This window comes from Phyllobates terribilis, unplaced genomic scaffold, assembly GCF_046119375.1.
Source record: "Phyllobates terribilis strain yellow unplaced genomic scaffold, ASM4611937v1 Scaffold_5__5_contigs__length_657084704, whole genome shotgun sequence".
In the NCBI taxonomy this organism is placed as follows: Eukaryota; Metazoa; Chordata; class Amphibia; order Anura; family Dendrobatidae; genus Phyllobates; species Phyllobates terribilis.
In genome coordinates this window covers 255,772,896-255,844,984 of record NW_027362765.1, presented here as the reverse complement: position 1 = coordinate 255,844,984, position 72,089 = coordinate 255,772,896, and the positions used below count along the sequence as shown (strand labels likewise).

Genomic DNA, 72,089 nt, shown 5'->3' with positions numbered 1-72,089 from the left:
ATTTTTGTCTTGCTTCTTTTTTGCTAGTGTGAACATGCCTCTGTTTCTTGTATGTCTGCCATCTTAGACCTCAGTTCACATTGTCTGGTTTTTTCAGGCTAGCAGGCAGGTAGCAGATGAGCGCTCCCAGGTGAGCGGGCAGGCTGGTCCATAGACAGACTGACAGGTGTCGGAAGGCAGACCGTCGGACCGCAGGCTTGCAAGCAGGTAAACGGATATCAGGCAGGTATCAAGCAGGAATCTGGCAGGTGACTGGCAGGTAACAGGCAGGAATCTGGCAGGTGACTGGCAGGTAACTGGTAACGGGACCTGAGGGCTGAAGCAGAGTGAAGGCTTTGCAACAACATTGCTCGGGCACCTCCATTTTGGAGGAGGTGCCTTATATATGGTGAGGTCCTCCGGCCATTGGCCGGGGACTCTTTAGGACGGTGCGCGCGGCCCCTTTAAGAGAGGGGGAGCTCGCGCGCCCTAAGCACAGTGGCCGGAAGGCAGCGCGCGCTGCCAGCAGAGCGGGAGGAGGACGCCGGGCACGGAGTGGAGAGGTGAGGGGAACAGCGTCCCTGCCTAGCAGGAGGCAGGGACGCCGACGCTACAGTACCCCCCCTTTAGGCCCCCCCCTTTTTTAGGCCAGACAGAAATTTATCAATGATGAGAGGGGCATGGATGTTCTCCCGGGGCTCCCAAGTTCTCTCCTCAGGACCAAACCACTTCCAATCTACCAGAAAAAAGTTTTTTCCTCTTACCCTTTTGGTGGCCAGAATGTTCTCTACCTCAAACTTGTTTTCAGCGGAAACCGGAGCAGGAGGCGTACCTGTAGACTTGGAAAAAGAGTTTGAGGAGAGATACATGGAAGGAGTTAGGGATCCGCAAGTTGGCCGGGAGTTTCAATTTATAGGCCACTGGGTTGATTTGTTTGATAACTTCCAGTGGGCCAATGAACCGAGGCCCTAACTTGTAGGAAGGAATCTTGAGCCGGACATACTTGGACGAGAGCCAGACTTTATCTCCAGGACGGAATTGTGGAGGATCCAGGCGTTTTTTGTCAGCGTGTTTTTTCATCCGCTCGGACGACTGAAGGAGTGCGGATCCGGTACTCTCCCAAATGGAGGAAAATTTGCTAACGAGAGATTCCGCAGCCGGATTGTCCACCGAGGTGGAGACGGGAAATGGGATCCGAGGATGCTGACCGAAGACTACAAAAAACGGGGATTTGGAGGAAAATTCGCTCTCGTGATTATTGTAAGAGAATTCGGCCCATGGCAGGAGATCCACCCAGTCTGAATGGTGGGCATTAACGAAGTGCCGGAGGTAACTGGTCAGGATCTGATTGATCCGCTCCACTTGACCATTGGACTGTGAGTGGTATGCGGAGGAGAAGTCCAGGGTGACGTCTAGCAGCTTGCATGTGGCTCTCCAGAAGCGTGAGGTGAACTGGACCCCACGATCCGACACGATGTGGAGGGGCAGGCCATGGAGACGGAAGATGTGGCGGATAAAGTCTTTAGCCAGCTCGGGTGCAGACGGGAGGCCTGGCAGGGGAATGAAATGAGCCATTTTGGAAAAGCGGTCAGCGACCACCCAAATGACCGTACAACCGGCAGAGACAGGGAGATCTGTTATGAAGTCCATAGCTATATGCTGCCAGGGGGCAGCAGGTACTGGAAGAGGAAGGAGGCGACCGGCTGGCAGGTGTCTCGGAACCTTGTTGCGGGCGCAGGACACACAGGCAGAAACAAAGTCTATTACGTCCTTGTGCAGGGTAGGCCACCAGTAGTGCCGGGTGATAAGCTGGAGGGTCTTTTTCTGACCGGCGTGGCCAGCAAGCTTAGACGAGTGACCCCAGTGTAGGATCTTCTCCCGATCAGGTACCGTTACGAACGTCTTACCGGGCGGGAGACGATTTAGACTCACGGAGGCCAACTGCATTACTCTGGCGGGATCGATGATGTGTTTAGGTTCCTCCTCAAGATCAGACACCAGGAAGGATCGGGACAAGGCATCAGCTTTGATGTTTTTGTCAGCCAGGCGAAAATGAAGAACAAAATCATAGCGAGCAAAAAACAAGGACCACCGGGCTTGGCGCGGGTTAAGTCTCTGGGCACTCTGGAGGTAAGCCAAGTTCTTGTGGTCCGTGTAAATTATTACCGGGTGAAGAGCCCCCTCGAGCAGGTAACGCCACTCCTCCAATGCCAGCTTAATGGCCAATAACTCTCGGTCTCCTATAGAATAGTTGCGCTCGGAAGAGGAGAAGAGTTTGGAGAAGAAGCCGCAAGTTACCATTCTCCCGGAAGACGATTTTTGGGTAAGTACCGCTCCGGCTCCAGAGGAGGAGGCGTCAACTTCCAGGAAGAATTGTTTGTTGCCGTCCGGGCGATGCAGCACCGGGGCGGAAGAGAAAGCCTGTTTTAAGGAAAGAAAGGCTTCCTCTGCTTCGGGCGACCATTCTCTGGGATTAGTGCCCTTACGGGTGAGCGCAGAGATAGGGGCAGTCCGGGAAGAGAAGTGCGGTATGAAGAGGCGGTAGTAGTTGGCGAAGCCCAGGAACCGCTGAATAGCCTTCAACCCCTCTGGTCGAGGCCACTTCTCGATGGCAGACAGTTTCTCCGGATCCATTTGTAGGCCGGTCTGAGAAATTATGTAGCCCAAAAACGGAAGTGAGGTCTGCTCAAAGAGGCACTTCTCATATTTAGCGTAGAGGTGGTTCTGCCTGAGCCTGAGCAGAACCTGACGAACATCCCTCCGGTGTGTGGGGAGATCCGGAGAGAAGACCAAGATGTCGTCCAGGTACACCACTACGCAGGAGTAGAGAAGGTCCCGGAAGATGTCATTGACCAACTCTTGAAAGACGGCAGGAGCGTTACAGAGACCGAAGGGAATTACCAGGTATTCATAGTGGCCGTCCCGGGTGTTGAATGCCGTCTTCCATTCATCCCCCTGACGGATACGGACCAGGTTATACGCCCCACGGAGGTCCAGCTTGGTGAAGATTCTAGCCCCCCTCAGACGGTCAAATAATTCCGGAATGAGCGGAAGGGGGTATTTATTCTTCACCGTGATCTGGTTAAGGCCTCTATAGTCTATACAGGGACGGAGTGAGCCGTCCTTCTTTTTGACGAAGAAGAAGCCTGCTCCCGCCGGGGAAGTAGATTTCCGGATGAACCCCCGGGCCAGATTCTCCTCAATATATTCTGACATGGATCGGGTCTCAGCAGCGGACAAATGGTAAATGCGCCCACGGGGAGGAGTAGCGCCGGGCATCAGGTCGATTGGGCAGTCGTATGGTCTATGAGGGGGTAATGTCTCTGCCTCCTTTTTATTAAAGACGTCCGCATACGACCAATAAGGAGCCGGAAGACCAGGTAGATTGGCTGGAGTAGGAGAAGGACGGACAGGATGGACGGGAACTAAACAAGTCTTATGGCAGTCCTGTCCCCAGCGAAGGACTTCTCCGGTCTGCCAATCAAGCACGGGTGCATGTCTCTGAAGCCAAGGTAGGCCTAGTAAGAGGGCGTGAGAGAGTCGAGGCAGAACATGAAAGAAGATGCTCTCAGAGTGCAGCATTCCCACCTGCTGGGTTATGGATTCGGTGATGAGTTGGATGGGATGTGGTAAGAGGCCCCCATCCACGGCAGCGACAGATAAGGGTACAGCTAGAGGTTTGGTGGGAATGCGGTATTTCTCTACCAGAGACTGAGAAATGAGATTTCCGGCAGCTCCAGAGTCAAGTTGGGCTAGTTCAAAATAACGATTCTCCCCGCAGATGATAGAGACCGACAGCAACAGAGATGGAGAGGGTTTACTCTTGTCTAGGACGACCTCTCTGAGCGATCCTAGACACAGGCGTTTCCCGACCTCTCCGGGCAGGAACGGATCCGGTGCTCCTTACTGCCACAGTAGAAGCAGCTCCCCTCGGCACGGCGTAACTCTTGACGGGTTTTGACCATCTTGGTCTGGTCGACCTGCATAGGCTCGGGTGAGTGCGCCTGGGGAGTAGCGGGAGAAGTGACAGGTTTCTGAAAGGTAGGGGTTAGACGTGGAAACCTCCTCTCACGTGTGACCTCTTTGGCGCGTTCCTGCAACCGGATGTCAATCCGGGTGGCAAGAGTTATTAAGTCGTCGAGAGTGGTAGGCATGTCCCGACCGGCGAGTTCATCTTTAATACAGCCGGACAGACCCTCCCAAAAGACAGACACCAGGGCGTCGTTTTCCCAGGCCAGCTCCGAAGCAAGGGTACGGAACCGTATGGCATATTGGCCCACGGTGAGATTTCCTTGATGGAGGCGTAGCAGAGATGATGCGGATGAGGTCTTCCGTCTGGGTTCGTCGAAGACTTTCCGGAAAGCCGTGAGAAAGGCTGGCAGGTTGGACACCAGGGGGTCTCCTCTCTCCCATAGAGGATTTAGCCAAGCCAGTGCCTCCCCCGTGAGATGGGACAAGATGAAGGCTACTTTGGCCTGGTTGGAGATAAACTGGTGGGACAGGATTTCAAAGTGCAGGGTGCACTGGTTTATGAAGCCCCGAGCTTGAGCGGGGTCGCCTCCGAAGCGAGGAGGTGCAGAAAGCCGGGGTCCGGGGCAGGATGCCATGGTATTGGTGGGCAGCGGCGCTGCCGGGCTGCGAGTCATGACACTAGCGGTGGTTGCCGGTGGAGCAGTCAGAGTGTCCAGACGAGGGTTGACATTCCGCAGATGACTCAGGATGGACTCCTGTTGGGACCTCTGACGGGACAGTTCATGACATAGGTCCGAGAGCGAGGGAGCTTGGGTGCCACCGGGTTCCATGACCCGAGAAAACTGTAACGGGTCTGGGAGGCGGAACCTCTGAGCAGCTATACAAGGGGGCGGTCCTTGTAAGGAAGCGGGTGGCTCCCAGGGAAGACGGGCAGGTAGTCACGGCAAGTGACAGGGACAGTCTCTGGGTAGAAGGGCAGGTAGTCACGGCAAGTGACAGGGACAGTCTCTGAGTAGAAGGACGGGTACTCACGGCAAGTGACAGGGACAGTCTCTGGGTAGAAGGACAGCAGGCAGATGGCTGGTGAGCGCTCCCAGGTGAGCGGGCGAGAGTCTTTGGACAGGCAGGTGGTCACGGCAAGTGACGGCAGAGCCTCCAGGTAGGCTAGCAGGCAGGTAGCAGGTGAGCGCTCCCAGGTGAGCGGGCAAGAGTCTCTGGACGGGCAGGTGGTCACGGCAAGTGACGGCAGAGCCACCAGGTAGGCTAGCAGACAGGTAGCAGGTGAGCGCTCCCAGGTGAGCAGGCATGAGTCTCTGGACAGGTAGGTGGTCACGGCAAGTGACGGCGGAGCCTCCAGGTAGGCTAGCAGGCAGGTAGCAGATGAGCGCTCCCAGGTGAGCGGGCAGGCTGGTCCATAGACAGACTGACAGGTGTCGGAAGGCAGACCGTCGGACCGCAGGCTTGCAAGCAGGTAAACGGATATCAGGCAGGTATCAAGCAGGAATCTGGCAGGTGACTGGCAGGTAACTGGTAACGGGACCTGAGGGCTGAAGCAGAGTGAAGGCTTTGCAACAACATTGCTCGGGCACCTCCATTTTGGAGGAGGTGCCTTATATATGGTGAGGTCCTCCGGCCATTGGCCGGGGACTCCTTAGGACGGCGCGCGCGGCCCCTTTAAGAGAGGGGGAGCGCGCGCGCGCGCGCCCTAAGCACAGTGGCCGGGAAGTAGCGCGCGCTGCCAGCAGAGCGGGAGGAGGACGCCGGGCACGGAGTGGAGAGGTGAGGGGAACAGCGTCCCTGCCTAGCAGGAGGCAGGGACGCCGACGCTACAACGGCTTTTTTAATCATGATCTTTCCTTCGATTGAAAGGTTCCTAAGACACCAAAAGGAAAGTTTTTAATCATTTTTTCCTGTACCTCTTTCCAACTTTCTTCTCCACTGTTATCTTTTTTAAATCTAATCTCTAAGATCTTAACACTATCTAGCTTCACTTTTACTGCTGGCAACTCAGCAACCTCCCAGCAACCTATTACCATACATTCCAATTTATTAAGGTTTAGCTTAAATCCTGAGGCTTGGCTAAAAAAGTTAGTGCACCTCACTGCCCTTCGAAGTGAAGCGGAGTCTGTACAAATCACTGTGACATCATCCATGTAACCAAATACCTTGATTTGGCTCCCTCCATCCCCTGTAACAGGGACCCTGCGTATCACCTTATCCCTCCTAATCTGGCACAGTAGTGGTTCCATGTAACAGATGAACAGGATTGGGGACAGCGGGCATCCCTGCTTCACTCCAGATTTCAACTGTATTTTACCTGTCAAAAATCCATTAAGAGAAATTTGAGAAAAGGCATCGCTATATAAGAGCTTAATACAATTTAAAAGATAATCAGGAACTGACATTTTTTTAAAAACGCTGAATAAATATTTATGTGAAACTCTAGCAAAGGCTTTTTCAAAATCTAACGCTAGCAGGGCCAACCTTTGGTTCCTGCTACCAGAGTCGCTTCTCTTATAATCTTCAAAATTTCAGAAATGTGTGTCACCCTGGCCTGGATGCCACAAATGTATAATAAAACTGTGTCTGAGAGCAAGGGGGAGGTTCTCTGGTCAAGGACCATAAGCATTTTATACCTCCTGTCCCAGGCCAGTAGGGCGAGCAGGCTGCCCCTATAAAAGATGGAACTGGGGGCAGGGTTAGTGAGAACTGGACAACCTGTCTCTGGAGAAAGAGGTGTCCCAGAGCAGGGACAGACAGTTGTGTTGCAGCCTAAGAGGCCGTGTGGCAGTAGGAAAGCCACAAGCCAGGGACAAGAGGCGAAGCGAGCCTGTCCTGGCAGATAGAGAAACTAAGCTACCGGACTTTGGTGTCCGAGGCTGTTAGGATTCCAAGTCCTACAGCAAATAACCAGTCCGCAGGGGACTGTATGTCCTTTGGCCTAAGAAGCCCGGAGGTTCCGCCACAGCAGAAGGGACCGGTGAAGCCGCACCAGGCCAAGAGTAAAAAGGGACCCAAGTCGCCGGCCATATGGGCGAGAAGACACGGTGAGCTCAGGAATGTGGGCTATTACACCACGAGGAGGGAAATAGCCAGAGAGAGCACAGAGAGCACAATAGGCCTACACCCTCACCCTGATCAGGGCCAGCTTCCCACTTGTTCTCAGACATCCAGGCCCTCTCCTAGCCGGGCCTGTTTTTGGGTCATTTCACCTGTTCTAATAAAGACCCTGAACTGTTTAAGAGGCCTCTGTTTCCTGGCTATCGCGGTCGGAATCATCCCCTCCATCATCCATTATATACTGCCCTGGGGCCATACTCCTCCCGTGGGGCGTTGTACTATTCAGCGCTGCACATTCACATCTGCCCCAGCGGTCTGCACTACAGCGGTGGTTAGCCCTGACCGCAATCCACGGGTGGCGTAGTCGGACATTGCAAAACATATAGAAGACTGCCACTGGTCTGACCACCCTGAGCCACGGACCAGGTTGCCACTACTACCCCCATTATTGCCCTGTTGCCCGGATCCGAGTGCCCCACAGCCCAGGGGGCGAGTCAGCTTTGGCGTAGCCGGCAGGATTGTGACCAACCCGCCACAAACGGGTATTGCGCGCCTGAAAAAGACTGTACACGTACCTTAAGAAGAGGTTTCCCGCCATCCGGAGCCGTTTCCCGCCATTTTCAGCCGTCTCCCGCCATCTTCAGCCGTTTTCCCGCCATCGGACGCCATCTGCAGGACGTCGCGCGGGAAGAAGAGGTGCGTCGACGTTCAAACCGCGCGAGACCCGAAGCACCGCCCTACGCACCGATGCTGCGCAAGGTCCTGGAAGGGAGAGAGAGCAACGCAAGGTCCTCGTCTGGAGCAGCACCAGCGGATCCGCGGCCTACAGATGAGGATCGTCGGAAGGTAGGCCACACTTAACTAGGGGGGAGGAAGATGTCGGACGCGGAGGCGCCCACTACCACCAGCGCAGCTGCAGCAGCGGTGATGCCATTCTCCCTGCCTTACATCCCTGGAGTGGCCTGGATGCCCAAGTGTTCAGGGAGCCCCATGCACTAACTGACTTTAAGGAAAGGCTGTACAGTTTATTCCAAGTTTACCCCCTGACAGAGGAACAGAAGATCAGCATACTGACAGGGCAGTTAACTGGCACAGCCCAGCGGGAGGTAAAGTCATGGCCCGCTGAGGAGAAAAGAACTGTAAAGGACATTCTGGCCCGGCTGTGGGGTACCTTTGATACACGTACCTCCGCTGAAATTAAAATGCGGTTCTACGGATGTAAGCAGCGGGCACAGGACAGCATCAGAGACTATGCCCTAAATTTGCAGGAAGCCTTGAGAGCCATCAAACAAGCTGACCCTGGCAGCGTGCAGGATACGGATAAGCTACTAACAGAACAGTTCATAGAAGGTCTGCTGTCTAGCGCCCACAGGACCCAGCTGCGCCTCATGTTCTTTCAGAACCCTGATCTGACCTGCAACAAGTGGCGTTATAACCCCCCGGCGCCCTGCTCTCACCTACCACCAGGAGGCGGCGCCCTCCTCTATGGACTCTGTGGGGCCGAGGCAAAGGCCCTGAACCAAGCCCCATCGAAATATCTGCACCACCAAGTCCTGGAGCTGACCAGGAGCGTCGCGGCGTTGACCAGGACCGTCCAGGCGTTACAAGTGGACACGCAAGACCCATCGAGTTGGCTTCAAGTTCGGAGGATATCCCGTGGCGTCGACAGAGGAGGACCTCGTCATTCCGAGGGAGGCCCACAGACCGCTACGCGGAGGATGGACAGCCCATTTGCCGTCGATGCAACCAGCCCGGACACATTTCCAGGTACTGTAATTTAAACGGGTCCAACCTGGGGCAGAGAGCCAACCCCCAGGCATAAGATCACCAGGCCCTTACAATTAGCGTAATAAGTACGTTGGGGGGCGCCCGGTTTTTACCCATGGTGCTGGACGGTATCCCCATGAGCGCCTTGCTGGATACCGGGTCGCAAGTAACTACTATCCCTTATGTGCTTTTTAAGCAGTATTGGACTGATGCTGATATAACACGGTATCCAGACAGTAACTTAAGCATCATCGCCAGTAATGGCTTGCCCGTGCCGCAGATGGGGTTCAAGGAGATGACCATTAAGATTGGTAAAGTTGAACTGCCCGCACAGGTAGTGATTATTGTGGACATTGACCGTCGTGAAAGTCACCCTAAAATAACTGTGGGTGCTAACGTGATTGAAAATTGTCTTTCAGAGGTAATTGTAATTCTACAACAGGTGGCGGTGAATGCTAGTTCCAGTCAACAGAGAGTCCTCAACAAAGGGATAAAAGCCCTGATGAGATGGCAGCAGGTAGAACTGTCTGGTGGTGAGATCGGTAGTGTAAGAATGAGTGACCCATTCCCCATTTCCATGCCTCCCAAAAGTGAAATGATGATCTGGTGTTGGACTGCAATCGGGTTGAGAGGCAGAGACTACCAAGCCATGGTAGAACCCGTGTACTCAGACAGCAGGCCCACCATTTTGACAGGCCGGGGGGTGGTTGATGTCCGTCATGGGAGGGTGCCCGTCCGCATTCTCAACATTGGGGAGAGGGGGGTACACTTACCCAGGTACGCTACACTAGCCAAACTGTTTGCTGTCGAACACAAAGCTATCAGGGCCGTGTAGCCTTTGCCTCCATCTCCACAGGTGGAGGGTAATGGCCCCCAGAAACAAAAGGAGGACTGGTGCCAGAAACTCCATGTGGGTGCTGACTCCACTCCCCTGCACCAAAAACAAGGAATCTACCGGGTGGTTCAGGAGTACGAGAGAATCTTTAGTAAGCACCCGCTGGACTTCGGCAGAGTGAAAGGGGTAGAACACCACATCCCCACGGGGAGCCACCCACCAATAAAGGAGAGGCACAGACCTGTACCCCCTGCACATTATAAGAATGCAAAGGGCATGCTGAGGGAAATGAAAGAAGCCGGGGTCATTAGAGATAGTTGTAGCCCCTGGGCAGCCCCCTTGGTTCTGGTAAAAAAGAAAGACGGCACCATGAGAATGTGCGTGGACTATAGACAAATCAACCGTATCACCCATAAAGACGCATATCCGCTGCCTAGAATAGAGGAGTCTTTAGCCGCACTAAAATCAGCTAACTTCTTTTCTACTTTGGACCTTACTAGCGGGCACTGGCAGGTTCCTGTGGCAGAGGCTGACAAGGAGAAGACCGCCTTCACCACCCTGATGGGACTGAGCGAGTTCAACTGTATGCCCTTCGGGCTCTGCAACGCACCAGGGACCTTCCAGAGGCTGATGGAATGCTGTCTAGGGCACCGAAACGTCGAGACCGTCCTACTTTACCTGGATGTGTGAGAAAATGAACAATATAGTCATTGATCTCCTGAAGACGTTGCCCCTGGAGGAACGCAGCCTGTGGCCAGAAAAACTACCGGACCTGATAGACTTATACAACCATATCCCGGTGAATGCTACAAACTGCACCCCGGCTTACCTGATGCGAGCCAGACCAGGTAAGCTGCCCATAGACCTGGAGATGGGAGTCCTAACACCCGAGGACACCTCCCCAGATGCGTACTGGGATACAGAAAGGCGACTGCAGTACAAGAAGGTACAGGAGAGTGTGGAGAAGAGCCTGGCCCAAGTGAGAGAAAGGCAAGAGAGACTCTTCAACCAACACGCCCCTGCTGGTCCCCTGGAACCTGGTGAGCAGGTCCTGAAGTGAAAGAGAAGGCTACACAAGCTGGACGACCAGTGGGAAAGGGAACCCTACACAGTACCCACAGAGGACAAGGAAGAAATGATCAGCACAGTTCTTGGAGAGTTCCCCCGGTCCTGTACTCGGATAAATGACACAATAGTGGTACCCGTTCTACACTTCCTTCAACCAACCCAGCAGGAACCTACAGGAGAGCAGGAAGAATCAGAAGAACAAGCAGCCCCAGAGGCAGAAGAACCCATGCCAGCAGCCCAGGAGAGTCAACCCTCTGCTGACAGTGAGCCTGCCATGCCTGCGGTAAGCCAAAGGACCCGCAGACAGCTGCCTGCACTACCTGTAAACCCAGCTAGTAGCTGTATCCTAAATGCTAGTGGAGAAAGCCAGGTTAGACCACCACCAGACAGTGGGTTACACAGGTCAACCCGGAGCACTAGGGGGCAGATACCCGCTCGCTGGAAAATATAGGGTGTGTAGAGAACTGTAAATAACCCTTATAAATAGTTGTCAAATGTTTAAACAGTTAATTGCATGACCAGTAATTATGTTTTTTCAGTTTCTTTCAGTTGACTATATGGACTAACAGGTTATGAACTTTGAGTAACCGGGACTTTCTTGTAAAATATGTTCGGAGCTTAACCAAAGGAATGAATAAAGACTGTCAAGGACTCGGGGCAAGGACAGACCCCCACCTGGTTAAGGCTCCCCTTGTGTTGGTGAAATGGACACCCGGTCACAGACCACACTGTGACCCTAAGAACTCAATATGTGATGTTGTTTGCTATTTCCTTCCCTGTAGTGTTTTCATGGTCATGCATAAATATCCTGTTTGTTTTTGGCAAAAAAGGCTTAGTCCCGGAGTACTAAACGTTTACTAGGGGGGAATGTGTCACCCCAGGCCTGGATGCCACAAATAATAAAGGCTGTGTCTGAGAGCAGGAGGGAGGTTCCCGGGTTAGGGACAATTAGCATACAGCACCTCCTGTCCCAGGCCAGTAGGGGGAGCTGGCTGCCCCTATAAAAGCTGGAACTGGGGGCAGGGTTAGGGAGAACTGGACGACCTAGCTAAGGAGTGAGACTAGTCCCAGAGAAGGAGGGACAGTTCAGCTGTAGCTGAGGAGGTCGTGAGGCAGTGGAGGAACTGTTAGCCAGGGACGTACGGTGCCGAGATCCTGTCCTGGCAGAAAGGGAGAATAATCTACCGGACAATGGGGTCCGAGGCTGTAAAGACTCTAAGTCCAGCAGCAGATAACCAATCTGCGAGGGATTTCATGTCCTTTGGCCTAAAAAGCCCGAAGGCTCCGCCACAACAGAAGGGACCAGCAAAGCCAAGAGAGGCAAGAGGTAAAAAGGAGCCCAAGTTGCAAGCTATACGGGTGAGAATATACGGCACGCTCAGGGACGTGGGCTATTTTACCACTAAGAGGGGGAATAGTCAGAAAGAGCATAGAGAGCACGGTAGGCCTACAGCCTCACCCTGACCAGAGGGGCTTCCCGAGTGTTCTCAGACATCCAGGCCCCCTTCTAGCCGGTACTGTTGTTGGGTCATTACCATCTGTTAAAATAAAGACCATGAACTGTTTAAGCGGACTCTGCATTCTGACTATCGCAGCTGGAACTATCACCCCCAACATCCACCTACACTACCCTGGGGCTACACTCCTCCCCACCTCTGTGCTGCACACCAATACCAGCCCCAGCGGTCTGCCCTGCAGCGACGGTTATCCCTGACCGCAATCCACGGGTGGCTTAGTCAGACATTTAAAGCACTGATTGATAGACCGCCATTTGGTCTGACCACCCTGAGCCACGGGACCGGGCTGCCACCACTACTACCCCCAGCATCGTACAGAGGCCCGGTCTCGAGTGCCCTGCGGCCCAGGGGGCGAGTCACTAAGGGATCTTCTTTTAAACGTCTCAAAAAGTTAGATAAAATTCTACTGGTAGGCCATTGGCCCCTGGAGCCTTCCCCTTCGAGAAACTTTTAAAAACACTTAAAAGCTCCTCTAAAAAATATCCTGCGATAAAAGCTCCTGATCTGTAGAATTCAGACTAAAATCTAGAATGTTAAGAGCCTCCTGTAAAAAAGGATCATCAGCACTTTTTTCACTAAAAAGAAACAGGTAAAAATTAAAAGCCACATTCTTCATACCTTGTAATGTGGTTTCTCCATCCAAACTGGCAATAATCTCCTTTTTATCCATTACTTTTATGAAAAAAAAATGCGTACACTCCTCTCCTTCTTACAAGTGTTGCACCTTGGAGTTAAAAATAATCTCCCTCCCTCTCTCACCAACCACCATTGTATTTCTGCTTTGATGTTATCAATATCCTCCTCCACCTCTAGCCTTAAGTCTTTAAATTTATATAGTGTTTGTAGCCTTGTATTTAGATTATAATAGGTTAGTTTTTTCTGTCTAGCTTTACTTAACCCTACTTTAATGAAGAAAGTCTTAATTTTCTTTTTGACACCTTCCCACCAAGCCAACATCTTAGAACCAAGAGGCCTACATTCCCTCCACCCTCCATAGGCCTTACAAAACACCATCTGTACCTGGGGGTCTTCCAGAAGCCGCCACAACCCCTTGTCCACCTTCTTCTCTCCATTATACTAAAGGTGCAACATTAACATTTTGTGGTCAGAAAATAAGTTGGATACCAAAAAAAACTGTACAGGTGTAAAATCATCAGATAAAAATATAAAGTCAATCCTGGAGGACACTACCCGACCAGACCAAGTAAAACCAGGGTCAGATGATGAGAGCGACCTCCAGGCATCACGTAATTTAAAATCAGTCACAATATTTTTCAAGAGTTAACATGATTTATGTAACTTACGGATCGGGTCACCCCCTCCCCGTCGCTCGTCCACACTGAGGCAATTAAAATCTCCTCCGACCAGAAGAGGAGATGACCCTACAAAAAACACCGGTAATAATTCAAATAGATGAATTCTCTCCAGTTTGTCAGGAGGAGCATACACATTAATCTAAAAACAAAGTTATTAATACATAAGTGCACTAGGATTGCCCTGCCTGGCATCACCTCTATTACTGAGTTGATGCTGATGTTTCGACCTTTGCAGAGCAAACCCACACAGCCTTATTACTATTTGCGCCAGACCACACAGAAGGCCCTAGCTTCCAGTCTTTCTTAAGGTCTTCATATTTTATTGCATGCTGCAGGCCGCACTCTGTAAGTAAACATACGTCAAAATCCAAAGTTTCCAAATAATCAAAAAGAGCAGCTCTGCGAACAGAGCCCTTTAGAGATCTCATATTAAGAGATATACATTTTATTAATGGCATTAGGACTATGGTGGGGGTGTGTCCTTCATAATCATCCCCTCTTGCGAGAGGCTCCGTTCCACAAACTGCTCCAAGAGGCCAGGATTTGTGGAGTTAAAAGTTCCAATATTCTGCGAGTCTGAAGATGGAATTCCCTGATACATCACTTGATTCAACCACATCTTGTCGGCGTCTATTTCAAAATTTGGGGAATCTGGGCCAGCTCTAGGAACCATCTCTGCTCGAGCTCTCTTCCCAGCCGGCTCAAGTAGGTCACTGGTACAGTCCTCCTCAGCCACCGCAACATGGTCTCTCTTCACCTCCACTTGTCCATCCAATCCCGTCAGCAAAGAGGCATCCACCAGGTCACCTAGAGAAGAAAATATAACGTCCTGCTGGCTTGCCTCCCTAGGGGTAACTGGGGTCCTTGCCACAGGGCCCTACAATGTCAACATATTGGAGGCGCCCTGCTCCAACCCAACAGAAACAGTATGGGGGGGTCCTTCGACACAGGGGCACCCCCTGGGGGGGGACACCCTGCTCCGGCCCACGGGTGGTCTGCTCCAATTTAAAGGAATTCGATGCAGGGACCGCTTTACGAAGAGGGCCGGCTCTCTGCTCCATCCCAACCTTCTCACCCTTTAAGATGTCCTTAGGTCTTTCCCGAGACTCCAGAGCCTGCCCGACGTTGGTCACCGACGGCTGAATTGGTTCACCAAGGGCCGGGGAGACGGCAGCCTCCGCATAAGTCCGGGCTTTTGCCCGGCTAGTGCAATTGCGAAACATATGCCCCTCACCACCACACAGGTTACATCTTCTACCATTGTTCCATTGCCCCCTAGCAATGGGACAATGGAATAATGCAAGAATGGAAGAATGGAAGACATTTCATGTGTCATAATGGGCTCCTGGCTTTTATCTAGCTGTGCTGCAGCAGCCAGCTTCAGTCTGTAGGGAGCCTACAGACTGGGAAGCAGGGGGGACCGCTGTTCGTTTGTTCAATAATTAGTTATCCTCTCTACCCGGTCTTGAGGCGCGTGGGACATTAGGGGGGAGAGGAGAGGAGAATTTGTAAAAATAAGTGGACGTATAGGGGACATATCAGATATTAAACTGATAAGAAAAGATACTACACTTGATCTTATCCAAAAGGCCGAGAAGCGATTTCCTGAATTTGTTTTGGCCTATGGCTGCACCCTGGCCCCAAGAAGGTACCCATTGTAGGGTTACGGACAAAGACTTACCTTAGGAAGACATGTCGTTCATCAAATGACACCTTAAAACACACAACTATACTGCTTGTTGCAGATGTACCCCACACGTTTTTAATCTATTCTGACATGTGATCTAATAGTACGTCATGGTGACCTGGGCCAATTGGACCAATGACGTACTATTAGGTCATATGGCGAGCGCACCAGCACACAAGCAGTGCGGGGCGATCGCCGCCGGGTGTCAGCTGATAGTCACAGCTGACAGCCGATGCTATGTGCTGGGACCGCTCCCGGCACATTAACCCCCTCAATGCTGCAATCGAAGTCGATCGCAGCATTGCGGGGGCAAGGGAAGGGGATCGCAATACTCACCTCCTCTCCCCGCCTCCAGCGCTGTCTGCTGCGGCTTTCCTGATGTTGCCCTGATGACCCAATGTCGTCATGACAACATCCGGGTCACCAGACAGCTGGAAGATATTTTGGTCATGAGCAGTGCGTGACCAAAATATCTTCTGCATCTGCAGCACTGACAGCCTGTATAGCACAGGGATGGTGCTGCATTCCTGTGCTATACAGGCGATCAGAATAAAAAATAAGTGAAAGTCCCATAGTGGGACACAGAATAAAAGTCCAAAAAGTGTTAAAAAATGAAGAAAAAAATAAAAAAATTAGTAAAAGTATTAAAATAAAAAATAAAAAAATCCACCAAAAATAAAAATATAATGTACCCATCAATAAATATTATTATGAAAAAAAACAATAAAAAAAACAATAAAAGTACACATATTTGGTATCACCGCGTCCGGAACGACCTGAGCTATAAAACTGTCCCACTAGTTAACCCCTTTAGTGAACACAGTAAAAAAAAAAAAAATGAAGCAAACAACAATGCTTTATCATCATACCACCAAACAAAAAATGAAATAACACGCGATCAAAAAGACGAATATAAATAAAAATGGTACCACTGAAAACGTCATCTTGTCCTGCAAAAAACAAGCCACCATACAGCTCCATCAGCCCAAATATTAAAACGTTATAGCTCTCAGAATAAAGCGATGCAAAAAAATATTTTTTTCTATAAAATAGCTTTTATTGTGTAAAAGCGCCAAAACATAGAAAAACTATATAAATGTGGTACCGCTGTAAACGTACTGACCCAAAGAATAACGCTGCCTTATAAATTTTACCACACGTGGAACAGCATAAAAAAAAACATAAAAACAATTCTGGAATTGCTGGTTTAATTTATTCTGCCTCCTAATAATCGGAATAGAAAGCGATCAAAAAATGTCAAGTGCCTGAAAATGGTACCAATAAAAATGTCAAGTCATCCCGCAAAAACAAGGCGTCACATGACTCTGTCGGCCAAAATATGCAAAAATTATAGCTCTCAAAATGTGAAGATGCAGAAACTAGATTTTACAAAAAAATGCGTCTTTAGTGTGTGACAGCTGTCAATCATAAAAACCCAATAGGATTTTGGTATCGCTATAATCGCACCGACCCGAAGAATAAAGTCATCTAATCACTAATAACGCACAAGGAACGGCGTAAAAAATAAACTCTAGGGTTAGGGTTAGCGTTGTGCTAGGGTTAGGGTTGTGTTAGGGTTAGGGTTGGGCTAGGGTTGTGCTAGAGTTAGGGTTGGGCTAGGGTTAGGGTTGGGCTAGGGTTGGGGTTAGGGTTGGGCTAGGGTTGGGCTAGGGTTAGGGTTGGGGTTGGGGTTAGGGTTGGGATAGGGTTAGGGTTGGGCTAGGGTTAGGGTTGGAGTTAGGGTTGGGCAAGGGTTAGGGTTGGGCTAAAATTAGGGTTGGGCTTCGGTTGGGGTTAGGGTTGGGGTTAGGGTTAGGCTAGGGTTTGGGTTGGGCTAGGGTTAGGGTTGGGCTAGGGATTTTTTTCAAAATTAAAAAAAAAAAAGATGACGATATGGCAACTAGTGTTGAGCGCAGGTGCTCGCTCCTTGAATTTGCATCGGGTGCTCGGGTATGCACTGAATATCACGAGTGCTCAAGTGACATGCTTGAGCCTCTGCCCCATATGCTTCGTGGCCAAAAAAAACTTGCGGGGATTGCCTGCCATGCACGAGCGATCCCCGCATGTTTTTTTTTGGGTGTCTAATAACCATGAAACATGCGAACAGGGACTCGAGCATGTCACTCGAGCACGCGCGATACATGGTGCATACCCGTGTTCCTTATGCAAACTCAAGTAACGAGCACTTGCTCTCAAGACTAATGACAACTTATTCAATATGATGATCTAATGTTATCAAATTCTGTGTCGTACCTCTGGGTTCAAAATGTTAATTATACCCCTTGATAAAATCCTTGAGGGGTGTAGTTTCCAAAATGGGGTCACTTGTGGGGGGTTTCCACTATTTAGGCACATCAGGGGCTCTCCAAACACGACATGGCGTCCGCTCTCAATTCCAGCCAATTTTGCGTTCAAAAAGTCACACAGTGCTCCTTCCCTTCTGAACTCTGCCGTGTGCCCAAACACTGTATTTTCCCCACATATGGGGTATTGGCGTACTCAGGAGAAATTGCACAACAGTTTTAGGGGTCCATTTTCTCCTCTTACCCTTGTGAAAATAAAAAAATTGGAGCTAAATCCATTTTTGAGGAAAAAGTTTGATTTTTTTATTTTCACGGCTCCATGTTATAAACTTCTGTAAAGCACTTGGGGGTTCAGGGTGTCCACCACAAATCTAGATATGTTCCCTGAGGGGTCTAATTTCCAAAATGGTGTCACTTGTGGGGTTTTTCCACTGTTTAGGCACATCAGGGGCACATCCGCATTCAAGCATACAAGCAAATTTTACATTCAAAAAGTCAAATGGCGCTCCTTCCCTTCCAAACCATGCCGTGCGCCCAAACAGTGGTTTTCCCCCACATATGTGGTATCTGCTTACTCAGGAGAAATTGCACAACAAACTGCATGGTGCAATTTCTTCTGTTACCCTTATGAAAATGCAAAATTGGGGGCTGAAAAACATTTTTGTGGGAAAAATGTGAAAATTGTATTTTTACAGCTCAATGTTCTAAACTTCTGTGAAACACCTGGGGATTCAAGGTGCTCATTACACATCTAGATAAGTTTCCTGAGGGGTCTAGTTTCCAAAATGTTGTCACTTGTGGGGGGTTTCCACTGTTTAGTCACATCAGGGGCTCTCCAATTGCAACATGGCGTCCTCTAATTATTCAAGCAAATTTTACATTCAAAAATTCAAATGGCGCTCCTTCTCTTCCGAGCTCTGCCGTGTGCCCAAACAGTGGTTTTCCCCCACATATGGGGAATCAGCGTGCTCAGGAGGAATTGCACAACAAATTGCATGGTGCAATTTCTCCTGTTACTGTCGCGCCCCCAGGGGCCCTACTGTTTGGGGACAGTATATATATCACGGTGGCTGGCCCAGGGCGGACAGTGCACAAAAGGGGTAGCAATTACTACTAAAAGTTCTGAGAATTCGTGACGCCACCTGTGGTGTCTGGTGAAGGTCACCAGCGCTGCAGCAGTCCTCTGAGGCAGGTGTCAAGGCAGCTAAAGATGGTACAGCTCCCCACAGGTGGAGCGGGCCTCAGGGCAGTGTAGATAGATAGATGGTAGAATGGTGTGCTGGGCGTTGTGGGGCAGGTAGAGATATAATGGTGCGGCCGGAGTAACGGACAGAGACAGGGGGTTTTGCTTTGTTACCTTTACTGGTAAAGCTGTTAGATACGGTCCAGGGTACTTTAGGTGAAGGGCGCACTTTTGGACTTCTCCCCAGGGAGCGGGTATAAGGCCTCCTGATCCGTGTCTGTCTCTGTGTAAGCTCCTGGCCAGCCTGCAACTGTGCCTAGCTTATGTGTCTTACATTTTCTTCTCCACCTGTTGCTCTGAAGTAGGACCTCCGGTTGGTAACCACTTTCCCTGGACGTCGGGGCCTTCGTGGTACCTGGTCCTGTATGTGTCTAGCTTCAGGTTTGCCAGGGATTTGTAGTCCTCCTGGGATTCCGGTTATCCCTACTGGGTGTAAAGGGTCCCTGTAGGCTCGGACCTGGTGTCCGGTATATATACTGGGGTGAGCCTGGTATGCTCCTCTGCCCCCTTTTATCACTCCTTTCTATCACTCGCCTTCCGCCACGCTCGGGGCCCTCACTTTGCTTCAGTACTGCTGGAGGCCTAGCTTGCCTCACACAGCAGCCTGCGTGCTGCTCTCACTGAGCACGCTGAAACACTCACTAGAAAACTTAGACTCTGACTAACTGAGCTGCCTGGCTCCACCTTCCCTTTATATATCCCTATCAGGGCTCCCTCTGCTGGTATGTGGTGGAAGGTGGAGGTGTTTGCATGTAGTGAGGGCCTCTTGTGGAGAAATCTGTCCGCGCACCCTTCTGGGTTCTGTGGCACCATGCGCAGAAGGGCGCCACATTCCACCCTAGTAAAGCACAGTACTCCTGGACTCAAGCATTTTTTTGGAAAAACAAGTTAAACAACAATAATAACAACTACAATAATATTTACAATAATAAGGTTACGGCAAGTCCCGTAACCTGGTGTCCTTTTCACCAAAAGTACATGGTAGCATGAGGGACTCGTCCGCAAACCCTCCACGTAGACCCTGGGCGTGGCTGCAGGGCATAGGTGATCCAGGTGATGGACCACGTCTTCCGCCACGCCAAACGGGTTTTTGTTCAGTGGTCAGAAACAAGGCACTCCAGGGAGTGCAACTATGTACATGAACAGGTTTTGGGCTGCTCACAGTCCTTAGCCACAGAGTCTTTTTATATATACCCTTACGGGTAACTAAATATAATAGAAAAGTGTCCATATCACGTAAATTGTCCATAAGCAAGGCAAAACAAAACAATAATTAAGTACATGGCAATTTCACAATTATAACATTCCCCAGGGGCAACTATTTATACTGTAGGTATCTCTGCTTATTCACTAAACCTAACAGGGGCCTGGCCTTTGGTGCTATGTGTGGATCTACGCAGTACGGGAGTGTGGATGGTATCTGTGTTTGTTACCCTGTCAGTTCTATGTGTGGGTATGTTGTAATACTGCCTTAACCTCTCCATGGGACTGGCAAGTGTACCATTGACTGGGCCTTCTTGCTCTGCTCCAACCGAGGATCCTTCTTCCGGGGATTCTTCTTGAGCAGGCTCTTCTGGGGCACTCACAGGTTCTACATGCTGTGGAGGGTCTTCTGGCTGTTGGAAGAAGGGGATTACAGGTATTATCACTGCTCCTCCTATTTGAGGCCAATCTGCCGGGAAATCTCCTAATTCAGTATGGATTACTTCTTCTTTAAGCTCCTCCGGTATGATGAGAGGCACTTCTTCCTGAGGCTTTAGCAGACCTGGACACAACTTCAGGTGGTCTCTTGATACTATTGCAGTCGTTCGTCCTCCGTCCTTGGTAATCAGACAGGTCTTCCTGCTATCGAATCTTGACTTTAACACAGTGTAGGGTTCTCTCTCCCACTGGTCATCAAGTTTATGGTTTCTTCTTTTTCTCTTTAACACCATTTCTCCTGGTGTGAAGGGTTCTGCTGGTGCACTTTTATTGTAGTGAGCTTCCTGCTTGTCTCTTACCCTATTCAGACTGTCTTCGACACAGGATTGTACTCTCCTGTACTGCTCCTGTCTGGTCGTGTCCCAGTCCTCAGTGGACATATCTGCTTCTGGTTCTACTACACCAAGCTCCAGGTCCATGGGCAACTTCCCAGGTCGTGCACTCATGAGATATGCTGGAGTACAATTGGTGTAACTCACAGGTATGTGGTTGTACAGATCTACCAGGTCAGGTAGTAGGTCTGGCCACTGATTTTTCTCCTCTGGTGGTAAGGTCTTCAGCAGGTCGATGACGATGTTATTCATCTTTTCACAGAAACCGTTGGTTTGGGGGTGGTACGGTGTAGTCCGGATCTTTTTACACCCGTACAGATGGCAGAACTCCTTGAACAATTCGGCTTCAAAGGCTGAGCCTTGATCTGTCAGCACCTGCTCCGGGTATCCATGGGGCCTGCAGAAGTACGCCTGAAACGTCTTCGCCGCAGTTTCTGCCGTCAGATCCTTGACGGGGGTGACCACCAGGAACCGGGAGTAGTGATCCACCATGGTCAGGGCATAGGAATATCATGACCTGCTGGGTGACAGCTTGACATGATCCAGAGCCACGATCTCCAAGGGTCGAGTTGTCTTGTTGGGTTGCAGGGGTGCCTTCTGGCTGCTGTAGTCTTTTCTTCTGAGGCTACAGGGTTCACAGTCTCGGCACCATCTCTCTATGGAGCTCCGCATTCCAACCCAGTAAAACCGACCTTTTAGCAGGGTTTCTAGCTTCTTCCAGCCAAAGTGCCCCGCTTGATCGTGGTAGGCCTCCAACACCATCTGGATGTCCGTTTTGGGCACTACGATCTGCCACACCATCTCTTGGGTCCTCGGGTTGACATACCTTCGGCACAGCTTTTCCCTATAGATGAACAGCCGGCTTCTCTCACCCCACAGTTGCTTGGTTTGTAGAGATGCTTCCTTCTCCAGGGAGGAACCTTCCTGGGTTATCAGTTCTTTGATACGGCTGACAACCGGGTCACTGTCCTGGGTCTCCTTCCAGCTGTGGTGAGGCAAAGGGTTTAGCGTCTTACCGCGATGCCTCCTGGAGGCTTGTTGCTTGTGGACCATTCCATTACGGTGGAAGGCAGGTAGCTCAATCTCTTCCAGGTCATCCACTTCTTCAGTGTTCGACTGGTGAGGCATCCTGGACAGGGCATCGGCGTTGGCATTCTTGCGGCCTGCCCAGTATTTAACGGTGAACTGGTAGTTTGACAGCCGAGCCATCCATCGTTGTTCCATGGCTCCTAACTTGACTGTTTCCAGATGAGTCAAGGGGTTATTGTCTGTGTAGGCAGTGAACTTACTGGAGGCTAGGTAGTGTTTGAACTGCTCGGTGATGGCCCAGACCAGGGCCAGGAACTCCAACTTGAAGCTGCTATAGTTCTCTGGGTTCCTCTCGGTCTGGCGGAGCTTCCTGCTTGCATAGGCGATCACCTTTTCTTGGCCATTCTGCTTCTGACTTAACACAGCTCCTAATCCCTCATTGCTGGAATCTGTGTACAGCAGGAACGGTTGGCTGTAGTCAGGGTAGGCTAGGATCTCTTCGCCGGTCAAAATCTCCTTCATCACCTTAAAGGATTCAACTTGCTCCTTACCCCACTGGAACGGGGGGTTTCTGCCTCTCCCGGACTGTCCTACCAGGAGATCTTGCAAAGGCGCCGCTTTCTTGGTATAGTCCTTCACAAACCTCCGGTAATACCCGACTAGTCCCAGGAACTGACGTACCTCCTTGAGGCTCTTCGGCTCCGGCCATTTCTGGATGGCAGTGACATTCTCCGGGTCTGGTGCTACTCCCTCTGGACTAACGATGTGCCCCAGGTACTGTACCTTTCACTTGAGCAGGTGGCACTTTGAGGGCTTCAGCTTCATCCTATACCGGGACAGCGACTCAAATATCTCCGCCAGGTGCTTCAAGTGGTCCTCATACGTCTTGGAGTACACTATCACGTCGTCCAGGTAAAGTAGTACAGTCTCGAAGTTGCGGTGTCCCAGGCAGCACTCCATCAATCTCTGGAATGTTTCGGGGGCGTTGCAGAGTCCAAACGGCATACTATTGAACTCGTAGAGTCCCATCGGGGTGGTAAAGGCCGTCTTCTCTGGATCCTCCTCAGCAACAGCTACTTGCCAGTACCCACTAGTGAGGTCAAGGGTGGAGAAGTAATTTGCAGACTTTAAGGCAGCCAGGGATTCCTCTATACGTGGTAAAGGGTATGCATCTTTATGTGTAATGCGATTTACTTGTCTGTAATCTACACACATTCTCATGCTTCCGTCCTTTTTCCTGACTAGAACTAGGGGAGCTGCCCAGGGACTACAACTATCCCTTACTACCCCTGCCTTCTTCATGTCGTGCAACATCTCCTTCGAATTCTGGTAGTGTGCTGGTGGTATAGGCCTGTAACGTTCTTTGATGGGTGGATGGTCACCTGTGGGGATATGGTGTTGTACCCCTTTAATGCTCCCAAAGTTAAGTGGGTGTTTACTGAATACCTGCTCGTATTCCTGAACCACCCGGTGTACACCCTGTTTCTGATGGGCAGGAGTGGTGTCTGTCCCAACATGGAGCTGTTGACACCAATCCTCCACCTGGGTTCCCGGGTCATTATCCTCCACTTCATCTGGTGAGGTTAAGGACTCCGCCGTGTGTATGGAGTTGTTATCTACTGTGTACAGTTTGGCAACAGTGGCGTAGCATGGTAATCTAATCTCGTCGTCCCCGTAGTTTAGGAGGCGTACGGGCACTCTCCCATTGCGTACATCCACTACCCCTCTGGCAGTCAAGAGTGTAGGTCTATGCTCCGAGCTAAGGGGCTCTACTACCGCCTGGTAGCTCCGTCCTTTGAGACCTATTGCTGCTCTATACCAAATCAGCATTTCACTCATTGGGGGAATCACAATGGGTATCGGGTCTGTCAAACTCACATTACCGATTTCACCACCTGATAGCTTTACCTGTTGCTGGTACATAAGGGCTCGGATCTCTTTCTGGAGCACCCTCCTCTGCCCTGGTCTGGCGGTGTCAGCCATCTGTTGGAGCAAGAACAACACTTCTCCCAAACAGTTACTAACAATATTTGTGCCAAGTACCATATACAAGTCTGTATCATCAGGATTAGTCTCTACTACAATTAGTCCCTGGTCCTTCAGTTCCACTCTTCCCACCTTTACTGCCACATCCTTAACCCCGACTAGGTTAAGGGGAAGGCCATTGGAGGCATACACGAAGAGGTTTGGAGCTGGCGGGCTCAGTTCGTCTATGGACCAGAACCTTTTGTAGAGGACATCAGGCATAATGGTTACCTGAGATCCTGTGTCCAGCAGGGCAGGTGTCGCGATGTCGTCCAGCACAATGGACAGGAAAGATCTTCCTCCCACGAACTGGCGGTACCAGTTTGTTGGGCCTGGTTGGTCTACTCCTGGGTGTCGACCCTCGGCCCCAGTGTTTTCTCGTTTAAAGGACACCTCCGCGTGGTGTGGCCCGCTTTATGGCAGTGATAGAAAATGAAGTCCTCTGGAGGGCGCCGTTGGACGTTGGTCCTTCCACGGGGTGGCGTTGTCCCCCTCCGGGGTGGTGTTGTCCTCCTTCTTCTTCTCATCCAGGGGACGTCCTCAGGGCTGTCGGCTAGCAAGATCCTTCCTTCCGGCTCAGGCTCCGTCTGTAGCTGCAGGGTGCTCATGACAGTGGCCAGGGTTTTACATAGCTGGCGCACCTCAGAGCGTAGGCTGTCTAGCTCGCTAGGGGGCACTGTTTGCATCCTTGTTTCGGCCGTTAGTGAAGGAGTTGTGGGTGCTGCAGGCACGGGGGTGGCCCCACCCTGGTAACGCTGGATAGCAGTGTCTGTTGTTTCCAGAGGCTGCAGGCCCTTTATTGCCATGTCCTTAAGGGTGTCAAAGGTGGCATCTGGATGGTCTAAGGTCCACCACCGTAAGTTCTGCTCTCTTTTAACCCCCAGATGAACTGTTCCGTCAGCATTTTATTTTCATCATGGATGCTGGCTGGACTAACCTGTTTCAGGGACCGCAGGGCCTCCTGTAAGCGCCAGGCATAGTCCCGGATACTGCCCTCGGGTTTCTGGACACAATGGTAGAACCTCATCCGGAGATCTGATTCAGTGTGGTTTTCAAACGCTGTTTGCAGTCTCTTAAAGATGGTGGACACTGATTCCTGGTCTGCGGCTGGCCAGGTTTCAACTTCTCGCTCAGTGGCACCAGTCAATTGTCCTAACACTACAGCGGCTCTCTGCTTGCCAGTCATAGAGTACATGTCCAGTATGCCGCATATTTTCGTCTTGAATCCGGACAGTGTGTCCTGTTTGCCGTTATACTGGGGGAACCACTTCGCTCCCGGGATATACGGCAGGGCCATAGGTATGACAGGGGTTACAGGCCCTGCTGGTGGAGCGGCCACTTCAGCCTGCTCAGCGCCGAGCGCAAGTGGGACATCGGGGCCGTTAACCGGTATTCCGGCGCTCAGCTGGGCTTTGGACATTGTTGCGCCCCCCTAGTGAACCGGAGCCTACCTTCTGAACTTTTCTTTGAGGTAGGCCGCAGCTCCGCGGGCGACGGTCTTCTTTCAGGACCTTGCGTCGCTCGCTTCTGACGTCAGAGCGTCCTCTGGCTTCTTCCAGGACCTGACGCTTCCTGGTACGACGTCAGGGGCAGGGCGTGTCCTCGACTTTGTGCACTTCCAGCGTTTACGCCCCTCTTCTTCCCGTGCGGTGACCCGAAAATGGCAGATAATGGCGGGAAACAGCGGCAATTGGCGGGAAAAACTTCACCACAGTAAGATTTACAGTCTTTTAAAGGCGCACAGTACCCGGTGGCAACGGGCACACAATCCTGTTCGTGACGCCAGTTGGTAATGTCGCGCCCCCGGGGGCCCTACTGTTTGGGGACAGTATATATATCACGGTGGCTGGCCCAGGGCGGACAGTGCACAAAAGGGGTAGCAATTACTACTAAAAGTTCACCAGAGCTGCAGCAGTCCTCTGAGGCAGGTGTCGAGGCAGATAAAGATGGTATAGCTCCCCACAGGTGGAGCGGGCCTCAGGGCAGTGTAGATAGATAGATGGTAGAATGGTGTGCTGGGCGTTGTGATGGAGGTAGAGATATAATGGTGCGGCCGGAGTAACGGACAGAGACAGGGGGTTTTTGCTTCGTTACCTTTACTAGTACAGCTGTTAGATACGGTCCAGGGTACTCTAGGTGAAGGGCGCACTTTTGGACTTCATCCCAGGGAGTGGGTATAAGGCCTCCTGATCCGTGTCTGTCTCTGTGTAAGCTCCTGGCCAGCCTGCAACTGTGCCTAGCTTATGTGTCTTGCTTTTTCTTCTCCACCTGTTGCTCTGAAGTAGGACCTCTGGTTGGTAACCACTTTCCCTGGACGTCAGGGCCTTCGTGGTACCTGGTCCTGTATGTGTCTTGCTTCAGGTTTGCCAGGGACTTGTAGTCCTCCTGGGATTCCAATTATCCCTACTGGGTGTAAAGGGTCCCTGTAGGCTCGGACCCGGTGTCCGGTATATATACTGGGGTGAGCCTGGTATGCTCCTCGGCCCCATTTTATCACTCCTTTCTATCACTCGCCTTCGGCCACGCTCGGGGCCCTCACTAGGCTTCAGTACTGCTGAAGGCCTAGCTTGCCTCACACAGCAGCCTGCGTGCTGCTCTCACTGAGCACGCTGCAACACTCACTAGAAAACTTAGACTCTGACTAACTGAGCTGCCTGGCTCCACCTTCCCTTTATATATCCCTATCAGGGCACCCTCTGCTGGTATGAGGTGGAAGGTGGAGGTGTTTGCATGTAGTGAGGTCCTCTTGTGGAGAAATCCGTCTGTGCACCCTTCTGGGTTCTGTGGCACCATGCGCAGCAGGGCGTCACATTACCCTCATGAAAATGCAAAATTGGAGGCTGAAAAACATTTTTGTGGGAAAAATGTGAAAATTTTATTTTTACGGCTCAATGTTCTAAACTTTTGTGAAGCATCTGGGGGTTCAAGGTGCTCATTACACACCTAGATAAGTTCCCTGAGGGGTCTAGTTTCCAAAATGGTGTCACTTGTGTGGGGTTTCCACTGTTTAGGCACATCAGGGGCACTCCAAACGGAACATGGCGGCCGCTAATTATTCAAGCAAATTTTACAATCAAAAAGTCAAATAGCGCTCCTTCCCTTCCGAACCCTGCCGTGTGCCCAAACCGTGGTTTTTCCCCACGTATGGGGTATCTGCGTGCTCAGGGGAAATTGCACAACAAATTTTGGGGTCCATTTTTTCCTGTTACTCCTGCGAAAATAAAAAAAAATTGGGTCTAAAATAACATTTTTGTGAAAAAAGTTAAATGTTAATTTGTTTTCTTCCACATTCCAAAAATTCCCGTGAAGCACCTGAAGGGTTAATAAAGTTCTTGAATGTGGTTTTGAGCACCTTGAGGGGTGCAGTTTTTAGAATGGTGTCACTTTTGGGTATTTTCTGTCATAAAGACCCCTCAAAGTCACTTCAAATGTCATTTGGTCCCTAAAAAAATGGTTTTGTAAATTTTGTTGGAAAAACGAGAAATCGCTGGTCATCTTTTAACCCTTATAGCTCCCTAATAAAAAAAAATTTTGGTTCCAAAATTGTGCTGATGTAAAGTAGACATGTGGGAAATGTTATTTATTAACTATTTTATGTGACACATCTCTCTGATTTAAGGGCATAAAAATTCAAATTTTTCACAAATTAACGCAAGTGATATCGAAGAAATTTTACCACAATCATGAAGTACAATATGTCACGAAAAAACATTCTCAGAATCAGGGGGATCCATTGAAGCGTTCCAGAGTAATTACCTCATAAAGTGACAGTGGTCAGAATTGTAAAAATTGGATAACTAATTAATGAACAAATGAGCTGCGGTCCCCCCTGCTTCCCAGTCTGTAGGCTCCCTACAGACTGAAGCTGGCTGCTGCAGCACTGCCAGATAAAAGCCAGGAGCCCATTATGACACGTGCAATATCTGTTCCATTCTTCCATTCTTGCATTCTTGCATTATTCCATTGTCCCATTATTCCATTGCCCCCTAACAATGGGACAATGTAATAATGCAAGAATGGAAGAATGGAACAGACATTGCTTGTGTCATAATGGGCTCCTGGCTTTTATCTAGCTGTGCTGCAGCAGCCAGCTTCAGTCTGTAGGGAGCCTACAGACTGGGAAGCAGGGGGGACTGCTGCTCCTTTGTTCAATAATTAGTTACCCTCTCTACCCCCCACCCTTCCCGGTCTTGAGGCGCGTGGGGCATTAGGGGGGAGAGGAGAATGTGTGAAAATAGGTGGACGTATAGGGGACGTATCAGATATTAAACTGAAAAGAAAATATACTACACTTGATCTTAGTCAAAAGGCCGAGAAGCGATTACCTGAATTGGTTTTTGCCTATGGCTGCACCCTGGCCCCAAGAATGCACCCATTGTATGGATAGGGACAAAGACTCCCCTTAGGAAGACATGTTGTTCATCATTAGACACCTTAAAACCCACAACTATACTGCTTGTTGCAGAAGCACCCCACATGTTTTTAATCTGCATAAGTCAACCTATTTTCACACATTATCCCCCCCTCAATGTCCCACGCGCCCAGGGTCGGACTGGGGCACCGGGACACCGGAGAATTCTACGATGTTTCCGGGTCCTCAGTGGGCCCCCGAGCAGGATGCACGGGACCCCTGGTTAACATGGCCGCCGGTGCTCCTCACTGCTAGGGCCCGGAGGGTCAGGAGGGCCCTTGCAGTGTGGCTAATGAGGGAAATCTGGTCTGCTTCTAGGATCTCCAGGCTGCGGGGGACCAATGGCCAGATTGCCCTCATCCTGTGCGGCGGGAAGGGAGTGATCGCTCCAGCTCCACTGCTGACAGAAGGAAAATGGCAGCGAAGCTAGAGGGATCTGTCCTCACCTCTGCTTCCTGCCCAGTGCTTCCTCCCTGACACAGGCTCGCGCTGCTTGATGACGTCATCATGCAGCACCAGCCTGTATCAGGGAGAAAGATGCCGGGCAGGAAGCAGAGCACTATGCTGTGGGGGAGCATGCTGAGAGGTAAGTTTTTTTTGTTTTGTTTTTAACTAATACAATGGACTGGAAATGGGGGGGGGGATGGGGACAGTGATGGTGGGGGGGATGGGGACTGTTATGGGGGGGAAATGGGGACAGTGATGGTGGGGGGAGATGAAGGAGAGCAATGGTGATGGTGCGGGGAGATGAAGGAGAGCAATGGTGATGGTGGGGGGAAATGAGGGAGAGCAACGGTAATGGTGGGGTGAGATGAGGGAGATCAATGGTGATGGTGGGGGAGAGATGAGGGAGAGCAATGGTGATGGTGGAGGGGGAGATGAATTAAAGCAATGGTGATGGTGGGGGGAGATGAAGGAGAGCAATGGTGATGGTGTGGGGAGATGAGGGAGAGAAATAGTGATGGTGGGGGGGAGATGAAGGAGAGCAATGGTGATGGTGGGGGGGAGATGAGGGAGAGAAATGGTGATGGGGGGGATGAGGGAGAGCAATGGTGATGGTGGGGGGAGATGAAGGAGACAAATGGTGATGGTGGGGGAGATGAGGGAGAGCAATGGTGATGGTGGGGGTGAGATGAGGGAGAGCAATGGTGAGGGTGGGGGGAGATGAAGGAGAGCAATGGTGATGGTGGGGGAGAGATAAGCGAGAGCAATGGTGATGGAGGGGGTGGGGGAGATATGGCATGGAAATGATGGAGAAGGTGGGGGGAGATATGCATGGCATGGTGATGGAGGAGGTGAGGGGAGATATGGCAATGATGACGGATCAGGTGGGGGAGATATGGCAATGATGGAGGTGGTGGGGGGAGATATGGCAATGATGATGGAGGAGGTGGGGGGAGATATGGCAATGATGATGGAGCAGGTGGGGGAGATATGGCAATGATGGAGGTGGTGGGGGGAGATATGACAATGATGGAGAAGGTGGGAGAGAGCAATGATGGATATTTTGAGGAAGCAATGATGGAGGAGGTGGGGGGAGAGCAATGATGGGGATGGGGGAGAGCAATGATGGGGAGAGCAATGGTGGAGGTGGGGGAGAGAAATGATGGGGAATTATTTGGACGCTATATGCTGTTAATATCTGATCTGGTCATGGTGTGGTGTTATTTCTCCCTTGTATGTAGTATTATTCAGTCACTATGTGGTGATAATATGTGGTCTGGTCATGGTGTGGCGGTATTTCTCCCTTGTATGTGGTACTATTGGTGTTGGTATAGTGGATTTTGTTGTGTATGGCAGTCATTTGTTCTCTCTGAATTAGGAGAAGATTCTTTATTTCCATTAGTGATTAAATACTTGGAACAAGATGCACTTACAGGGGTTCTCCGGGGAAAACAAGTAATCACCTCTCCATATGATAAGTGATAAGTTATTGATTAGTGGGGGTCTGACTGCTGGGACCCACACCGATTGGTAGAATGTGGAGCTTCTATCCCCATTAGACTGGAGCTCATGTGTGACTTGTCCACTGATCCATTCATTCCCTCAGTGGCTGTTCTTGTTTTTTTTTCTGGAAGCCCCAAAGAGAATGAATGAGGCTATGGTCAGACGTCCCACCTGCTGCTGCATTTTAAAATAGGGATAAGTGTCCTGTCAGGGATAAAATGTCCCCATTCTTCCGATAGGTGCGTTTTCCAATGTTCGGACCCAAACGATCAATCAGTGATTACCGATCCTGTGGATCCCATGGATGGGTGATAACTTGTTTTAACCAAAGAACCCCTTTAATGCAAACTACCGTAATTCTACATCCCAGTTATACTATGGGCACAGTAGATGTGCAGGAGCCGCCTGTGATTTACAGCCGGCGCTCCACTAGAACGGGGATAACGGCTAACAGTTATTTGCATATTGCTGTAGGGTGGGCCCTGAGGATCAATTCCTCCTGTGGGCCCCAGACACCTCAGTCCGACACTGCACGTACCTCAAGACCGGGGTGGATGGGTAGAGAGGATAACTAATTAATGAACAAACGAGCAGCAGTCCCCCCTGCTTCCCAGTCTGTAGGCTCCCTACAGACTGAAGCTGGCTGCTGCAGCACTGCCAGAAAAAGCCAGCAGCCCATTATGACACATACAATGTCTGTTCCATTCTTCCATTCATGCATTCTTGCATTATTCCATTGTCCCATTGTTCCATTGCCCCCTAACAATGGGACAATGGAATAATGCAAGAATGGAAGAATGGAACAGACATTGCACGTGTCATAATAATGGGCTCCTGGCTTTTATCTAGCTGTGCTGCAGCAGCCAGCTTCAGTCTGTAGGGAGCCTACAGACTGGGAAGCAGGGGGGACCGCTGCTCGTTTGTTCATTAATTAGTTACCATCTCTACCCCTCACCCTTCCCGGTCTTGAGGCGCGTGGAACAGTAGGGGAGAGAGGAGAGGAGAATGTGTGAAAATAGGTGGACGTATAGGGGACGTATCAGATATTAAACTGATAAGAAAAGATACTACACTTGATCTTAGTCAAAAGGCCGAGAAGCGATTGCCTAAATTGGTTTTGGCCTATGGCTGCACCCTGGCCCCAAGAAGGCACTTATTGTAGGGATAGGGTCAAAGACTCCCCTTAGGAAGACATGCTGTTCATCAATAGACACCTTAAAATCCACAACTATACTGCTTGTTGCAGAGGCACCCCACATGTTTTTAATCTGCATAAGTCCACCTATTTTCACACATTATCCCCCCCCCAATGTCTCACGCGCCTCAAGACTGGGGGGGGTAGAGAGGATAACTTAATAATGAACAAACAAGCAGGGGTCCCCCCTGCTTCCCAGTCTGTAGGCTCCCTACAGACTGAAGCTGGCTGCTGCAGCACTGCCATATGAAAGCCAGGAGCCCATTATGACACGTGCAATGTCTGTTCCATTTTTCCATTGTTGCATTCTTGCTTTATTCCATTGTCCCATTGTTCCATTGCGCCCTAAAAATGGGACAATGGAATATTGCAAGAATGGAAGAATGGAACAGACATTTCACGTGTCATAATGGGCTCCCGGCTTTTATCTGGCAGTGCTGCAGCAGCCAGCTTCAGTCTGTAAGGAGCATACAGACTGGGAAGCAGGGGAGGCAGCTGCTCGTTTGTTCAATAATTAGTTACCCTCTCTACCCCCACCCTTCCCAGTATTGAGGCGCACGGGACATTAGGGGGGAGAGGAGAGGAGAATTCTTGGTTGAAATGGAAACACTGGTGAGTTAAGAATTTCCTTGTGAATTTTTTTTGTATGCTGATCCTAATGATTTTGGTATTGCAGTGTATCAAGTTTTGTGTTTTGTTAACAGTGTGTCGTTGGATGTACAGTATTTAGTGAAATACCATTTGTATTTGGCAGAATAGTTGATATCAGAATCAGAATGCAATTGTGTGTGTGGAAAGTGTGGACATAGTGAAAAAAGTTTAGACCTTTGGGAAGTTCCTAGTGTAAGGCCTAGTGTTAAGTTCCTTCAGTTTTAATTTTTTATGTAAGTGTTTACAGTTTGGTAAAAATGGAATTTGTGAAGAAGTATGCATCTGCCATTTACCATGTCAGTGCAGATAAATCTTTAGAAGTCCAATACAAGGACTTGGTATCACAATGTAAGATCTATAATAATAAGTTAAATAGTAAAGTACTCAGTAAGAAATTGAAAAAGGAAAAGTTAAGCAATGAGATTTCAGTGTTGCTAAAGATGAAAGAATTAAGTGAAATGAAGGAAGCAAATTGGTGGAAGCAAAGGCTACAAATCAAGGAGGATATAGACAAAATTAGTGATTCTGTTATTGAAATTTCTGGCAATACAACTAGTGAAATGGACGGTTTACATTCACATGTGGATGAATTAGCTGTGAGAAATGAGAAGTTGGAAGAACAATTGAAGGAGTGCAGATTGAGTGTCACTTCACATGCAAATCAGGTTTTCTCTTTAGAACTGAAAAATAGTCAAATGGAGAAGTTAATTGCAACACTGGAGAGATAACTGGGTGAAGCTAAGTGTCAACTGCATAACAAAGAGCAACATATACAGTCTCTTACATCAAAGAAATGCAGTCTTGAGACAGTGAATGTCTGTACTCTTTCTAATGAGGATACAAGGAATGTCAGATGTAGTTCTCCATTGATTGATAGTGCCCCATTGCTCACAATTTCTGAAAAGCTTCATCTGTGTCAACTTCTTGGTAAGTTTGACTCAAATATTTCTCCAGTCCTTCTGTCTAATAGATTTGAGGCTGTGGTCCAGCAGTATAGTCTGAACAATAAAAATGCTTGGTCTCTGTTCCAAGCTTGGCTTCCAGGGCCACTTGCAGCACAGCTATCATCTGCACATATGAGTGATAATTTTAAAGGTGCAGAGTTAAGTAGGAAGGAATTGCAAGGTATCATAGGTGGAAGGGACACTAGAGGTAAAAATGCTCTAGCAATGACCAGATTCAGGAGATATGATGATCCACTGCTCTTCTGTAATAATTATCTTGCCTTGTATAGAACTGTTTACAACTGTCTGGATATGTCTCAGGATGATGCTAATTTCCTGTATTCAATGGCAAATCATTGTAATGTAGATTACACCATAAGGGTCGCCCTAAGGAATAGCAGCTCCTATGGAAACTTTGTGAATATACTTAGGGATTGGTGTAATGAGTCTAAGGAGCAGTATGAGACATCCACAAATATATATTACAGACCAAAAGTTTGGACACACCTTTTCATTTAAAGATTTTTCTGTATTTTCATGACTTTGAAAATTGTACATTCTCACTGAAGGCATCAAAACTATGAATTAACACATGTGGAATTATATACTTAACAAAAAAAGTGTGAAACAACTGAAAATATGTCTTATATTCTAGGTTCTTCAAAGTAGCCACCTTTTGCTTTGATGACTGCCTTGCACTCTCTTGGCATTCTCTTGATGAGCTTCAAGAGGTAGTCACCGGAAATGGTCTTCCAAAAATCTTGAAGGAGTTCCCAAAGATGCTTAGCACTTGTTGGCCCTTTTGCCTTCACTTTGTGGTCCAGCTCACCCCAAACCATCTCGATTGGGTTCAGGTCTGGTGACTGTGGAGGCCAGGTCATTTGGCGCAGCACCCCATCACTCTCCTTCTTGGTCAAATAACCCTTACACAGCCTGGAGGTGTGTTTGGGGTCATTGTCTTTTTGAAAAATAAAGGATGGTCCAACAAATGCAAACCGGATGGAATAGCATGCCGCTGCAAGATGCTGTGGTAGCCATGCTGGTTCAGTATGCCTTCAATTTTGAATAAATCCCCAAAAGCGTCACCAGCAAAGCACCCCCACACCATCACACCTCCTCCTCCATGCTTCACAGTGGGAACCAGGCATGTAGAGTCCATCCGTTCACCTTTTCTGTGTCGCACAAAGACACGGTGGTTGGAACCAAAGATCTCAAATTTGGACTCATCAGACCAAAGCACAGATTTCCACTGGTCTAATGTCCATTCCTTGTGTTCTTTAGCCCAAACAAGTCTCTTCTGCTTGTTGCCTGTCCTTAGCAGTGATTTCCTAGCAGCTATTTTACCATGAAGGCCTGCTGCACAAAGTCTCCTCTTAACAGTTGTTGAAGAGATGTGTCTGCTGCTAGAACTCTGTGTGGCATTGACCTGGTCTCTAATCTGAGCTGCTGTTAACCTGTGATTTCTGAGGCTGGTGACTCAGATAAACTTATCCTCAGAAGCAGAGGTGACTCTTGGTCTTCCTTTCCTGGGGCGGTCCTCATGTGAGCCAGTTTCTTGGTAGCGCTTGATGGTTTTTGCAACTGCACTTGCACTTTCAAAGTTTTCCCAATTTTTCGCACTGACTGACCTTCATTTCTTAAAGTAATGATGGCCACTCATTTTTCTTTACTTAGCTGCTTTTTTCTTGCCATAAAACAAATTCTAACAGTCTATTCAGTAGGACTATCAGCTGTGTATCCACCAGACTTCTGCACAACACAACTGATGGTCCCAACTAAATTTATAAGGCAAGAAATCCCACTTATTAAACCTGACAGGGCACACCTGTGAAGTGAAAACCATTTCCGGTGACTACCTCTTGAAGCTCATCAAGAGAATGTCAAGAGTGTGCAAAGCAGTCATCAAAGCAAAAGGTGGCTACTTTGAAGAACCTAGAATATAAGACATATTTTCAGTTGTTTCACACTTTTTTGTTAAGTATATAATTCCACATGTGTTAATTCATAGTTTTAATGCCTTCAGTGTGAATGTACAATTTTCAAAGTCATGAAAATACAGAAAAATCTTTAAATGAAAAGATGTGTCCAAACTTTTGGTCTGTACTGTATCTGCTGTACATAGACCTAGGAGAAGAGGATATTTTAGGTATTGTTATGGATGTGGGAGGCCTGGACATATTAAACAGTATTGTAATACACCTTACATGTACCCAGAACCTAATATCCATTTGTTTCACCAGAAGATTGATAGTATTGAGTCTGATGAGGAAGAATCTACCTCTAATAACACAGAGTTCACAGAGACATGTGAGGAGATAGGTAATATAGAAGCTGACCCTGCTACATCTGCACCAAAAGCACAAGCAATGCAGAGCCCAAATGCTAATAAGGTCAACACAGGAAGAGAGCAGGATACGCCGTATTATAGACAACAAAAGGGAGGTGCTAATATCCACGTGATTGATCCATGGGCAACTCTACCATTCTGGCTATTTTGTAGTTGGTCACAGATTGCCCTACCCCTGTTGCTAAATAGCACAGCGCAATGCGCCAATAGGGTTGGGTAAACACGGAGAGACTTTGGCTGTCATAGTAGATGTGAATCAATAGCATACGGATAATGGACCGGATAAAATTATGCTTTGTGTTTGGTTTGAATGTGTGTTCTAATTATGTCTGTGTTTCTTTTTAGACTGGAGACCATTTAGCACGTGATGTCAGAGCAAGGAGACCATTTATCAGAGCAAGGAGACTAACCAATGTGTTTGTTCAACAAGTCATATACAGTACTGTGTCCATAGATGAAACTGGTTATTTCTCTCTACAGCTATTAATTTTGTGTATACATTGATATGGCCAATATGTAATTAAAATCCACATGGTTTATACAATGAGCTCAAAGTTAAGGGTTTAAATAATTGTTTACAAACAGTTAAACAAGTAATCATCCCATTGTGATGAATCGAAATTGTGTTTGCCTAATGGTTGTTTGTTTGCTTTGTATGTATGTTCTTAATCTTGTTTCACAGAAGGCTATTTGTGGGGCCATCATACCATTTTGAGGGCTATCATACTATTTGGAGGGCTATTTGTGGGATCATCATACTATTTGGAATGCTATGTGTGGACCATCATGCTACTTGGGGGGGGACATCATACTACTTAGAGGGCTATTTGTGGGGCCATCATAATATTTGGAGGGCTATTTGTGGAGTTATCATACTATTTAGAGGGCTAGTTGTGGGGCTGTCATACTACTGTATTTGGAGGGCTATGTGGCAGGCCATCATACTATTTGGAGGGAAATCATACAATTTGGAGTGCTACTGTATGTGTTGGCCATCATATTATTTGGGGGACATCATACTATTTGGATGGCTATTTGGGGACATTAAACTATTTGGAGTGCTATGAGGGAGCCATCATGCTACTTGGAGGACTATGTGGGGGTCACTCTGCGCTGCCACTAGGAATTTCAGGGCCCCATACTGGCAAAATTTTCGGGCACCCTTGAGAGTCCGCCCAGGCTCCACCCCAGCCCTGTTCCACAGTCCCATCGCCCACTCTTGGAAAAACTTCACTTTTGCACCATGTCCTCACCAATCACACACTAACAGTTCCCATTGAACACCATATCACATACAGTTAGGTCCATATATATTTGGACAGAGACAACATTTTTCTAATTTTGGTTCTAGACATTAGCACAATGAATTTTAAACAAAACAATTCAGATGCAGTTGAAGTTCAGACTTTCAGCTTTTATTTGAGGGTATCCACATTAAAATTGGATGAAGGGTTTAGGAGTTTCAGCTCCTTAACATGGAGACTCTTCTGGCCGGGCCCTACTCTACTCTAACCTATTAAACATTTCTTATAATACCCAATACTCTTTTAGGTATATTTTTGTGTAAATCAGAATTTTATTAAAGAATTATTGACAATCAATGATTTATGAAAGCTGAAAAATCATGTGACATTTCAGAAATTTGTGATTACATGAGCTTATTAGGAAAATGCAGTCACTTATGATTAATTAACAAGATATAAAGTTATTTATCAGTATAATCAATAATACAAGTATATGAATGGTAATAAAATAATTGAAGCATAATGATATAAGAAGAGGGGAGAAAGGGTGAAGAAGGAGAGGTTGGGAGAGAAATGAGAAGGGAAGAAGAAGGTGGGGAGGAAGGAGGGAGGGGAGAGGAGGGGTTGGAACTCTCCTCTGGATAAGCCCAAATCCATGACTCTATGGAGTAGTCAAGCCACTTTTAGGTATATTTTTATTTATAGGAATGTGTCACATACATTTTTTTCTACATTACCAATAATACCACATACAAGGGATAAATACCACCACACTATGAACATATCACATATTACCACCACATAGTGACCGAATAATACCACATACAAGGGACAAATACCGCCACACCATGACCGGACCACTTATTACCACCACAGAGTGACCGAATAATACCACATACAGTACAGACCAAAAGTTTGGACACACCTTCTCATTTACATTTTTTTCTGTATTTTCCTGACTATGAAAATTGTACATTCACACTGAAGGCATCAAAACTATGAATTAACACATGTGGAATTATATACTTAGCAAAAAAGTATGAAACAACTGAAAATATGTCTTATATTCTTGGTTCTTCAAACTGGAAGTTTCGGGCTTAGAGCCTTGAAGAGTCGGTGCCTGATTCCCATCCGACAACTCCAGAAGCCGGTTTGAGCATTGTCAGCAGAAGGACGAGCCCTACTCAGGAACAGTCAAAATATGCCTGTACAAATTAAGCTCCAGATTGGAGCATTACACATGAAGAAGTTCACATTCCAGGTGCTGTCTGGTTTACCCACAGGTCGTCCTGAGCCGAGAGATCTGGTGCCCGCTCAGGTCTGGAGATCCTACATGGTGTTTCCTGGGGGACTGCTGAGGTGCAAGGCGTGTCCAGTCCCCATATCTTCAGGACAGTCAGTAGTTTCTTCTTCTTCTTCATCAGATCTGCTAGCCGCTGGCTCGCTGTGCGCTGAAGTCTCTGAAGGAAGGGAAGCGGAGGCATTGTCCCCACACAGTCTCGACGATAGTATCAATGATCTGGCTTTAGGCACCGCCCCGCCTCTCAGACATGTCATCTCAGAAACCAGACTGAAGTTGGTCCCTAAGCAAGGATCCTCCATCTCTAACAAATTTGGCAATAAGTCCATCAAGGCGGTGGCTACCTCCAAGTCTCTGCACCCCTCCAACCAGGCGGAGGACTTCCAGTTGTCTCCTGAATCCACCCGGGATGCTATCTGATAACAAATGGAGAGAGACTTTTCTGCACCCTGTACCTGGTACTCCGCCCACTTCATCCAGTAAGCTTGGCAAAGTGTACGTCAAGGCAGTGGTTACCCCCGAGTCTCTGCACCCCTCCAACCAGGCGGAGGACCTTCAGTTGCCTCCTGAATCCTCCAGGGTGCTATCTGATAATAAATGGAGAGAGACTTTTCTGCACCCTGTACCTGGTACTCCGCCCACTTCATCCAGTAAGCTTGGCAAAGTGTATGTCAAGGCGGGGGTTACCCCCGAGTCTCTGCACCCCTCCAACCAGGCGGAGGACTTCCAGTTGTCTCCTGAATCCCCCGGGGTGCTACCCGATATTAACAAGTGGAGAGAGACTTTCCTGTGTCCTGTTCCTGGTACTTCACCCACTTCCTCTGTTGCTGAGGATGGCTCGATGGGAGGAAGCATCCTAGTCACCAAGATGATGAGACCAGTTTCGTTCCCTCTAGTGGACAGAAGAGGTAATCTTCTTGAAGAGAAGGATCGGCCTCCAAATTCTCTGCAGGAAATCCTTGCTGGCTTGAAGAAGAGGGGGCGTAAAGGGGGAGGGGGTACTGTAACATCCCTGGCGGCATGCTTGCATGGCTTACCATCTCCCACCATGCAAGACTGCAATCTTACCTTTCAGGCCAGGCTGCACACTTTTGCTCCAGTACCTGCTGTTTGTATGTCTCTTGTCTGCTGGCTTAGGGCGTTGGCGCTGTTGCTTTCTGATTCTTAAAGCTACAGTGTGAGCAGTCCTAATGCGTCCCCAGCCTATTGCTTTGAGTCACTGGATACTTAAACCCCCTCCACCCAGTAGGAGGTGCCTGAGCAACACTTTCTTACAGTCTGTTCTGGGCAACTGTGAGTTGCCAGGTCCTGTCTTGACTCTAGTCTGTCCGCCACCCTGGGGGCTGAGTACCCATGGCCTCTACCTGTACCTGTGACTTCTAGACCGTTTCTGCCACCCTGGGGGCTGAGTTCCCAGGCTCGTTCCTGTATCTTGTTCCTGGTTCAGATCCTGTCTGAACAGTGTCCTAGTCATTTACTTGTTTGTCTCTATGTCTGTATCTTCCCTCTTTCCTGCAGTATCTGAACCTGCACCTAACTCCAACTCGTTGTCTCTGTACTTCTGTTTGTGAGTCTTGTATCCACTCGCTACTTCATTATAGTGCCTTGTGTGTATCTGGTTCTGCTCGTTCTGTTTCCCTCCCTCTATATCTAACTCCTGTATTCCTGCTATCTTCTTGTGCTTTCCAGTCTGTTCCATGTGAACAGAGCCCTGTCCTGTCTACCGCATCTGCGGGTTTTGCTTTGCTCTGCTTGCTCACCGCATCTGTGGTTTTGCTCTGCATTGCTTGTTCACCGCATCTGCGGGTTTTGCTCTGCTTTGCTTGTTCACCGCATCTGCGGTTTTGCTCTGCTTTGCTTGTTCACCGCATCTGCGGGTTTTGCTCTGCTTTGCTTGTTCACCGCATCTGCGGGCTTTGCTCTGTTTTGCTTGTTCACTGCATCTGCGGTTTTACTCTGCTTTGCTTGTTCACCGCATCTGCGGGTTTTGCTCTGCTTTGCTAGTTCACCGCATCTGCGGTTTTGCTCTGCTTTGCTTGTTCACCGCATCTGTGGGTTTTGCTCTGCTTTGCTAGTTCACCGCATCTGCGAGTTTTGCTCTGCTTTGCTTGTTCACCGCATCTGCGGTTTTGCTCTGCTTTGCTTGTTTACCGCATCTGCGGTTTTGCTCTGCTCTGCTTTGCTTGTTCACCACATCTGCGGGTTTTGCTCTGCTTTGCTTGTTGACCGCATCTGCGGTTTTGCTCTGCTTTGCTTGTTCACCGCATCTGCGGGTTTTGCTCTGCTTTGCTAGTTCACTGCATCTGCGGTTTTGCTCTGCTTTTGCTTGTTCACCGCATCTGCGGGTTTTGCTCTGCTTTGCTAGTTCACTGCATCTGCGGTTTTGCTCTGCTTTTGCTTGTTCACCGCATCTGCGGGTTTTGCTCTGCTTTGCTTGTTTACCGCATCTGCGGTTTTGCTCTGCTTTGCTTGTTCACCGCATCTGCGGGTTTTGCTCTGCTTTGCTTGTTCACCGCATCTGCGGTTTTGCTCTGCTTTGCTTGTTCACCGCATCTGCGGGTTTTGCTCTGCTTTGCTAATTCACTGCATCTGCGGTTTTGCTCTGCTTTATTTGTTCACCGCATCTGTAGGTTTTGCTCTGCTTTGCTTGTTCACTGCATCTGCAGTTTTGCTCTGCTTTGCTGGTTCACCGCATCTGCGGGTTTTGCTCTGCTTTGCTTGTTCACCGCATCTGCGGTTTTGCTCTGCTTTGCTTGTTCACCGCATCTGCGGGTTTTGCTCCGCTCAGCTTGTCTACCGCACCTGCGGCTCTGTTTCTGTATCCCAGTCTGTACTGGTCCCTATCCTGCGTACGTTTTCTACTTGCCAGTACCCGCCTGTCTGCATGTCAGTCATGCCTCCCTGTGCCCACCTGTCTGCATGCCAGCCGTGCCTGCCAGTGCCCACCTGTCTGCATACCAGCTGTGCCTGTCAATATCCACCTGTCTGCATACCAACCGTGCCTGCCAGTACCCACCAGTCAATATGCCAGTTTAACCTGCCTGTTCCTGCATTCCCCGGTGTGAGTCAACAGCTGTGACCGGGGTCTGACCTGGAGTAGCACCTGGTCCCTCTGCTCGGTTCCTCCCTGGTTCACGGAGTCATGTGACCTTGATCGGATCGGGTTGATACTTAGTTACACCCATCCAGGCACTCCTCGGTTCATGGTACAGTGGGATCACTAATCACACTCACGCCAGTCTGCCCGGGCGTGTGCCTAACAATATCTATTGGAAATAAAGAGGTTTCCCCTTATTGATATCAGATAAAACAAATGACCAACCACAATCCACTCTACCAAGACCAATATTACCAGATAGAAGGCAGAAATACTACCACACCGTGACCAGATCACATATTACCACGACATAGTGCCCAAATAATGCCACATACAAGGCACAAATACCACCACACACTGACCAAAGCACATAATGCCACCACATTGTGATCAAATGCTACCAGATACAAGGTATAAATACTGACACACCAAGAGACCACATATTACCACCACATAGTGACCGAATAATACCACATACAAGGGACAAATATCATCATGTCATGACCAAAGCACATAATGTGTAACATACCTGGCGGCGTCCTTGCATGGTGGTCCATCTCCCACTGTGCAAGAGCGCGCACTTGATCTCCAGTCCAGAATGTCTCTCTGGCTTCCCTCCTTGCTGTCTGTTTGTCTGTTTTGGCTGCATAGGGCGACGCCCGCTGAACTTCCTGTTTCTTGTACCTGCTGCGGACACGCCCCTGTTGCACCTTCAGCCTATTGCTGTCCATCTTTGGGTATTTATACCACCTTCTTCCTCAAGATGGCGCCTGAGCATTGTGTCCTGTCAGTCGGCTTTTTGTCTCTGACGTGCCAGGTCCTATCCTGTTTTCCTGCCTGTTCTCCAGTTCTGTGTCTGAACTGTGGTCTGTTCTTGTGAACACGCTTCTAGCCTGTTCTTTTGCCTTCTAGGGGCTGTATTCCTAGATCTGCCTGTCTGTGCCTTGCGGTATCTGTTCCCGTCTGAACAGAGTCCTGTTTGTGTCCCAGCCTTGCTGTATCTGTTCCCGTTTCTCTGTTTCCAGTTGTCTATGCCTTGTGGTATCTGTTCCCGTCTGAACAGAGTCCTGTTTGTGTCCCAGCCTTGCTGTATTTGTTCCCGTTCCTCGGTTCCTAGTTGTCTGTGCCTCGTTTCTACTTTTGCCTTTTCTCCCTTTTCCCTCTTTGTCTGTTTTCTGCGTCTTTCTGCAGAGTCTGAACTTGCTCCTAAATTCCTTCTCGTCGTCTCTGTACCTCTGTTGTGAATTTAGTGTACGCTCGCTACTTCTTTGTAAGTACTGTGTGTGCTTCTGGTTCTGCCTTTCCTTCTCCGTCTGTTCTTTGTGAACAGAGTCCTATCCCCCTGCCTTGTCTGCCGCTCTGCGGTTTCCGCTCTGCTGCGGCCTTCTTAGCCGCTCTGCGGTTTCCGCTCTGCTCCTGCCTTGTTTACCGCTCTGCGGTTTCCGCTCTGCTCCTGCCTTGTTTGCCGCTCTGCGGTTTCCGCTCTGCTGCGGCCTTCTTAGCCGCTCTGCGGTTTCCGCTCTGCTCCTGCTTAGCTTGCCGCTCTTGCGGTTTCTGCTCTGCTCTTGCCTTGCTTGCCGCTCCTGCGGTTTCCGCTCTGCTCCTGCCTTGTTTACCGCTCTGCGGTTTCCGCTCTGCTCCTGCCTTGTTTACCGCTCTGCGGTTTCCGCTCTGCTCCTGCCTTGTTTACCGCTCTGCGGTTTCCGCTCTGCTCTTGCCTTGTTTGCCGCTCTGCGGTTTCCGCTCTGCTGCGGCCTTCTTAGCCGCTCTGCGGTTTCCGCTCTGCTCCTGCCTTGTTTACCGCTCTGCGGTTTCCAATCTGCTCCTGCCTTGTTTGCCGCTCTGCGGTTTCCGCTCTGCTGCGGCCTTCTTAGCCGCTCTGCGGTTTCCGCTCTGCTCCTGCCTTGTTTACCGCTCTTGCGGTTTCCACTCTGCTCTTGCCTTGCTTGCCGCTCCTGCGGTTTCTGCTCTGCATCTGCTCGCTGCTCCGGCAGTCCTGTCCTGCTCTGCTTCTGCTCGCTGCTCCGGCAGCCCCGTCCTGCTCTGCATCTGCTCGCTGCTCCGGCAGTCCTGTCCTGCTCTGCTTGTGCTCGCTGCTCCGGCAGTTCCGTCCTGCTATGCTCTTGCCCACCGCTTCGGGCGTTCCCTCTCTGCTGTGTTTGGCTACCGCATCTGCGGTTCTGTTTCTGTGACCCAGTCTGTACTGGGTCTTGTCCTCTCTGTGCTCCAGCCCGTCCTTTCGGCCAGTACCTCCCTGCCTGCATATTCGCCTGTATCCACCCGTCTGCATACCTGCCGTGTTCGCTTATATCCACCAGTCTGTGCCAGCCTAACCTGCCTGTTCCAGTAATCCCTGTGTGGGTCAACCCCCGTGTCCGGAGTTTGACCTGGAGTAGCACCTGGTCCCTCTGCCCTGTTTCTCCCTGGTGCACTGGCGTCGTATGCCGTCGTGCCATCTTGGTCGGATCGGCCAGATACTTAGTCACGCCCCTCCAGGCACTCTCCGGTTCATGGTCCAGTGGAACCACTTCTCCCGCACGCGCCGGTCAGTCCGGGCGTGTGCATAACATAATGCCACCACATAGTGACAAATAATACTAAAATAATAAAAATGTAAAAAAGCTCTGTATATTGGGTCAGTGTACAGGTTATACAGTGATCACCAGTGACATTATACACAGGAGCTCTGTATATAGTGTACAGGTTATACAGTTATCACCAGTGACATTATGCACAGAAGCTCTGTATATAGTGTCAGTGTACAGGTAATGCAATGATCACCATTGATATTATACACAGGAGCTCTGTATATAGTGTCAGTGTGCGTGTATAGGTAATACACATACTCCCAAGTTCTTTATCTGCCGCAGACCGATATATCACATCTTCTATGCAGGACTTATCTCTGCAGAAAATAACATAGTTAGCTATAACTGATCACTTCCAGAGCACAATCCACATTTTTCCCAAGACTTGTACACTACATGAAATGACAAAAATGCAACATAGTGCCGCACTACACAGTAACAGTGCTCCAGTGTCATTCTGTGCCTGCTCATCTGTCAGCAAACATATTTGTCTGATGGCAAAGATGTAGCAGAGCTGAAGACAGAAGACCTATGGATTACGTTGGAGTGAGGATTTTTCTTTATTAAAGATGGAGTCCCTAAATGTGTTTTATTTTTAATAAAATAAAATTTCTCTCTTTTTTTTTTCTGTTTACTAGAAATTCATGGTGGCTATGTCTAATTTGGCGTGACACCATGAATTTCGGGCTTAGTACCAACTGATAATACAAAGCTGGCCTGGTACTAACCCTATTATTACCCAGGGTGCCACTCACCACCAGAAATCCTGTGTATAATGGCACTTATGGTAATATTAGTATTCTGTTTTTTATTAACGATCAATATTGTATTATTCGGTCACTATGTGGTGGTAAAATCTGGTCTGGTCATGGTAGAGCGGTATTTGTCCCTTGTATGTGGCATTATCTGGTCACTATGTGGTAGAAATATATGGTCCAGTCATGGTGTGGCTGTATTTGTCCCTTGTACAGAACAGACCAAAAGTTTGGACACACCTTCTCATTTAAAGATTTTTCTGTATTTTCATGACTATGAAAATTGTACATTCACACTGAAGGCATCAAAACTATGAATTAACACATGTGGGATTACATACTTTACAAAAAAGTGTGAAACAACTGAAAATATGTCTTACATTCTAGGTTCTTCAAAGTAGCCACCATTTGCTTTGATGACTGCTTTGCACACTCTTGGTATAACCCTGAATGTTGTCTTCTCTTGGTTCTGAAACAATGATATTTATTTACAAGAGCCTTCTGCTATACCAACTATGTAAATTCAGTAAATGCTCAAACAATGAGACCTGAGCCCTGTGGAATAATATCATCCCTAATGCTTAATCTGTGGGTGTGTACTTGAAAGGACAACTGTAGCTATTTAAGGGACATATGCCTCTATAGCAGAGAGAATTGAAAGAGAGAATCAAAGATTAGTCAGACTCTTCAGGAGAGTAGTTTTGTAGCATGGCACGATCCAGAGAGACACAGATTTGGATTTTACTTGATTCCAGCCTAAGGGTATATGGCTCTGACTGGAAAGATACGGATCTGGTCCATTGACCATCAAAGAACCCATGGATACATTTGGGGAGACCAGGTTGAAGTCACCTGGCCCCATGGATATGTTGTTTGAGGTTGCCAGGTGGAACCCTCCGGTCACCTGGAACCCGTGGAGACATTGGGAGAAGCCAGATTGGGACCAGTCAGTCATCTGGCCCCACTCTCGGAGAGGCCAGGGTGGGACCCTCGGGTCTCCTGGCCTTGTACCTCTATGGATTGTCAGCTTCCTAAGCTTGCTGCTACCTTCTCTCTGTGGGGGCCCGCCAAAAGCGGGGGGCCACTGGTTGAGATAGTGGGCCCTGGAAGTCCCAAAGTCACAGCTGTTCTATCCCAGGCAGGCCAGCGAAAGGGTGAGACTGTGTAATTTTGCACCATCTGGGGTATTTGCTGGGACTGTGCTATATGTTTATTGTCCATTTGGTGGTTCAATATAGTATTGCCACACTGTTTTAGCCTCACCCTGTGTTGTCTGAGTAGTGTTCTGCCCACGGAAGACCTCGGGTCTTCACATTTATTATACTGTTTGGAGGACTAGTGAGGGCGATTATAAAGTGTGCAGGCCATAATACAGTGTGGACCAGGGGCGGACATATCATTGATGCAACCAGTGCAGCCGCACAGGGGCCCAAGAGGTAAGGGGGCCAATTTCTACCTCCAAAGCAGGTACAACTTTGCATTTTAGGAGCTTTTGGGCTGCAAAGGACCCATATATTGTTCTTGCACAGGGGCCCATTTCTGTCTGTGTCCACCAGTGGTGTGGAGGGATGTGTGGGGGCCACTATACTGTATGGAGGGCCCCTGGATGTCACAGTACATTGATAATAAACACATTGATGTCACAGTACAGGGAGAATAAACACAGTGATGTCACAGTACAAGGATAATACACACACTGTTGTAACAGTATATAAGCAGTGATGTTACAATACAGTGATAATAACCACAGATATTATCACAGTACAAGGATGATACACAGTGATGTGACAGTACACTGATAATTATCAGTGTTTATTATATCAGTGCTTATTATAATATATTATTATCAGTGCTTATTATAATAACCACAATGATGTCACAGTACAGGGATAATATACACAGTAATGTCACAATACAGGAATAGTAAACACAGTGATGTCACAGTACAGGGATAATGTACACTATGATGTCACAATACAGGAATAGTAAACACAGTGATGTCATAGTACAGTAATAATACACACAGTGATGTCACAGTACAGGGATAATACATATAGTGATGTCACAGTGCAGGTATAGTAAACAGTGATGTAACAGTACAGGGATAATACACACAGTGATGTCACAGTACAGGGATAATACACACAGTGATGTAACAGTACCTGGATAATACACACAGTGATGTCACAGTACAGGTATGATAAACAGCAATGTCACAGTACAGGGATAATAACTACACAAGTGACATCACACTACATGGATAATAAACAGTGATGTCTCAGTACAGGGATAATATACACAGTGATGTCACAATACAGTGATAATAAACAGTGATGTCACAGTACAGTGATAATAAAAACCGTAATGTCACAGTATGGCGATAATATACACAGTGATGTCACAGTACAGGGATAATAACTACACAAGTGACATCACACTACATGGATAATAAACAGTGATGTCACAGTACAGGGATAATATACACAGTGATGTCACAGTACAGGGATAATACACACAGTGATGTCACAATACAGTGATAATAAACAGTGATGTCACAGTACAGTGATAATAAAAACCGTAATGTCACAGTATGGCGATAATATACACAGTGATGTCACAGTACAGGGATAATAACTACACAAGTGACATCACACTACATGGGTAATAAACAGTGATGTCACAGTACAGGGATACATACTGGGATGTTACAGTACAGTGATAAGAAACAGTGATGTCACAATACAGTGATAATACACAGTCATGTCACAGTACAGAGATAATACACAAGTATCGTCACAGTACAGGGATAATAAACAGTGATGTCACAGTACAGGGATACATACTGTGATGTCACAGTAGAGTGATAAGAAACAGTGATGTCACAGTACAGTCATAATAAACACAGTAATGTGACAGTACAGAGATAATACACAAGTGACATCACACTACAGGGACAATAAACAGCAATGTCACAGTACATAGATACATACTGCGATGTCACAGTACAGTGATAATACACACAGTGATGTCACAGTACAGAGATAGTCCACACAGTGATGTCACAGCACAGAGATAATACACACAGTGATGTCACAGTACAGTGATGATAAACCCAGTGATGTCACAGTACAGGGATAATATACACAGTGATGTCACAGTACAGGGATAATATACACAGTGATGTCACAGTACAGAGATAATCCACAAAGTGGTGTCACAATACAGTGATGATAAACCCAGTGATGTCACAGTACAGGGATAATATACACAGTGATGTCACAGCACAGAAATAATACACACAGTGATGTCACAGTACAATGATGATAAACCCAGCGATGTCACAGTACAGTAATATTAAACAGTGATGTCAAAGTACAGTGATGTCACAGTAAAGAGATAATATACAAGTGACGTCACACTACATGGATAATAAACAGTGATGTCACAGTACAGGGATACGTACTGTGATGTTACAATACAGTGATAACAAACAGCGATGTCACAATTCAGTGATAATACACACAGTGATGTCACAATACAATGATAATGCACACAGTGATGTCACAGCATAGAGATACTACACATGTGACATCATACAACAGGAATAATAAACTGCAATGTCACAGTACAGTGATAATAAACAGTGATGTCACAGTACAGGGATAATAAACAGTGATGTCACAATACAGTGATAATACACACGGTGATGTCACAGTACAGAGATAATACACACAGTGATGTCACAGTACAGGGATAATACACACAGTGATAATAAACCCAGTGACTTCACAGTACATGGATAATAAACACATTGATGTCACAGTACAGTGATATTAAAGAGCAATGTCACAGTAAAGTGATAATAAACACAGTGATGCCACAGTAAAGTGATAATAAACACAGTGACGTCACAGTACAGGGATGATAAACACATTGATGTCACAGTACACTGATAATAAATTCAATGTTGTCACAGTGCAAGGATAATACACATAGTGATGTCAAAGTACATTGACAATAAGCACAGTGATGTCACAGTACAGGGATAGAAAACACAGTAATGTCACAATACAGTGATAATAAACAGTGATGTCACAGTACAGTTATAATAAAAACGTTCAAAAACGAAACTTTAACGGTTTTCCTGTGAAATATGTTAAGGAAGTTCCTTTCCAGGGTAAAGACTTGTGTATAAGGTAAAATAGATAACCCCCCAAAAAATACTCCTCCACACCTTGGGCTATGTTCACAAGTAGCATTTTTTATGCGTTTTTGCACTTTTGTATTGCTTTCAACCGTGACAAATGCATTCACCGGGAAATGTCATTTTAACATTTTACAACCTTATCTGGCCATGTGCTGTGTGACACATGCATACAGTGCTGAAAAGACATGGGAACAGCATGGGGAAGACCCCTAGAAGCATCTCTGACACTCAGGTCACTGCCTAAAAGTGTGCCCATCAGAAGTGATCCTTGCCGCATCAGAAGATGCAGACTTGCAACTATCCCCGTGCAAGTCCTTGTCCCAGGGCACTGTTCAATTGTACCTCCCCCATTCCTTGCAATGCAAGCGTAAGTGTGCAACCTCCCACCCACCCACCCCCAGGCTGCAATACCACACCATACTGCTAGCTTGCTTGCACTTGAAATTCGGCCTTTTAGGCATGTGGAGGCAGACGCCGGCCACCACGTCATGGCTGCGTCGGCGGCCTGGTATCCATACTCAGTCCCCAGCTGCCCGGCGGCCGGGTGTCCACGCTCGGTCCCCTGCTGCCAGGGGGCGGCCGGGTGTCCATACTCAGTCCCGGGTGTGCATAAACGGTCCCCAGCCACCCCTATTTCTCCTGGGAACTTCCCCCACACTTTTCTTAGCCTGGCCTGCTTTAGGGCATCATTGGACGAGCCCACCAGAGAACCAGACTCCGCCGGTGGGCCCTGGCTTCTCCATCAGGGGAGTTGAGAGTGCCAAGGTGAGGTGCATGATGATGATGATAGAAGTTAGCATCTGCTTTGTTTTCTTGGAATGCAAGCGTAAGTGTGCAACCTGCCACCCACCCACCCCCAGGCTGCAATACCATACTGCTAGCTTGCACTTGAAATGGGGCCTTTTAGTTTGGAGGAGGTCGAAGCTGGCCACTACCTCATGGCTGCTTCAGCAGCAAGGTATCCATACTCAGTCCCCAGCCGCCCCGTGGCCGGGTGTCCACACACGGTCCCCAGCCACCTGGGGGCGGCCGAGTGTCCATAAACGGTCCCCAGCCGCCCCTATTTCTCCTTGGAACTTCCCCCACACTTTTCTTAGCCTGGCCTGCTTTAGGGCAGCATTGGACGAGCCCACCAGAGAACCAGACTCCTCTGGTGGGCCCTGGTTTCTCCATCAGGGGAGTTGAGAGTGCCAAGGTGAGGAGCATGATGATGATAGAAGTTAGCATCTGCTTTGTTTTCTTGGAATGCAAGCGTAAGTGTGCAACCTGCCACCCACCCCCAGGCTGCAATACCATACTGCTAGCTTGCACTTGAAATGGGGCCTTTTAGTTTGGAGGAGGTCGAAGCTGGCCACTACCTCATGGCTGCGTCGGCAGCGAGGTATCCATACTCAGTCCCCAGCCGCTCGGCGGCCGGGTGTCCACGCTCAGTCCCCAGCCGCCAGGGGGCGGCTGGGTGTCCATACTCCGTCCCCAGCTGCCCCATGGCCGGGTGTCCACACACGGTCCCCAGCCGCCGGGGGGCGGCCGGGTGTCCATAAACGGTCCCCAGCCGCCCCTATTTCTCCTTGGAACTTCCCCTACACTTTTCTTAGCCTGGCCTACTTTAGGACAGCATTAGACGAGCCCACCAGAGAACCAGACTCCTCCGGTGGTCCCTGGTTTCTCCATCAGGGGAGTTGAGAGTGCCAAGGTGAGGATCATGATGATGATAGAAGTTAGCATCTGCTTTGTTTTCTTGGAATGCAAGCGTAAGTGTGCAACCTGCCACCCACCCCCAGGCTGCAATACCATACTGCTAGCTTGCACTTGAAATGGGGCCTTTTAGTTTGGAGGAGGCCGAAGCTGGCCACTACCTCATGGCTGCTTCGGCAGCGAGGTATCCATACTCAGTCCCCAGCCGCCCGGCGGCCGGGTGTCCACGCTCTGTCCCCAGCCGCCAGGGGGCGGCCGGGTGTCCATACTCGGTCCCCAGCCTCCCCTCTTTCTCCTTGGAACTTCCCCTACACTTTTCTTAGCCTGGCCTGCTTTAGGGCAGCATTGGACGAGTCCACCAGAGAACCAGACTCCTCCGGTGGGCCCTGGCTTCTCCATCAGGGGAGTTGAGAGTGCCAAGGTGAGGAGCATGATGATGATGATAGAAGTTAGCATCTGCTTTGTTTTCTTGGAATGCAAGCGCATGTATGTAGTAGCGGCTAGGCCTGAGGTGGTCAGCGTTTTGGCGCATATCCTACCTCCTCCGAGGATTGCTGGATGTTTTCCTGCTACTATCCAAGTTCTATGACTCCCGCTAAAACAAAGCTTCAGGTGATGAATGATGGATGAGGTGGTGGCAAAGGAGAAAGATCAGGAGGAACAGGGACCATTCACATCAATATCAGGCCAGTCAACCACACATGTCTTGTAGGATATGTTTCTGTACCAAAAGGAGCAGTTCGGCTACACAGTTATAGGGCATGCAGTGAGTGCAATGCCTACCGAAAATTTTGAGGCACTCCAATGCCCCTTGGAAGTGACATGGAGGTCAGAGGGCCTTAACTAATCCATTTTTTCCATTTATAGCAACTGGGTCTCCTGTGCACTGTTAGCCTAAGCAGTGAATGGAAGGCTGTCCAAAAATTATGAGGAACTGCAATGCCCCTTGAAACAGACGTGGATTACAGCATTCTAAAAACCTTCTACCCATTATTGGGGAGTGGGTCTCCCTTAGTGTTCGCCTATGCATTGAAAAGCAAAAGCTGACTAAAATTACGAGGAAATGCAATGCCTGTTGGAAGAATGGTGGAGGTTGCAGTGGAATAAAAAGACAATATCAATGCCCCTTGGAAAAGTGGTGGAGGTCGCAGTAGCTTAACAAGACGGTTTTAATGCCCCTTGGAAGAATGGTGGAGGTCGCAGTGGAATAAAAAGACAATATCAATGCCCCTTGGAAAAGTGGTGGAGGTCGCAGTAGCTTAACAAGACAGTTTTAATGCCCCTTGGAAGAGACGTGGAGGTCGCAGTAGCTTAACAAGATGGTTTTAATGCCCCTTGGAAGAGACGTGGAGGTCGCAGTAGCTTAACAAGATGGTTTTAATGCCCCTTGGAAGAATGGTGGAGGTCGCAGTGGAATAAAAATACAATATCAATGCCCCTTGGAAAAGTGGTGGAGGTTGCAGTGGCTTAACAAGACGGTTGTAATGCCCCTTGGAAGAGACGTGGAGGTCGCAATAGCTTAACAAGACAGTTTTAATGCCCCTTGGAAGAGACGTGGAGGTCGCAGTAGCTTAACAAGACGGTTTTAATGCCCTTGGAAGAGATGTGGAGGTTGCAGTAGCTTAACAAGATGGTTTTAATGCCCCTTGGAAGAATGGTGGAGGTCGCAGTGGAATAAAAAGACAATATCAATGCCCCTTGGAAAAGTGGTGGAGGTCGCAGAGGCTTAACAAGATGGTTTAAATGCCCCTTGGAAGAGACGTGGAGGTTGCAGTAGCTTAACAAGACGGTTTTAATGCCCCTTGGAAGAGACGTGGAGGTTGCAGTAGCTTAACAAGATGGTTTTAGTGCCCCTTGGAAGAATGGTGGAGGTCGCAGTGGAATAAAAAGACAATATCAATGCCCCTTGGAAAAGTGGTGGAGGTCGCAGTAGCTTAACAAGACGGTTTTAATGCCCCTTGGAAGAGACGTGGAGGTCGCAGTAGCTTAAAAAGACGTTTTTAATGCCCCTTGGAAGAGACGTGGAGGTCGCAGTAGCTTAACAAGACGGTTTTAATGCCCCTTGGAAGAATGGTGGAGGTCGCAGTGGAATAAAAAGACAATATCAATGCCCCTTGGAAAAGTGGTGGAGGTCGCAGTAGCTTATCAAGACGGTTTTCATGCCCCCTACAAGAGCCATGCAGTAGAGCATATTAAAAACATTATTCCCATTATTGGGGAGTGGGTCTCCCATAGTCTTTGCCTATGCCTTCCAAGCAAAAGCTGCCAATAATTAGGACGGAGGAATTTGCAATGCTGGCAACACGGACAACGGTCACTCTGGTGGTATAGTGGTGGTGGAGGCTGAGGATAAGAAGAAGAGCAAAATACAGCCGAAATGAGGAAGCGTATACCCATGTGTGGGTGTGAAGCGGTGCATGGGAATACACCTCCCGAAATAACACAGTGGATTTAACTTTATGTTACTCTGCTGTCATTTGGTGGTGATGAGAAGTCTGGCCCAATCCAGCCCTTGTTCATTTTGATAAGGGTCAGCTTGTCAGCATTGTCAGTTGACAGGCGAGTGCGCTTATCAGTTATAATTCCCCCAGCGGCACTGAAAACACGCTCCGATAACACGCTAGAGGCAGGGCAGGCCAGGACCTCCAAGGCATACAGAGCGAGTTCATTCCAAGTGTCCAGCTTGGATACCCAATAATTAAAAAGCACAGAGGAATCACGGAGGACGCTGGTACGGTCGGCAAGGTACTCCCTCACCATCTTTTGAAACTTTCCACTCCTTATGAGAGTACCCCGCGCCTCAGGGCCTGTAAGCTGGGCGGGTCTCAGAAAACTGTCCCAGAATGTTGACAGTGTTCCCCTGCCTCTGCTGGATTGGAGTTGCGTCTCTTTCGCCTGTACACCTTGGTTCGTCAACGAACTGTGACCTCTGCCGCTAGCGTGTTCAGATGGGAATTTTTTAAGAGTTCTGCAGCAAGGGCCGTCTGGTACTGCCACATTTTTGTAGACCTCTCCGCCTCAGGAATAAGAGAGTGAAAGTTCTCCTTGTAGCGGGGGTCTAAAAGTGTCACCAACTAGTAATGACTGTCACCCAACATTTTGACAACGCGAGGGTCACGGTTAAGGCAGCGTAACATAAAGTCAGCCATGCGTGCCAGACTAGTAACGGGCAAGACTTCCGTGTCCTTACCAAGATGACAACTGACCATGCTCTCCTCCTCCTCCTCCCTGTCCTCAGGCCACCCACGCTGAACCGACTGTATGACAGTTGTACAGGTACTACCGTCTACAGCGCATGATACAAGCTCCTGTTCTTCCTCCTCCTCCTCTCCCTCATTGTCCCCCAATGCACGTTGGGATGAGATGAGGCTGGGCTGTGTAATCGCCCATTACGACTTCTTGATCCATCTCATCATACTCTGGCTGCAATGCCTCCTCTTTAATTCTCTGCAGAGTGCGTTGCAAAAGCCAGACAAGTGGGATGCTGATGCTAATGATGGCATCATCGCCACTCACCATCTTGGTGGACTCTTCAAAGTTTGTCAGGATGGTACATATGTCAGACATCCAGGTCCACTCCTGAAGTCTTATGTGTGGAGTCTGACCTGAATATCGACGGCCTTGCTATAGCTGGTACTCCACAACTGCTCTCTTCTGCTCACAAATACTTTGCAACATGTGGAGGGTAGAGTTCCAACGTGTGGGGAAATCACACACCAGTCAGTGTGCCAGAAGCTGCAAACGCTGCTGCAACACAGCAAGGGCGGCGGAAGCTGTAGCTGACTTCCGAAAATGAGCAGACTGGCGGCGTACTTTGACGAGCAGATCTGGCAACTCGGGGTACGATTTAAGAAACCGCTGAACCACAAGGTTAAGCACATGAGCCAGGCTTGGTACGTGTGTGATCTCGCCTCGCCTCAGAGCTGCCACCAGGTTACGGCCATTGTCACACACGACCATGCCTGGATGTAGGTTCAGCGGTCTCAGCTACAGATCTGCCTGCTCTTTCACAGCTGTCCACAACTCACAAGCAGTGTGAGGTTTCTCACCTAAGCTTATGAGTTTCAGCACAGCCTGTTGCCGCTTGGCTGAGGCAGTACTGCAGTGCTTCCAGCTTGTAACTGATGTGGTGATATCTCAGATGGAGAATGAACATGAGGAGGAGGAGGAGGATGATGCGCAGGAGCTGTACACTGTGGGGGCAACTCTGACTGACATAGGGCCCGCAATCCTCGGTGTGGGGAGGATGTGTTCCGTCCCAAGGTCCGGCTGGGTCCCGGCTTCCACTATGTTTACCCAGTGTGCCGTCAGGGAGATGTACCGTCCCTGGCCACAAGCACTTGTCCACGTGTCCGTTGTCAGGTGGACTCTCCCAGTAACTGCGTTGTTGAGGGCACGGCAGATGTTTTGGGACACGTGCTTGTGTAGTGCGAGGATGGCACACCGGGCAAAATAGTGTCAGCTGGGGACCGAGTACCGAGGGACCGCCACCGCCATAAGGTGACGGAAGGATTCCGTCTCCACCAGCCTAAAAGGCAGCATTTCCAACGCAAGCAGTTGTGAAATGTGTGAATTTAGGACTGTGGCCTGTGGGGCATTGGCTGCGAATTTGTGCTTTCGTTCAAAGCTCTGGGATATGGACAATTGAACGCTGCGGTGGGACATGGACGAAACGTTGATGCTGTTTCTTGAGAAACTGCCATAACAAGTGAAGACTGAGAGGAGGGGGCATCTTTGCATGCAGTATGGACAGGGGATTGCCTTGCACGCACAACAAGGGGTTCTATTACACGCACAACAGCGGAAGAAGCAGTGGTGACACCCGCTGACACTGGTTGTGGACCCTGGGGTTCGCCCCACAAAGTTGGGTGCTTTGCTGACATGTGTCTGATCATGCTGGTGGTGGTCAGGCTGGCAGTTTTGTCACCCCTGCTGATGCTGGCATGGCAGGTGGTACAAATGGCCTTTTTGGGGTTATTAGCATAGTCTTTAAAAAAATTACAGACTCTGGAAGACCTACCGGTTGTACTGGCAACGTCCCTCGTGTTGGTGTTATGAGGAACTGTTGCCCGCCTTCTGTGTGCGGCCGCCACACTGCTTCTTCCTGCCTCTTGGGGTACTCTGCCTCCCTCCCCCTGTGTGCTGCTGACCTCGCTCTGCATGTCCTACTGCCACGTTGGGTCAGTTACTAGATCATCCACCACCTCCTCCTCTTCCACTTGCGCACCACGATCCTCCTCCTCATTTGTGGCAATTGTGTCTCGTCATCGTCCACTTCTTGTGACAAATTGCCAGCGTCGACTTCCTGTGGCCGTGGCTGTTCAAATATTTGGGCATCGCTACATGGGATCTCCTCTTCCACCACTTCAAGTGGAGCAGGCGAGGGGCACAAATATGGAAATGGACCAGTGAACAGCTCTTCAGAGTGTCCAAGTGTGGGATCAGTTGCTGTCTGATGACACTCGGCATGGTGGGAGGAAGGAGCATCAGGATGAGGAGGAGTATGCGGTTGAGACTTGACCGAGTGGAAGACAGACCGGAGGTGGTGGTGCCCAGGTAACTGGAAGTATTATCTGCTATCTAATTAATAACCTGTTCACACTGATCAGTTCGCAATACTGGTGTTGTAGTGTGCTTCCCTAGTAATTCGATCAAGAAGTGGGAGCAAGAAGATGTGGCTGTTGGTTGTGGCACATTTTCACCTTGGCCACGGCCCCATCCTCTACACGCACCATCACCAGAACGTCCAGTTACACGCCCCTTGCCACGCGCCTTGCCCATTGTAAATGAAGTAAAATAGCTTACTGGTTTTTTTTACGGCAAAAAATGGCAAAAGCAGGATAATACAGAGATTTGACCCGTGGAACTGCAAAACCACAGTTCTATTTCTCTGGCCTATACCAGACTATTTTAAACAGATATATTGGTGTCTGACCAGTCAGGGAGACACTATTACAGTTTTTTTTTACGGCAAAAAATGCCAAAAGCAGGATAATACAGAGATTTGACCCGTGGAACTGCAAAACCATAGTTCTATTTCTCTGGTCTACACCAGACTCTTTTAAACAGATATATTGGTGTCTGACCAGTCAGGAAGACACTATTACAGTTTTTTTTTACGGCAAAAAATGCCAAAAGCAGGTCAATACAGAGATTTGACCCGTGGAACTGCAAAACCACAGATCTATTTCTCTGGCCTACACCAGACTCTTTTAAACAGATATATTGGTGTCTGACCAGTCAGGCAGACACTATTACAGTTTTTTTTTACGCCAAAAAATGCCAAAAGCAGGTCAATACAGAGATTTGACCCGTGGAACTGCAAAACCACAGTTCTATTTCTCTGGCCTACACCAGACTCTTTTAAACAGATATATTGGTGTCTGAACAGTCACAGACACACTCAATTTTTTTGTTGGGGTGGGGGGAAATACCAAAAGGTTAATAAGATGCGTATTTGTACAGTCTGACTGAGGAAAAAAAAAATACAGGATTTAGATGAAAAAAAAAAGAATTTTTCCTGGCCCCTGAGACCGGTGAATAAGTCTAGGAATTTGACCAACAGGAGCACACAGGACTGTAATGCAACGTTTGCTGGTATAACCACTGCGTCTCCTATACAGCCTGCCTGCCTGATATCTGGGATGGATATTAGTCCTGAGAAGGATTGTTTGTTTGATTTGGCAGGCTTTAGAGTCCCTACACTACCTATTTTGCACTATATATCTCTCCCTAACTCAACAGCACTCTCCCTACACTGTCTGATCCCGGGCGACTGTGTCCAAGATGGCGGCGCCCGGTTTTAAATACTCAAGGTGACGCTGTGCGGCCAGCCAATCACTGTAATGCACACAAACAACATGGCTGCGGCATTACAGTGACTGGTTGGCAATCGCTGCATGTTCATTGGCTCTGTAAAGAGGGCCAAACGTGTAGGGCAGAGACCCGAGCTCCCGCCCGAGTAACCCGGAAATGATCGGTGCTCGCCGAACATCCCGAGTAGCGAGATGCTCGGGCGAGTACTGAGCAGTGTCGAGCATACTCGCTCAACACTAATAATAAACAGTGATGTCACAACACAGTCATAATAATGCCACAGTACAGGGATAATCTACATAGTGATGTCACAGCACATGGATAATACACACAGTGATGTCACAGTACAGTGATGATAAACCCAGTGACGACACAGTACAGGGATAATAAACACAGTGATGTCACAGTATACTAATAATAAATGCAGTGTTGTCACAGTACAGGGATAGTAAACACAGTGATATAACATGTGACATGCAGAAGTAATGCTGTTGCTTCCAAAGCATCCAGCAACTAGAGGGGTTAACACAGTCACAGGAGACATGGAGTGTTTTAGCAGAGCCCCAGGGGGATTGTGGGGAACTTGTTATTGTAGTCTGACTGAAGCCGAAGAGAAAGGTGGTGTGTTATCTGTATCTGACAGAAAGCAACTGAACAGAATTCAGATCAGGAGAGAAACTAAACACAGGTCAGAAAAACTCCCTGAACCAACAGTGCAGAGTATTATCGGGCAGAAAGATAAGGACTAGAAGGAATTGTGTCAAAGGGATCATCTCCCTCATCAACCCCCTTCCTCCATCTCCATACAGGATAAAGAATGCTGTGTACTATTGTGTCCTTGTGAAGGAAAAGCCTGTGATTGTGTATGCATAGAAGTGTGCTGCTAAGAGATCTAATCATTGCTGAATTATGCTACTGTAGAGACTGTAATACTGTGCTTTGTGAAGAAACTACTGTATTGCTACTGGTGCTGGTTGCTCAAGAAACTCAGACTGTACTGTAATAAAGATTGTTGCTGTAATATCCCTCAAATGCACTGGCCGTGCTTCAGATTAAATTCCACTGTTAAATTGTTAAAAAAGACTCTTGTCAGATGTGTCTGGTCAGCCGTCCGATAGGCTGGTTTTGCGGCAATGGGTGCCCGTTGTGCGCCCTCCTACACCAACCTATTCTTGGGGTGGTGGGAGATGACACACGTTCAACAGCTGGCATCCTTCCAGTCCCATGTGTTTTGTTGGTATCATTACATCGATGATATACTACTTTTTTGGACTGGCACAATTGATGAGGGAACCCACTTTATTTCGGAACTCAATTCTAACAACTGGAATATCTCTTTGACTTCGAGCTTCTCTTCCACAGAGATTAACTTCCTGGACTTGAACATCCCCCTCAGAGACTGGTTAACCCCTTTACCCCCGAGGGTGGTTTGCACGTTAATGACCAGGCCAATTTTTACAATTCTGACCACTGTCACTTTATGAGGTAATTACTCTGGAACGCTTCAACGGATCCCCCTGATTCTGAGATTGTTTTTTCGTGACATATTGTACTTCTTGATTGTGGTAAAATTTCTTCGATATCACTTGCGTTTATTTGTGAAAAAAACGGAAATTTGTCGACAATTTTGAAAATTTAGCAATTTTCAAAATTTTAATTTTTATGCATTAAATCAGAGAGATACAGTACAGACCAAAAGTTTGGACACACCTTCTCATTTAAAGATTTTTCTGTATTTTCATAACTATGAAAATTGTACATTCACACTGAAGGCATCAAAACTATGAATTAACACATGTGGAATTATATACTTAACAAAAAAGTGTGAAACAACTGAAAATATGTCTTATATTCTAGGTTCTTCAAAGTAGCCACCTTTTGCTTTGATGACTGCTTTGCACACTCTTGGCATTCTCTTGATGAGCTTCAAGAGGTAGTCACCGGAAATGGTTTTCACTTCACAGGTGTGCCCTGTCAGGTTTAATAAGTGGGATTTCTTGCCTTATAAATGGGGTTGGGGCCATCAGTTGTGTAGTGCAGAAGTCTGGTGGATACACAGCTGATAGTCCTACTGAATAGACTGTTAGAATTTGTATTATGGCAAGAAAAAAGCAGCTAAGTAAAGAAAAATGAGTGGCCATCATTACTTTAAGAAATGAAGGTCAGTCAGTCCGAAAAATTGGGAAAACTTTGAAAGTGTCTCCAAGTGCAGTTGCAAAAACAATCAAGCGCTACAAAGAAACTGGCTCACATGAGGACCGCCCCTGGAAAGGAAGACCAAGAATCACCTCTGCTTCTGAGGATAAGTTTATCTGAGTCACCAGCCTCAGAAATCGCAGGTTAAGAGCAGCTCAGATTAGAGACCAGGTCAATGCCACACAAAGTTCTAGCAGCAGACACATTTCTACAACAACTGTTAAGAGGAGACTTTGTGCAGCAGGCCTTCATGGTAAAAAATAGCTGCTAGGAAACCACTGCTAAGGACAGGCAACAAGCAGAAGAGACTTGTTTGGGCTAAAGAACACAAGGAATGGAGATTAGACCAGTGGAAATCTGTGCTTTTGTCTGATGAGTCCAAATTTGAGATCTTTGGTTCCAACCACTGTGTCTTTGTGCCCCGCAGAAAAGGTGAAAGGATGGACTCTACATGCCTAGTCCCCACCATGAAGCATGGAGGAGGAGGTGTGATGGTGTGGGGGTGCTTTGCTGGTGACACTGTTGGGGATTTATTCAAAATTGAAGACATACTGAACCAGCATGGCTACCACAGCATCTTGCAGCGGCATGCCATTCCATCCTGTTTGCGTTTAGTTGGACCATCATTTATTTTTCAACAGGACAATGACCCCAAACACACCTCCAGGCTGTGTAAGGGCTATTTGACCAAGATGGAGAGTGATGGGGTGCTACGCCAGATGACCTGGCCTCCACAGTCACCAGACCTGAACCCAATCGAGATGATTTGGGGTGAGCTGGACCGCAGAGTGAAGGCAAAAGGGCCAACAAGTGCTAAGCATCTCTGGGAACTCCTTCAAGATTGTTGGAAGACCATTTCCGGTGAATACCTCTTGAAGCTCATCAAGAGAATGCCAAGAGTGTGCAAAGCAGTCATCAAAGCAAAAGGTGGCTACTTTGAAGAACCTAGAATATAAGACATATTTTCAGTTGTTTCACACTTTTTTGTTAAGTATATAATTCCACATGTGTTAACTCATAGTTTTGATGCCTTCAGTGTGAATGTACAATTTTCATAGTCATGAAAATACAGAAAAATCTTTAAATGAGAAGGTGTGTCCAAACTTTTGGTCTGTACTGTATATCACACAAAATAGTTAATAAATAACATTTCCCACATGTTTACTTTACATCAGCACAATTTTGGAACCAAAATTTTTTTTTGTTAGGGAGCTATAAGGGTTAAAAGTTGACCGGCGATTTCTCATTTTTCCAACAAAATTTACAAAACCATTTTTTTAGGGACCACATCACATTTGAAGTCACTTTGAGAGGTCTTTATGACAGAAAATACCCAAAAGTGACACCATTCTAAAAACTGCACCCCTCAAGGTGCTCAAAACCACATTCAAGAACTTTATTAACCCTTCAGGTGCTTCACAGGAATTTTTGGAATGTGGAAGAAAAAAATGAACATTTAACTTTTTTCACAAAAATGTTACTTTAGACCCAATTTTTTTTATTTTCGCAGGGGTAACAAGAAAAAATGGACCCCAAAATTTGTTGTGCAATTTCCTCTGGGCACGCAGATACCCCATATGTGGGGAAAAAACACTGTTTGGGCGCACGGCAGGGCTTGGAAGGGAAGGAGCGCCATTTGACTTTTGATTGTAAAATTTGCTTGAATAATTAGCGGACGCCATGTTGCGTTTGGAGAGCCCCTGATGTACCTAAACAGTGGAAACCCCCCCCACAAGTGACCCCATTTTGGAAACTAGACCCCCCAGGGAACTTATCTAGATGGGTAGTTAGCATTTTGAACCCCCAAGTGCTTCACAAATTAATCCACAAAAATAAAAAAGTGTTTTTTTTCCCACTTTTTCATTTTTACGGATTAATTTATGAAGCACCTGGGGGTTCCAAGTGCTCACTATGCATCTATATAGGTGCCTTGAATGGAAAATCGGCTCAAATTGTTAGCGGACACCTTGTTGCGTTTGGAGAGCCCCTGTGTGCCTAAACATTGGAGCTCCCCCACAAGTGACCCCATTTTGGACACTAGACCCCCCCAAGTCACCTATCAAGATGCGTAGTGAGCACTTGGAACCCCCAGGTGCTTCACAAATTAATCCGTAAAAATAAAAAAATGTTTTTTTTTTCACTTTTTCATTTTTACGAATCAATTTGTGAAGCAATTGGGGGTTCCAAGTGCTCACTATGCATCTATATAGGTGCCTTGGGGGGTCTAGTTTCCAAAATGGGGTCACTTGTGGGGGAGCTCCAATGTTTAGGCACACAGGGGCTCTCCAAACGCGACATGGTGTCCGCTAACAAATTGGAACCATGTCGCATTTGGAGAGAGGGTACTAGGAGAAATTGGACCCCAAAAGTTGTTGTGCAATTTCTCCTGAGTACGCTGATACCCCATGTGTTTGAGAAAACTACTGTTTGAGCGCATGTCAGGGCTCGGAAGAGAAGGAGTGACGCTTTGGAATGCAGACTTTGATGGAATGGTCTGCGGGCGTCATGTCACGTTCTCAGAGCCCCTGATGTGCCTAAACAGTGGAAATGCCCAACAAGTGCCCCCTTTTTGGAACGGATACCTGATTTGTCAATTTTATAATGTAGTGTTATGCGCCAGTTGTGTAGGACAACCTGACAAACACTACACAACTGAAGTATGACAACCTGACGACCACTACGTCAGCTGTGTAGTGTTCGTCAGGTTGTCATACGTCAGAAATTAATTCAATAGTCCATGGAAGTATGGTACCTTTTGAAGCAGTCTTTCATGCAGAGGCCAGGTTTGTCGGGGCAGGTGTCACATTGGTAAATGGTGTCCTTGCGTATTCCCCTTCGGTAACACACTCGGCACTTCTTTTGTGACTTACCTTTTTTTCCGCTGTGAGGGATCTGCCCCGGGAAATGCTGGCCCGGTACAATTCGAGGTCCTTCAGTTCCAGAAGTAGTGGGGCCCGCTCCACCACCACTGCCAAATATCAGGGCCTTGATAACTGTCTCCTGAAAGTCTGGCCTGCACATTTTGACAGAACGAAAGCGTTGTGCATTGCCATCTGAACAATGTGCACGGCCAGCTTCTTATTCCATACCTTGGCCTTTCTCAAAGCACTGTACGGCTGAAGGACTTGATCGGAGAGATCAACTCCCCCATGTACTTGTTGTACCCCACTACACAGTCTGGTTTGGCGACCTGTGTAGTGGAACCTCTTACAGTGCTGAGGGTGCTGCCATCACCATGTATGGTGGTCAAGAGAAGGACATCCCTCTTGTCCTTGTACTTGACCACCAACAGGTGGTCGCTACATTGGGCTCTGCTCTCACCCCTTCTGAGCAGCTGCCCAATTAGCGTCTTTGGGAGGCCTTTCTGATTTTTGCGGACAGTACCGCAAGCTGCGGTATGTCGTGCAGAGAGGGACTTGAAGAGCGGGATACTTGTATAAAAGTTATCCACGTACAGGTGATAACCTTTATCCAGCAGTGGGTGCACCAAGTCCCACACAATTTTCCCACTCACTCCCAGAACAGGGGGGCATTCAGGGGGTTCAATCCGGGAGTCCTTCCCTTCATAAACTCTAAACTTGTGAGTGTACCCTGAGGTACTCTCACAAAGTTTATACAGCTTTATCCCGTACCTGGACTTTTTACTGGGCAGGTACTGCCGGAATCCAAGCTGCCCCTTAAAAGAAATTAAGGACTCATCCACGCAGATGTCCCTTTGGGGCACGTACACTTCACCAAACTTGTTGTTGAAGTGCTCGATGACCAGCCGAACTTTGAAAAGACGATCAAAGTTCGGGTCATCGCGTGCAGGATACCTTGCATTATCTTGGTAATGCAAGAACTTGCGGATGGCCTCAAAACGTGTCCGGGTCACGACCATTCGGAACACTGGTGTGTTATACAAAACGTCAACACTCCAGTATTGCCGAACCTCTGTTTTTTTCAGGATCCCCATATGAAGGACCAGGCCCCAAAACTTCATCATTTCTTCTGCGTCTACAGGAGACCAGTTAGAAAATGATGAAGAGGGGTTTTGTTCCAAAAATTGATGAGCATACAAATTAGTTTGGCCCACCATGAGGTTTATAAAATCCTCAGAGAAAAAGACTTTGAAAAAGTCTATTTCTGTGAGGCCGGTGGTGTCATACTTGATTCCTGATTCTGCCACGAAATCAGGAATCAGTGGCTCAAAATTTTCGGGGGGCGAGGTCCATATGGGGTCAGTAGTGGGGGGCGCTGGAACATCTTCTCTCCTGCGACGACTGCGGGGCAGTCCAGCAGCACCTGAGGAGGAAGAGGAGGAAGAAGAGGAGGAAGTGGAGGACAATGAGGCGTCGGAAAAGTAAATAAATGTGGGATCCTCGCCTTCGCTGTCAGTCTCAGTGTCGGAGGCAACAATAGTGTATGCCTCCTCCGCTGAATAGTGAGTTTGGGATGAGCCGGACATTTTTTTTTCTCGTGGATGTGGTGCGTGTGTGTCAGTACTTTATTTAGAGTGTGTGTGTGTCAGTGTGCTTGGTGTGAACTTTTTTTTTCTGAAAAAAAAAGAGAAAAAAAGGAACCACCGTAGGTGGTGCAAACAGCGAGCACGAGTGCGGATTGGTGAACTATGTCACCAATCAACTCTCGGCAGCTGCTGGGTGTGTGCGCGGATGTGGTGCAAAGGTGGGGTGGGGGATTGACAGGGACATGAAAAAGTCCTGAAAAGCAGCGAGCACGGACGTTGATCAGTGACGTAGACACTGCTCAGCGCTCGGCCTCTGCAGGACGCACGAAAAAAAAAAAAAAACTGGGGGGGAGGAGGATTGGGGGTAAAAGGAGGGGGGGAGGGGGGGAGAGGGATGGATGAGGGGAGAACAGAGATGGACTTACCAAAGTCTTCTCTGTTCTTCTTTCAGCAGGATCAGCAGCAGGTTCTGGAAGAGGCTCTGGAGCAGGATCCGCAGCAGCAGGATAAGGAGCTGGAAACCCAGGACCCTGGAGACAGCAGCAGGACGCCGGAGCAGGAGATCCAGGACCCTGGAGACCGCAGCAGGATGCCGGAGCAGCAGCAGCGACTGGAGCAGGTAGGAGAAAGGTCTTGTAGTGTAACAGAAGATTCTGTGGCACTACAAGGCCCAGCACAGCGCAGATCAGACGTGACTGCTCTGTAGAAATCCTCGCCAAGTGTGAGGATTTGCAGGGCGGTCACAGGGGGGTGACAGGGTGGTGACAGGCAGGTCACAGGCCGGTCACCACCCGGTCACCTCCCGGTCAGGTACTCTGATTGGTGCGATCACCACAGGGGGTCACAGGGAGGTGACAGGCAGGTCACAAGCCGGTCACCGCCCTGTGACCGCCCTGTCACCTGTGTTCAGGTACTCTGATTGGAGCGATCAATGTCATCATCGATCACTCCAATCAGAGCTGACTGGGGTTTCTATGACATCACAGGGGGTCATGGGGAGGTGACAGGCAGGTCACAAGCCGGTCACCACCCCGTGACCGCCCTCTTACCGTCCCGTTCTGCTGTGATCGCTGCGATCGATTTGATCGGCGATTGCACCGATCCTAGCAGTTTTGGGAGAGGTCTGGGGTTACTAGGCAACAGCCTAGGATCGGTGCTCTTAGGAGCACCGATCCTAGGCTGCACATCACTGTTTCTGGCAATTTGATTGCCGGAAACAGTGAGAAATGCTGTGATTGGCTGTTCAGAATTGAACAGCCAATCACAGCGATCGTGGGTGTGAAGGGGCGGCGACGCCCCCGAGAAGCCGGCGCCATCTACCCTAAAGTCAGATGGCACCGGAATTAAAATGCTATCACCGCGACTTCGGTCGTGGTGCCGCATTAAAGACAGGGCGTATTAATACGTATCTGGTCCATAAGGCCCAGGGCACAGATACGTACTAATACGCCCTATGTCGTAAAGGGGTTAATTACAACATCACTTTATCGCAAAGAGACTACAACGAACAGCCTTCTACATTATCACAGCTTCCATCCACCACATGTTCGGAATGGAATCCCCAAAGGTCAGTTCTTACACCAGAAACGCAACTGCAGTGACCCCCATGACTTTTTCGCCAAGGCAAAGGAATTAACTGGGCGCTTCAGGACTAGAGGGTACCCCAAGAAGGTGATCGCGCAGGCCTTTCAATCATCTACACATAGTGACCGTCTGGCACTTTTACAGCCATGACAGAAAGTCAAACTTTCCACCATCAACATAATCACCTTGTACAACAACCATTGGGGGGAACTCTACCAAATTCTCAAAAAGAATTGGAATATTCTGCTCCCTTTCTTAATGAGAATCCGAAACTGATTGCTAGGAGAGCAAAAAATCTGGGTGATTCGCTTTCTTCTAGCCATTTCCAACGCCCTACCCAACCTCTCGGTCGAGGGATTAGACTAGTGGGTACATACCCCTGTGGTAGCTGCAACATTTACCCCCACATGATTGGAGGCAATTACATGGCTTCTCCACAGTCTTCCAACCCAATTTCTACACGGGTTTACTCCAATTGTCGTACTAGACAGGTTGTCTATGTTTTACTTTGTAGCTGCCCCGAGATCTATGTTGGACAGACCACGCAGGAATTGCGCAGGAGAATCCAGCACCACTTTTCAAACATCACGAGAGCCAGCAAAGACAAATCTGAAGGTAAGCCCATTACTTCTTTGGCTGCACATTTTTTGAGACGAGAGGCCAAGTGGTTCTTTAATCTCAAAAGTTTGACTCCCTTGAGTCTCAACGAAGAATTACTTTTCTCGGGTTTTTATAAAAAATAAAATATGAAAATGGGAGCACCTGTGTCCCTTTGAGGATATTTATTTGTTTGTCTTTTTTGTCTCTATAGCATTCTAACATCTAGCGAGTACATCCTCTATGGACCTTTTGCCCAAGTGTGATTCACTGCTCTTCTTGCCTGTGCTAATCCTCTCTACGCCTGTATTCCCATCTTATACGGACTAAAATCTAGTAGCCTGGACATCTCTTCATCCTACTAACATTGCCGACAAAGATTGCCCACTGCGGACTAACCCAACCCCCTTCTCTCTGCTATCTAATTGTTATGTTGATCATGTTTTATTGTTTTGATTTTTGTTCTTTTTACTAACATCATCTATAGTGATTCTTTTTTTCTTTGAACGATGTATTTATATGCATAGTTTTCCATATGTTTTTTTATTTTTTCATTATTGTGTTTTTGGTTTTTTATTTTTTATTTTATTTTTATTTTTTCTACAGTATGTTTCCTCACATGTGGTGATCCACACCATGTGGTTAATTTACACCAATCCTCCATTACACCACAGATCTTCAACCTCATCACTTATAATTTTCATTATTTTTATTATTTACTTATTTTTATTTATTTTTTATTGTCTTTTTTGTTGCGTTAATATTATTCACTCTCCGCCATACCTACACTGTGTTCCAAATTATTATGCAAATAATATTTTCTCAGATTTTCCCAAATTACCTATATGAATTGCAGTCATTGTAATTTTCCAGTCAAATAACTATTAGAGTACAATTGAAAGGTTTTTGTACAAACTGCCTCTGATAACAGTATATTTTTAAAAAAATAAAAAACTCAAACTGCACTCAAAATGCATGTTCCAAATTATTATGCACAGCAGAGTTTTCAACCTTTTCATTTTAGTAAAGAACAAAAAAATGGTCATTTTTGAAATTATAAGCATTAGCAGGTTATTACAAACTGAAATCAAACAGTTTTCAACTCAAAACTTTATTCTAGGTGATGATACATTTGCACATAGGACCGCTTGTTCGAAAGGAGCTTCTGAACTCTCTCGTCCATTGAATTTGTCAGGTTTTGGATGGTTTCTGCTTTAATTGTTTTGCATGAGGACAGAATACCCTCCCAGAGCTGTTGCTTAGATGTGAACTGCCTCCCGCCATCATAGACACTCCTTTTGATGATGCTCCAGAGGTTCTCAATGGGGTTGAGGTCAGGGGAGCATGGGGGCCACACCATAAGTTTGTCCCCTTTTATGCCCATAGCAGCCAGAGATGCAGATGTGTTATGTGCAGCATGAGACGGGGCTGGCGCACTAATACTCTTATAGTTGCCGGACTCTATATACAATGCCGTCTCCATACTTTTGTGATACACCGTATTTGATTGGTCCTCCTTTACTGAGCATGCGCAATACCATTCCTCCAGCTGACCGTGCTTGTCAAGCGCCATCCGATAGGCTGGTTTTGCGGCGCAGGCGCATTGACATCCTCTGGGCTCATTTCCTGGCACGCCGTCTCTAAGCTCCATCTCAGCATGTGGTAAACCTTACTTTAATCATCTCTATGTATAAATGATGAACTGTGAAACTTTTTCTTGTGCCTCCTTCCCCTGATGAAGCCACACTAGAGGTGGCGATACGCGTAGGGTTCCCAACTCCTCCATACCTATTGACCTCTTTTACCTTCAGGTATTCTTCCTGGCCACATTTTGTCTATTGTTCCACCATGTTCATGTGACCTGGTTTATGGTTTGCAAAAGGGATTTTTCCTTTTCATACTTAATGGCTAGTTTTCACTCTATTTAACTTGCCTTTATTATATCCTGAGGTTCATTATTTACACTATATGATCTGTGGTTTTTGGAGGAGGGGTGTTTTGTCCTATTATGGACTCACCTGTTGGAATGAAATTAAGACAGCATATGTTGCTTTTTAAATGTTTTTAATTGTTTTTGTTCATCTTTTTCTGTCTAATAAAATTATGTGATTGTATTTTGTGGTGATCCCAATCTCTATGTACACCACTTTGTTTTCTGTTGTTCATATAAAAAATTTTTTGGTGTGCTTCTGGTTGATCCCCGTTTATATTTGGGTAGTGCCCTCGGTTCAATTTATATAGTACAGGGATAATACACACAGTGATGTCACAGTACAGGGATCATATACACAGTGATGTCACAGTACAGGGACAATAAAAAGTAAATGTCACAGTCAATAATTTATAATAATAATTGTATTTCTATAGCGGCAACATATTCAGCAACACTTTACAATTCAGATTGCAAAGCAGTACAGAGAAAATAAACATAGTGATGTTATAGAACAAGGATAATAAACACAGTGATGTAACAATACAGGTATGATAAAACACATTGATGTCACAGTACAGGGATAATAAATACAGTGATATTGACTCGCCCAGGGGGAATATGGGGGAAACTCGGTACCCGGGCCTTGACCTTCTGTGGGATGTCACGGCAGTCGGCTCCCGGGCCCGTACCCTGGGGTCACTCTTTAAAAGGGGTTTGTTAACAGTTTTGTCTCGTAACGCCACCTATGGTTCCCGGTAATGAGTACCGGCGCTGCTGCAGACCTCCGGGGGTGATGGGATGGCAGCTGGGATGTTTCTGCTCCCCACAGGCGGAGCGGCCCCCGGGGCAGGGATGATGGAAGGGATGCAGGTGAGAGGTGACCCGGTCGGGTCAGGGGGAATGACGGACACGCACACAGGGGATTCGCTTCAGTACCTTTACTGGTGTAACGACAGGTAGGGTCCAGGGTACTTAATAGGAAGGGTGCACTTCAGAACTCTCCCCAGTGAGCGGGTTGTAGGCCTCCTCGTCCGTGTCTTCCTCTCTCTAAGCTTCTGGCCAGCCTGGAACTTGGCCTAGCTTCTATATTGTTTTGCTCTCTCACCTGACTGCTTGGTAGTACAACTTTTCTCTGGCAACCACTATCCCTGGACGCCGGGGCCTTCGTGGTTCCTTGTCCTGTAATTGATAGCAGCTTCAGGATGACCAGGGGTCTGGAAGCCTCCTGGTATGCCGGTTGTCCCTACTGGGTGTAGAGGACCCTGTAGGCGCGGATCCGGTGTCCGGCTTGTGTCTTGGGGTGAGCTTCAGACACTCCTCTGCCCCCTTAACTCCTCTCTTCTCTCTCTCCTTGCCTCGGCCACACTCGGGGCCCTCAGTACAGCAGCAGATGTACTGCGTCTTCACTGCTCTCAGTGTCAGCACACTCTCTGACTGACTCTCTCTGACTGAACTCACTAACTGCCTGACTCCACCTTTCATATATATATCCCTAACAGGGCTCCCTCTGGTGGTATGAGGTGGAAGGGTGGAGGTGTCTGTTTGTAGTGAGGGCCTCTTGTGGAGAAGTCCGTCCATGCACCCTTTTGGGTCCTGTGGTACCTGTAGTAGCAGGGTGCCACAATATCACATTACAGGTATAATAAAAAGTAAATGTCACAGAGAAAATAAACATAGTGATGTCATAGAATAGGGGTAACATACACCGTAATGTCACAATGCGGGGATAATACACACAGTGATGTAACAGTACAGTTCTAATAAACAAAGCGATGTCACAGTACAGTGATAATAAACACAATGATGTCACAGTACAGGGATAATACACACAGTGATGTCACAGTACAGGGATAATACACACAGTGATGTCACAGTACAAGGATAATACACACAGTGATGTCACAGTACAGGGATAATACACACAATGATGTCACAGTACAGGGATAATAAACACTATGATGTCACAGTACAAGGATAATACACACAGTGATGTCACAGTACAAGGATAATACACACAGTGATGTCACAGTACAGAGATAATCCACACATTGATGTCACAGTACAGGGATAATACACACAGTGATGTCACAGAACAGGGATAATACACACAGTGATGTCACAGTACAGGGATAATAAATACAGTGATGTCACAGTACAAGGATAATACACACAGTGATGTCACAGTACAGGGATAATACACACAGTGATGTCACAGTACAAGGATAATACACAGTGATGTCACAGTACAAGGATAATACACACAGTATTGTCACAGTACAGGGATATTACATACAGTGATGTCACAGTACAAGGATAATACACACAGTGATGTCACAGTACAGGGATAATAAACACAATTATTTCACAGTACAAGGATAATACACACACTAATATCACAGTACAGCGATAATATACACAGTGGTGTCACAGTACAAGGATAATATACACAGTGATGTCACAGTACAGAGATAGTAAATACTGGGATGCTATAGTAAAAGGCTGAGGTTACAGACAATGACTTGAGCGTCATCGCCAGTAATGGCCAGCCCGTGCCGCAGATGGGGTTCAAAGAGATGACCATTAAGATTGGTAAAGTTGAACTGTCGGCACAGGGGGTGATTATGGGAGGAGTCCTGAGGAGATAATTTGCATATTCCCACTGCATTTTGGGGTAAGTGAAGAGTCTCCGCGAGCTCAAAGAACACTGGATTTTGGCTGTTGGAGCTGAAAAGAGGACATCGGTAAACCAGGGGAGGAGTCCTGAGGAGATAATTTGCATATTCCCACTGCATTTTGGGGTAAGTGAAGAGTCTCCGCGAGCTCAAAGAACACTGGATTTTGCCTGTTGGAGCTGAAAAGAGGACATCGGTAAACCAGGGGAGAAGTCCTGAGGAGATAATTTGCATATTCCCACTGCATTTTGGGGTAAGTGAAGAGTCTCCGCGAGCTCAAAGAACACTGGATTTTGGCTGTTGGAGCTGAAAAGAGAACATCGGTAAACCGCGCGCCGGCATTTTTAAGCTTTTTTTTTAAGCTTTTTTCACTGTTTTCAGAACATTAACAATAAGAACATGGAAGAGTCCAGGAGCCATTTGGTGAGCTGCATATCCTGCTACATGTTCACAGACTTGCCAGTGGAAAAGCCAAACTTCACATGCCAGAAATGCAAGCTTGTGTCCCTGTTGGAGGAAAAGTTGCGAAATCTAGAAGAGAGGTTAACTACCTTGAAAATCATTAAGGAAGGTGAAGAGTTCTTAGACAGAGCAGAATTATCTCTTCATGATTCAGAAAGAGAAGAAATTCGAACTGCACCTGACGAAACAGAGGAATGGAAGCATGTGACCCACAGAAGCAGGAGGATCGAGAGGCAGTCAGCACCCATACTGCTCAGGAACCAGTACCAGGCTCTCACGCAGGAGAACCATGAAGAAATACAGCAAAATAAGACTTTGCCAGCAATGAATAACCTTGTAAGCCCTCAGAATCCTCCTGGATGGAGAAAGAAGAATGTTGTGAAGAAGTGGTGGTCATGGGGGATTCCCTGTTAAGAGGAACAGAGGCCGCTATCTGCAGACCAGACATAACCTCAAGAGAAATGTGCTGTCTTCCAGGAGCAAAAATTAAAGATGTGTCTGACAGGATATCAAGACTCTTCAGACCTACAGATCACTACCCATTCCTGCTAATACATGTGGGGACAAATGACACCGCAAGAAAGGACCTGGAAACCATCTGCAGTGACTTTGAAGACTTAGGCAAGAAAGTGAAAGAATTGGGAGCGCAGGTGGTCTTCTCATCCATCCTCCCAGTGGATGGCCATGGAACAATAAGGTGGAATAAGATTCTACAGGTGAACAACTGGCTACGTCGATGGTGCCGTCAACAAGGATTTGGATTTCTGGATCATGGAATGAATTACCTATACGATGGACTACTTGCTAGAGATGGGGTGCACCTTACGAAGACTGGAAAACATGTATTTGGAAGTCGCCTTGCTACACTCATCAGAAGAGCTTTAAACTAGAACAATGTGGGAAGGGAAGCAAAAGGCCAGAAAAAGCCATACAGCTGACAAATACTATTGAGATCTCTGCTACTGGAAGTGGAAAGGAAGAACATAGACAAAACAATTTAAATAATAAAAATATGGGAGGAAGAGAAACCAATCACAAACTAAAATGTTTTTATACAAATGCACAAAGCATGGGCAACAAACAAGGAGAATTGGAACTACTAATGCAGGAAAAGGAATATGATGTCATTGGAATCACTGAAACTTGGTGGGACGATACACATGATTG

The 72,089-nt window shown here is 47.8% G+C and overlaps 4 pseudogenes; 1 reads left to right on the top strand and 3 right to left on the bottom strand.

The window, feature by feature from the left end:
• Nucleotides 1-15,014: 15,014 nt before the first annotated feature.
• Nucleotides 15,015-15,116, bottom strand: LOC141150886 (U2 spliceosomal RNA; annotated as a pseudogene).
• A 12,939-nt stretch (nucleotides 15,117-28,055) lies between these two features.
• Nucleotides 28,056-28,156, bottom strand: LOC141150967 (U2 spliceosomal RNA; annotated as a pseudogene).
• Nucleotides 28,157-31,194: 3,038 nt separating this feature from the next.
• On the bottom strand, nucleotides 31,195-31,295 carry LOC141150894 (U2 spliceosomal RNA; annotated as a pseudogene).
• Nucleotides 31,296-32,295: 1,000 nt separating this feature from the next.
• LOC141271537 (posterior protein-like) lies at nucleotides 32,296-66,077 on the top strand (annotated as a pseudogene).
• The last annotated feature ends 6,012 nt before the right edge of the window (nucleotides 66,078-72,089 follow it).